This window comes from Heloderma suspectum, chromosome 5, assembly GCF_057233095.1.
Source record: "Heloderma suspectum isolate Gila_16-S chromosome 5, 16-S_ref, whole genome shotgun sequence".
In the NCBI taxonomy this organism is placed as follows: domain Eukaryota; kingdom Metazoa; phylum Chordata; class Lepidosauria; order Squamata; family Helodermatidae; genus Heloderma; species Heloderma suspectum.
The window spans coordinates 165,751,690-165,819,368 of NC_139462.1; the positions used below are offsets into that span (position 1 = coordinate 165,751,690).

General features: G+C 45.3%; 1 protein-coding gene across 1 annotated transcript; it reads left to right on the forward strand.

Moving 5' to 3' along the window:
- Window positions 1-24,803: 24,803 nt before the first annotated feature.
- Window positions 24,804-45,773, forward strand: GASK1A (golgi associated kinase 1A). Its single transcript, XM_084859816.1, has 6 exons — window positions 24,804-24,826; window positions 26,014-26,113; window positions 26,595-28,052; window positions 36,583-36,705; window positions 39,476-39,579; window positions 43,325-45,773. The coding sequence occupies exons 1-6, from the start codon at window positions 24,804-24,806 to the stop codon at window positions 43,527-43,529; spliced, it is 2,013 nt and encodes a 670-aa protein (XP_084715942.1). The 3' UTR covers window positions 43,530-45,773.
- Window positions 45,774-67,679: the final 21,906 nt, after the last annotated feature.

The window sequence follows — 67,679 nt, forward strand, 5'->3', positions numbered from 1 at the left end:
CTCCACTGTATCTGGAGGGCCACACGTTCTCCTCCTCTGTATTAGAGGCCTGTGGCACACAGCAGCTGTGGGCAACATCTCGGGGGGGGGGGGGCTCTGTTCTGCAGACCAGCCTTCCCGAAACCTAGCACCCTCCAGATGGGTTGGACTACAACCCCATCATCCCCAGACAGCATGGCCCATAGCCATGCTGGCCAGGGATGATAAGAGTTGTAGTCCAAATGCATCTAGAGGGTTCTGGGTTGCGGAAGGCTGGTGTATAAGATGGCAGCCGAAATCTGTTGTGGGCATTGAAGAAAAACCTGTCCACAGCAGAAAATGATAGAAGAGGAGGGCACGCTGATTCACAAAGGGCCTCCCGTGTTTCACACATGACAGTTCTCCATTCTGCATGCTTGGCAGCTCTTCCCACGCATCTTCCATGCATTCCTACTTTGGTTTCAGTGATCTTGCCTTGGATCCAGCCATGTGTCTCATTAACTCTCATTTGATATGGGGGACCTGTATTATTATTATTATTATTATTATTTACATTCCTATACTGCCCAATAGCCAAAGCTCTTTGGGCAGTTTACAAAGCTGAAATACATACATGTTCCATTTGTGCCCCATCCTTCATCCAATCAGGATGAATGGTTTGGGATTTGTGGCACCATGCAAAGAATGGAGCAGCAAGGCAGTGGAGGGAAAGCAAATGGTTCTGATTGTGGGGAGGGGCTCTGCTTCCATGGCACAGTGAGCATGATGTGTGACTATGGTCTTACTATCCCAGATGGTCACCAAACTGTTGTCTGTGGACGTTGGATCTTACTTTGGCAAAAAGGGAAACAAAACAAGGGTTTGTTCATTTGCGTGCAGGAGGTCCCAGGTTCGATCCTTGGCAGATCCAGTTAGGGCTGGGAGAGATCCTTCCTGAAACCCTGGGGAGCTGCTGGTGATCAGTGTAGACAATACTGAGATAGATGGACCAAGGGTCTGATTTGTGTCCTGCTTGTGAGTTTCCCATGGGCATCTGGTTGGCCGTTGTGCGAACAGAATGCTGGTGTAGATGGACCCTTGGTCTGTTCCAACATGACTCAGAATAAAGCAGCTTCCTATGTTCCTACTTTGTAAGAAAGCACATCACTGGTGTGGGTACGTAAAGAGGGAGATCGTTGGGAGGGGCACTAGGGGCAGAGCACATATTTTGTATGCAGAAGGTGTCTCGGGTCTAATCCCCAGTAGGGCCGGGGAAGACTTGCGTTGGAGACCCTGGGGAGCTGCTGCCAATCAGAGCAGATATTCCTGAGATAGATGGACCACTATAGATGGCTTGGTATATGTCCATTCTGAAGACTTGCGAGCACCACCTCTATTCTTTTGAGCATTACATACAGACATGGTGGAAAAAGAAAGTTGCACTGAAGCGTTGTTCCCCAGAGCTCAGCATGTTTGCTTTTGCATCCTGTATGTCTGGCACAAAAATGTCTGTGACAGATGATATTCCTGTGTTTGATTAACAACATCACAAAAGTAAGGACTCTCCAAAAGGGATGGGAGTTTCCAAAACTCCATTAAGCCACTGCCTTTCAATGCAGTGCTGTCCACTTACCCCATGAACGCACACGACAGACCCTTGCTCATACAGTGAGTGAAAAAATGGGTAATGCTTTCCTGAACATGCCAGTGAAGGAGGAGATGGTGCGTACCGCCTCTCGTTTATCATGGAGGTTTTGAAAGTTTCTGACTTGGGAGGAGTGGATTCTTCAGATTCCCTAGGCAAAGCTGGCTGGGGGATACTGGGAGTTGTAGTCAAACACCTCCGGAGGGCACCAGGTTGGAGAAGGGTACTCTAGGGCATTTTGGCAGCTATGGCAAGGTTGTGTTGGAATGCCGCCCATCCCCCCCATTCCCCAGCCAAAGGCATGATAGTCCAGCTTCATAGGCCTGAAGCAGCAGTGATGGCTGGTGCTTCAAAAAGAAGTCCCCATACCAGCCTTAAATGCTCCCTGCACACGCAACTTTAAAGAAATGTCCATGCAGATGTAATCTGACAGTAGTCATGTTCCCAAGAGCCCTGTGAAATATCATATTATTTTAGGTTACTGTTACTTGTATTTCTAGGCCAATATGTTATGCACTTTGATCCTACACTTCCTCTAAGGAGTTCAGGCAATGTACATGCCCACCCTCATTTTATCCTCACCACAATCCTGTGAGGTAGGTCAGGCTGAGAGACAGTGAGCTTCATTGGGTGAGCAGGGATTAGAACATGTGCCTTGCTGTTCTAAGGCTGGCGCACTATCCGCTACACTGCAGTGGTGCCAAACTGCCAGCGTGGAAAGATCCTTTGTGAATAAGCCCAGAGTATGTGGGCTTTATCTACTACAGGGTGGAGGACCTGTGGGGGACTACAGCTCCCATCACCCTTCACAATTTGCCATCCTGGCTAGGGCAGATGGAACCTGGAGTCCAACAATATCTGGAAGGGCCACTGGTTCCCTGACTGGTCCATTGCAAGGTTCTGCACATGTGTGAAGAGTTCTGTTCTTTGCCATTGTAGACATCTGAGCGTGATTTTGATTTTTAAGGGTCAGTGTGTTACTCTTGCCTTTTCCCTTTTGCCTATTTTCATACTATATTTTTTATATTAATGAATATTTATTATATTTTTAATTTGCCCAATAGCAAAATTTCTCTGGACAGATCGCGTAAAGCTAAAAGAATAAAATGCAATACAAAACAAAACAATAGAAGAAACAGTAGTAGAAGAACAGTGGAATAAGAACACCCCCCCCCCTATAAAATATATAAAATCAACCATAAAATCTAAAATGCCTGAGAGAAAAGGAAGGTATGACTCCTATACTTATGACTATTTTCTTAAGACTATTTTTTTGTGCATTCTCAGCGCATTAGCTGGCACGTTATCCCCAGAAATCTTCTAGGAATCCTTGTCCAGAATGTTGATTTGTAAGTTGATCTTCTTCCTCCTCACCTTTTGGCTGTTGGCCTGCCGTATTTCACAGTAATCCTTAGTACAACACAGGGTGGCACTCGTTGGCAAGGATGCCTAAGCATATCTGGTGCTGGATGTTAGCTAGACAGTGAGAAGCAAATACTTGAACAATAGATAATGTGGGAGAGTCTCTGGGAGGACAAGAATGCTGAGCCTGTTTTTCTTAGAGTGAGAGAATTGTAGTGCTTTCAGAAAGAAATGTGCAAGGCTGCACATTTGAGCACTGATGTAAATACGCAGTCTGCATATTAAATCAAGCCGTAATGTTCCTGGCGCTTTCAGTGGCAACAGCCCAGAACTGACCACAGCACACAACCGATACTTCTCCGTTGCTTCAGAAAGCACTCTCTAAAGTGGGCTTGTCATCTTGGTGCACAGCACCCATTCAGGGAATTGGATGCCCTGCCTGGCACATCCACGCTTTGCGGTGCAGTATTGGTGGGCTAAGTGCTTCCATCTGACAAGATGGGCTGACAAGAGCCAATGTAGGCTGTGCAGGGAGGGCAAGGTGGGGGATGAGACTTTTGCTCAGCAGTGATGGTGCAGAGGGTATTATCCAGGGACCCAGTGAAAGGAGGGCCTGTTCTCTATCAAAAGGATATCTGCTTGTCCCTGACACTATCAGTGCACATAGTGTGGGAGTCTTCTCCACTCCTGCTCCCATTTAGGTGCACCCAAGTCAAACAAAGGGGAGTAAACCACTCAGACCAAAACTTCAGTACAAATAAAGTCAGAACAACAACTATGCATGTTGCTGAATAAAAAATGGGGGGGGGGGACTGTCCATAGAATAATGCACTAGAATAATAATTCTTCTTTGTCTTCTTCGTCACATTGTTATACTGCCCCATTGCCGACACGCTCTGGGCAGTTTACAAAGATTAAAAACCATTAAAAATGCAATATACCAAGTTTAAAAACCATTTACATAAAAACACACAAACAGACAGTACATGCAGAGACAACATATATCTAAAACAACTTTAAGCAATTAACCATAAGACAAATCCAAGACCTGATTAAGCTCATCATATGCTGCCAAATGCCTGAGAAAAGTCTTGACCTGGTGCTGAAAAGATAATAATGTTGACACCAGGGAGACCTCATCGAGGAGATCTTTCTACAATTGGGGGGCCAACACAGAGAAGGCCCTCTCCCTTGTTGCCAACGTCCAAGCCCCCCTCAGTATTATATACAAATTAATGTACAAATTTATGATGAAATACACCAAAGTAGTATGCAATAGGTGTTGGTAAATCAGTTTTGCTTCAGACGAAAGTACAAAAACATCAAGTGACTAAGGACGCAATCCTATGCAGGTTTAGATAAAAAAAGTCCTACAACTCCCAGCATTCCCCAGCCAGGACTTTTTTCTGTCTAAACCTGCATAAGATTCCACCCTAAAATGATTGTGCCAAAAACAATTGATGCTGGGCAGATTAAGGGAGTTGTTAGGAACTTCTGGTATCTTTTAGAAGATATTCTTTGTTGTATAGGTGTCTCAGTGTTTGCACATAAAGGTCAGCAAAATCAAGGGGACATGCTGGTACATATGAAATTGTGGGGGGAAGTGATGTTCTGAACCATTGAATGTTATCTGACTGTGTCCAACTACCAATGGAACACAACCCCTCTCATGGAACAGGTTTTCCCCCTTCCCCCTTGCAGCTCTCCATGTGCTCGCCAAATCTGGAAGGTTGGGGGAGCCGCTGGAGTAGATATGACTATGAGGGAGTGTGTCTGTGGGTGCATGGGGGAAGGAAGGAGGGTAAGTGGAGGTCCCATTGCATGAGCGGAAGTCCACTTACATGATGTCTGATGGAACCCCTTACTTCCAGACAGTAGAAACATGGATATTAAGGATAAGAAGGAAATGAAATCTCTCTCTCCGTCTGCTGCGGAGGCAAAAAATAATATGCTCTTCCAACATCCTGCCCTAGGCAGTTGCCTACAGCCTCAAATGATAAGGTGGGTTCTGCTCCTAATTCATGCCGTTGTCTGAAAAAGCCTTGCAACATAATTTGAAAATGACCACAGCAGAGGTCCCAGGCCTGCGTGCGCAGTTGGACCATTCCCTCTTAGTTTTCCCAGCAGAAACTCCCAATTTGGGTCACTTCAGCAAACCGACAAAAACCACAACCCACTTTGTAACCTCTCTGAGTCTGAAACAAAAAAGTGGTGTGTTGACTCACAGAAGCAAGCCAGTCTGGGACGTGGGCCAGGGAAGAGCATGGAGCAAGCTTCTGTGTGTGTCTGTGTGGGGCCTTGGGATATGCAGCTACGTTGGAGAGAGCCCCCATCAATGCCCTATGAAAGGCGTTCCTGGGTGGCATTCTTGGGCATGGGCATGCTGGAGGCTCTCTTCTTTTCCCACTGTGGGTGCAAAAGCTGCTTGCTAATTGACAGTATCTTGCCTGTACATTGGTGCTTCTCTCAGCAGTGCTGGGGTGGGGTGGCTGGGGAGAGATGCGGGGAAAGAGTGCTGGAGACTAGTAGGCAAGCCCGCTCAAGGGGAGCTGAAGAAGAAATTATATTGGAACCATTGGGGCGCCACACACTGTTCTGGGTGCCTGTGGCCACACAGTCAAACTGACGTGCTCTGAATGTTGGATCGGGATATACAGAAAGTACTTCGTACGCGGTAAAGCTGAGATGTGGCTCCTCACTACATGCCAAATTTCCAGCTTAACCCCTTGGCTGATCCTCCCTAACACATTTTTGATAGGGCCGGGTCTTGATGCAACCTGGGAGCTCATGAAGCAATTGCTCATGCCATTACTCCAGAGGAATGGATCCACCCTGCATTCTTAACAAGCCAATTTGTGGGTGCATGGAGCTAGATGTTACACTTGATGTGTAGCTGCTGCCAAAGACAAGAACTGTTCTTTAGCTCTCCCTCTCTAGGACAGCATTCCCCAACCTTTCATCCTCCAGGTGCACCAGACTACAAATCCCATCATCCCCAGCTCTCAGGGGCAGTCTGGCGCACCTGGAGGGCACCATATGTGACTGATCTAGGGGAACAATGCGCATGTCCTGAGATCTAGTCTGCATTTACTCTCTCCTCTCCTCCAAGCGCTGGCCAGTTGTGTGGTGTCTGGGTGTGAATGGTTCTTGTGTGAATGGACTGTATGGAAGGCCTTTCTGCCTAAAATGTCTTGTGCCTTAAGCATATTAGTATAGATATTGTACATCTTCTTGGTCCTGTATCTAGAGTGGCCACTTACAGTTACCCAAAAGAGGAAAAGAAGGAGGACATTCATTTGCATTGAAATTTGTATATGCTAATTTATACGTACAGTTGCAATCACATTATTTGACCCCCATTGCAAATCAGATTTATTGTCAAAATTTACAGACTTCCAGCTGTTTGCAATGAACAAATCAAACAAAGCAATTGAAATAGCTCAACACAACGAATGCTTCAAGTGGTTTCCCCAAATTCAACTGAAAATGCAACTTATAATGACTTCTCCGGTCTGAAAAGTATTCAACCCCCTGAATAGAATCCCTCACAACAGCACAAATATGCAAAACTGGTGTTGTCTCAAGCACACCTGATGCAACTAATCAAGGGCTTCATTAGTTGCACCAGGTGTGCTTGAGCTGGAACACATGAAATACCTGAACTGGTGAGGGGTTTGTTGAGTGTCACGTTTGACTGCATGTTAGAAATATGGCTATGTCAAAAGAATGGTCCAAAAAGTTAAGAGAAGAGAACATCGCCCTTCACAAACAAGGAACAGGATACAAAAAGATAGCGAAGGCACTGAATGTTCCTACAGACACCATTGGAAGCATAGTTCGCAAGTTCAAAGGTAAAGGAACAGTGGCTACACTACCTGGATGGGGTAGAAAAAGGAAGCTATCAACGGCTGCAACCAGATTTCTGAGAAGGCAGGCTGAGAAAAACCCTCGAGTGACTGCAAAAGACCTGCAGCAAGACTTGGTGGCAACAGGCACTGAGGTTTCAGTGAGCACAGTATGGCGCGTACTAAACGCAGAAGGTTTCCATGCCAGAACTCCAAGACGTACACCACTACTGACCCAAAAGCACAAGAAATGTCAGCTCCAATATGCTCAAAATCATATAAATAAGCCACAGAAGTTTTGGGATTCTGTTCTGTGGAGCGATGAAACAAAACTGGAACTTTTTGGCCCAATGGATCAGCGGTAGGTCTGGAGGAAGAAGAATGAAGCATATGCTGAAAAGAACACTCTGCCTACAGTTAAGCATGGTGGTGGCTCAGTGATGCTCTGGGGCTGCTTTGCATCCTCTGGCACTGGAAACCTGCAGCGTGTGGAAGGCAAGATGGATTCAGTGAAGTATCAGGAAATCCTAGGAGAAAACGTCATGCCGTCTGTGAGGAAGCTGAAGCTTGGGCATCAGTGGACCTTCCAACAGGACAATGATCCCAAGCATACCTCAAATTCCACCAAGGCTTGGTTTCAGGAGAAGTCCTGGAAGATTCTACAGTGGCCATCACAGTCACCTGACTTGAACCCCATAGAAAATCTCTGGTGGGATTTGAAGAAGGCAGTTGCAGCACACAAACCCAAGAATATTACTGAACTGGAGACCATTGCTCATGAGGAATGGGCTAAGATTCCTCAGGAACGCTGCCAGAAGCTGGTGTCTGGCTATTCATCTCGTTTGCAGCAGGTCATAACAGCAAAAGGGTGCTCTGTTGTTGTTCAGTCGTTAAGTCGTGTCCGACTCTTTGTGACCCCATGGACCATAGCACGCCAGGCCTTCCTGTCCTCTTCTCTCTCCCGGAGTGTGCTCAAGTTCATATTCATTGCATTGGTGATGGTATCTAGCCATCTCATCCTCTGCTGTCCCCTTCTCCTTTTGCCTTCAATCTTTCCCAGCATCAGGGTCTTTTCCAGGGAGTTTTCTCTTCACGTTAGGTGGCCAAAATATTTGAGCTTCAGTATCTGTCCTTCCAATGAGCAGTCAGGGTTGATTTCCTTTAGGATTGACTGATTTGACCTCCTTGCAGTCCAGGGGACTCATAAGAGTCTTCTCCAGCACCACAGTTCGAAAGCATCAATTCTTCGGCGCTCAGCCTTCCTTATAGTCCAGCTCTCACAGCTGTACGTTACTAAAAGGGTGCTCTACTAAGTACTAAAGATGCTTGCCATGAAGGGGTTGAATAATTTTGAGAATGGAGAAGTCATTATAAGTTGCATTTTCAGTTGAATTTGGGGAAACCACTTGAAGCATTCGTTGCATTGAGCTATTTCAATTGCTTTTGTTTGATTTGTTCATTGTAAACAGCTGGAAGTCTGTAAATTTTGACAATAAACCTGATTTGCAATGGGGGTTGAATAATTTTGATTGCAACTGTATAGATGCAAATTTAAAAATAATTATTATAATTTAAATAGAAATACAATAATCTCACCATAGCGTGGAAGACTGTGACCTGGTGACCTGTGTGCCTGCCTGTTCGATTTGCTGTTGAGATTCTGACTGCTAGTGATGGGTGATCGTTCTTATGGTCTATGTTTAAACTGCAGTTGGATAGGCACCCCTTCAAATAGAGGATGGTCCTCTGTGAAAGAGGGCATATGGTCACCTTACAGCATATCCCAGCTATTGATAGATTTATAATCTGTCACTTCTGTAGCCACAAATTCCAAAATATGGCCATCTCTGTCAGTAACAATTTTAGTTTAAAACTAAATTCAAGCCACTCTGTGTCGCTCTCTGTCCCCCTTTCCCTCTTGGGGAAGTAAAACCACAGCAATGCTTTGAAGAAACATTTCCTTTCATGGGTTTCTTTGTTTCTTTAAAGTTGGCTAGACCTTAATTTTCAAGGCATCTCCACTTTTCCCCTAAGAGGTTAACAGCATCTGCAACAGGACGAGCACTTTGACAGTTGCTTTTAGTACTTGATGGTCTTATAGGCCCCTTCCAACCCTACTATTCTATGATTCTGTGATACCCTTTGGAGCTCAAAAGTGCCTCGATAAATTCCCCTCTGCAATTCTCTGCTTCCAGTCTAGGCTTAATAAATCTGCTTTGCATGCTGCCGCTTCCCCCTCATCCTTTGCAAAAAGACCCTTCAGCAGTATGGAGGGCTGCATGAGCGGCTCGGTGACTTTGCGGTGTTCATTTACCCTTTGGGATTCATTAGGCAAAGGTGTGCTGGGACGCTGCTGCCTCCTGACCCACTTTGCATGCAAATGTTGGCGTGGTCTAAGGAAGCAGTCAAAGCCAACCACGAAGGATGGTTATTAATGTTATGTTTTAGGGGCACTCAGGGGAAAAAGAGTGGAGGATACCAGCCCATCATTAGACATCTGAGCGGGAGATGCTGTCAGGGTACACTGCTGGGGCCTTTCAAGGTCAACGCAATGCAACCATAACCAGTGTAGTGTGTTTAAGGGTGCAATCCTATGCATGTTTAGACAGAAAAAAGTCCTACAACTCCCAGCGTGCTGGGATGCTGGGAGTTGTAGGACTTTTTTTTGTCGCAACATGCATAGGATTGTGCCCTTTATGAAACAATATTAAGACAATAAAATTAACCTTTAAAACAAACAAAATGATGCTAGCTCCTTCTCAGTCACCCCAGGACTTTGGTATTCATTGTCCACAATACCTGAAGTCAGGTGAACACTTACTTCTGTCTTGGCAAGTTGGAATAATGCCTGCCCCGTTTTCCTTCTATTTTAGGAAGTAAGAAAGAGCTGAAGCAGCATTCCCCAACCTGGTGCCCTCCAGATGTTTATGACTTCAGTTCCCATCAGCCCCAGCAAGCATAGCCAGTGCTTGGGAATGCTGGGAGTTGTATTCCAAAACATCTGGAGGGCACCATGTTTGGGAAGCATGAGCTAGAGGCTTGGGGGACAATGCAGTCCCATGTTGTGTCCTTCTTTTCTGCTTACACTGCCCGATGAACCCCTTCCTGCTGCCCGTCCGCAAGCAGTCCTTTCATGCAGAGAGATCAGCACTCATGCTGTGGTGCACATACAGGAAGACCTGGATTGGAACTGTATGTTGTTTTAGGGTCTTTAAAGCCAAAAATTCAGGAAAGACCTGGAACATCCCTGAGAGAGACAGCTCCCCGCCTACACCTCCCCACTCAAGGGTTGGAGTTTCTGGGAGTGTAGACCAAGTGGAAACCATTTCCTTCTCATTTGAGAGAAGTCTCTACTCTGAATTCCGCTCCTTTTCTTCTGGGGTATCTTAGAATCAGAATAATGGAAGAATGTACTTTATGTACACCTCAGGAAAAAATGGAAACCAAAACTGCTGACTTTTAAAAAATTTATTATTAAATTTATTAATCGCCCATCTGGCTGGTCACCCAGCCACTCTGGGCGATGTACAACATACCATAAAACAATTTAAAACAATAAAATTCTACCATATTTTTTTTTTTTAAATACCCTAACCCACCCCAAATGCCTGCCTGAACAACCACGTTTTTAATGCACGACGGAAGCTCATTAAAGAGGGGGCATGACGGAGTTCCCTAGGGAGGGAGTTCCACAGAGTGGGGGCCACCACAGAAAAGGCCCTCTCCCTCGTCCCTACCAGTCTAGCTGTCCTGGCTCATGGGACAGAGAGAAGGCCATCCGAGGCTGATCTTGTTAAGCAGCCTGTCTGGTGTTGCTGGAGGCGCTCCTTAAGATAGGCTGGGCCGGAACCATATAGGGTTTTAAAGGTCAAAACCAACACCTTGAATTTGGCCCGGAAAACAACTGGTAACCAGTGCAACTCCTTCAGCACTGGAGTGATGTGATCTCGCCGGCGGCTGCCTTTAATCAGGCGAGCCGCCACGTTCTGTACCAGCTGCAGCTTCCGAACTGTCTTCAAGGGAAACTTGTATGTTTCCCTCCAAAATGCCATTGAGGGAACCTGATGCTGTCTCTTGTGGGTAACATTACGCCCCCCGCCCACACACAATGTGTATATATATTTCAAATTCTTTGGAGGAAACTAAAAATCTGTATTTTGTTTTCTGGTGTTCCTCTTGAAAATTGGACCTTAAAAATAGAAAAGCCCTTTTCTTTCAGAAAAACAAATAATTAAGGATGCTGTGACAAAACGTTAGGAGATATACAGTGGCTTTTGAGGCTGTTAGAGTCACATCTGGTAATCCCATCAAGAAAGAAAAATGTAAAACAAAGCTGTGTTTGCTTCTGCACTGGCTTTTTAGGCTGCAGACCTGTTGCCTGGGAGCAAGGATATTGGATTCAATGGGACTTACTTCTGAGTAGATATATCTAGGCTTGTGCTGTCAGTCTGGAATTGCCATTCTTCACTCAGCTGCTGCTGATGGAGAATCCAGACATCATTGCCAAGCAATTGCATTCCAGTGTATTATGTGTTTCCATCCTCTCTATCCCCTCCCCCCGGCACCCAGCCTGATTTATGATGATTTAACAAAATCCATACAGCCCTACCTATCACCAGTGTTGAAGTAAGATATAACTGCCAGTCTGATCAGATTCTGTATACGGAATAGGAGGAGAGCATCTTGTCCTTTGCCTCAGGCAGCAAAGTGTCTTGGGCCTGCCCTGATGGACAGACAAAGCACTATTGAGACTTTTCAGGGCTACTATGCTCTTATGTAGAAGCTTCCTCTGGATGGAATAGGTTCCCCTACCTCTGATTGCTTCCTGTTCAGCATGGCCTGACATTACTATTGAATTAGAATTAGTTCCTGTTCTCTGCAGATAGGGTGGTGGTAATTACTTCTCTCATTATCTTTTCCCTTTTCTTTGTTTTATAGCAAAACTGTGCTGTTTTGCAATAAAAGGGGAAAAATGAGAATTCCTCCTTTGAACATACCTTTATTTTTTCTGTTGTGTTTCCATCAGTAGTGGGACTGCCCCATAACTGTTAGTACAGGTAGGTAAGGTAGCTGATATGTATTAAAGGCAATGCATATCTATTAGTCTGAATATCAGCATGATCACACACCTTCAGAAAACCTCCCAGTAGTGGCTTCGGCAAGGAGGGGGTGAGCACTGATCTTATTTATTCCATTTATTTATTTATAAAATTTTGTAGTTAGCTCTACAAGAAAAAATGCCCAAGGTGGCATGCAAATCTTAGTGCAAATTAGCATCCCCATCAAGTGAGTTTGTTGTTAACTTCACCACAGGATCCTTAAGCAGAAAAAGATCATGTAAAGTGATCACCTGAGCACTATGAACATACCCTGATTTAATGGAATCCTGTTGGAATACAGTCTTTTAGAAAAAAATGTTTTCAGCCATTTGTTTGGCTTTCCAGACAGTGGGTTGGATCCAGATTTAGACATGTGTAACTAGGCTAGTGGAAACGGACCTTACCTCCCCCCTTCCCCACTCAGCCCCTCCATCTCCTGAAAATGCTATACCGAGGGTTGGGGGGATCTTGCTGAATGGGGTCAACTGTGGTGCGGGAGGAGGGGAGAAGGAGGGATCCGCCCAAATTGGGCAGAGACACCTTCCATCAACAGAAGTCAGATGCTGCATCCAACCTAAAGTGTGGCCCATCACACCCTGGCCAGTTACAGCTAGTGGCCAGAGCACTCCCACAAAATGTTCCTGAATCATATGAATTTGCTGTGTGGAACAATTTTTATGCTCTTCCTGATATAGCCAAGTTTTCCCCAGTCTTTCTCCACATTTGCTTTTCTCTTTGCTGGGCTAAATCACTGTGCCAATACTTTGCGAAGAACAAATTGGAGAGAAAGAGAGAGAGAAAAAACCCAGAAGATTTCTTTGCATTCAGAAGGAAACAATGCTAGAGTTATGAACCATTTCCAGTCCCTCAGCCCATAATGTTTGAGAAAAGATGAGAGAATGGGTGAAATTTTAAAGCGGTTAATATCAAGCAAGCATGGCTTGTCGAAGAGTGTTTATTTTTTGAAGTGATATATGTTGGCTTCTGGGATTAAAGCTGTGGTTTTGAAATGACAGCAGGCGTTGCGTCTGGGTGAAAAGCGTCCTTCGCATGAATCACAGACTGCCGGGAATATGAGCTCGCTGCAGGCGGAAAGATTTATCGTGCAAGGATGAGGATTGCACGAAGAAATGACTCTTTTTCTCCCAGGCCAAATCTGCAAAATATTATAGTTACACTCTGAGCTTGTTTGAACAATCTGCTCCGTACTTGGGGCAGGAGTCAGATCACCTCTTCCTGCCCTGCTCATCAGGTAGACAGGTCCTGCCTCGAAGACCCCTAAATATCCATGCATGGGTGCTTTGAATAGATCCTAGGCTGAAACGGCACAGTCAGTTCAATGTACATGGGGTATCAGCCAGAGTGTGCAGACATAAATATTTCGTATTTGATTGCCTATGCCTTGGATCTCCAACGTGATGCCTGTGGGCTCCAATGTGCCAACGGAAACCTCTCTTGGCATTTGCCGGGCTCCCTGCCCCTCCTGATTTTTATTTTATTAAGGTCTTTTAATTTTAAACCATGAACTTGGAGGCTGGTGTGCTGCAAAGGGATGGGCTGCTCTCCAGGGCCATCTCCATTTGGGTTCAAAAGAATGGTGTTGTTTTTTGACCCCACCTCTTCCTTGTACTTAGGTTCTTGGGCAAGTTTTTCTTTAGTTTCACCTGTTGATTTCTGGGAAATGAGTGTTTTGTGACTAGCCCTGCCCACCATGGCAGCCATTTTATGAATGGGCAAGCCCCCCCTCAACAGCCATTTTGTGAGAGAATCCATGACTTTCTCTCAAAATTCCAAATGTGCCCACCAAATCAAAGTGTTTGGGGATCCCTGCACTCTCCTGTACTCTAGCCTTCCCCAACTTGGTGCCCTTTTGGCTCTGGCTCCACTTACTGCTGGCTTCAGCCCCACCCACCATCATGTGGCCCCTGACAGATATTATTCCAATGGAGGCTGGTGGCTCCAATGTCAGTGGAGCGGTGAATCCACTCCAGGTTTCAGTCAGAGCCAGTCAGAACTCTAAAGGAGCTATCCAAGGTGTGCACCTTGGATGGCTCCTGTGGAGTTTGGACTGAAACCTGGAGTGGATTCACTGTCCCACTATATTACTCCCAATGGCCCTTGACAGAAACAAGGTTTCCTACCCATGTGAAGATAATACTGAGCTTGATGGATCATGGCATGACATTTTTGTATTGTGCTTGGTTTTATTTTTGTAAACACAATACAATCTGTTTCAGTAATAACCATCCCTCGTTTCTAAGCTCTCTTAGTCACTGGCTCCATCTTGACTTAGGTCTGGTTCACATACTTGATTTCAACCTCTATGCAGCCTCTTCAGGCTCCTGCACACCTTGGAATGGATGTGGATGAGTTCAGGTTGATCACATGGTAGCCTTGGCCAAATGGGTGAGCTATGCTTTACCTGCAGGGAATTATTCATAGGAATGTCGGATGGTGCCTTATACCAGGTCCGACTATTGGTGGCCCCCCGGGGCTTCTCCAAACTGAATTCAGCCCTTGGGTTGAAAGAGATTTGTCACCTCTAGCCTATGCTGACTGGCAGTGGCTCTCCAAGGTCTCTGGCAGACGTCTTTTTGCATCACCTGATCCTTTTAACTGGAGGTGCCGGGGATTGAACCTGGGACCATCTGCATGCAAAGATGCTCTACCACTGAGCTATGGCCCCTCCTCAGGGAACATTCCTAACTTCTAGATAGGCGGATGCCCTAGCTCTTGGTTGCTCATGCTGGCAACCCAAGCTGTATGTATGGGTTTTCCACTGGGTTGATTTTTAACCATAATATAAAAGTGTCATCTTCCTTTGTCAACATGGCTGTGACACAGGGATCTTGAGGAGGGGATAGGTGTGGAAAATGCTTATCCTGGATTTTTTATTTATTTAGTACATGTATATCCCATTTTCCGTTATGGAGCTCAAGGAAGTGTACATTTTGTTCCAATGCGCTCTCCCATCCAGGCACTGACCCAGCCCAGACCCACTTAGCTTCAGTAAGGTAGCTGCATCATGTGCCCCCAGACAACACCCATAGCTTGTAAAAGCAACATTGCTTTTTCAGCTCATCATCACCACCACCGCCGCTGCCGCCGCTGCCAGCCCTTTCAGTTTCTGATATTAAGTGCCAGAACCAACACAAGAAATGTCCTGTTTAGATATATTTATTTTTTGAGAGGGAAGAGGGAATATGTGTCTTGATGAATGAGACATGATTCTGATCCTAGAGCCAGAGGGGTTTCCAGCCCAGCCTTGCCACATCCAAACCAGGGCCAAAGAGACAACATTATCTGGGGCTGAAGACTGGCGATAGTTTTCATAGGGGAGGTGAAGGCAGTATTTATTTATTTATTACATTTCTATGCCGCCTGCTAGCTGAAGCTCTTTGGGTGGTCACAGCAATTAAAACCATAAAATACAGCATGATAAAACACAATATAAACATTTAAACATTTAAAACTACGCTATAAGACCAAAATTAAAATAAAAACCAAAATAGCTGTTTTGGTCCATAGAATAATGCAATGAAAGCAACACTGAGGTCAGGGAATGGGGACAGACCCTGTTATCATCTGTATTAATCTGCCTCCTAATAGATACCTGCTTCCATCAGAATTTAACACATACAGTTACATCTTTTAGACAACGTTTTGGCTAGACCAGATGAATAAAACAGATTTAGTTGCATATCTTCTGGGCTGTTTTCCTCGTGCACTTCCAAACTTCAGAAACGTTGTGCAGAATCTGTAACTGAATGCAGAATCTGGATTATGGAGAATCTTGGGGTTTGTTTCAACATGATCAACTCTCAAGAATGCAGAGACATACTGAAATACTTGGCTACAACCTTGAGGTTGTAGTTTTAAACAGCTGATAGTTTTAAACAGCCCTGATCCAGAAGTGGGTATGTTCCAAATCATCATAGGCACTCAAGTCTGCCTGACTAATTCACCCTGTTGAGCCCCTGTAGAGCTTTGTGATTTGGTGTTGAGAGAACCTGATGTGTGTAAGAAGTGAGTAGGTCTGTATGCAAGTAGGAGGCCAACAGCTCCGGCACTTCGCCACTCATGGATCTGCTGGAGAGAAACGGCTGCATCCTGCCTGATCTCAGAGGATCCAGTTGGGGGTAAGTGCTGCAGTATACAGCAGCAGGCTAGAAGCCTTCTCTGCTAGTAGATCTACTCATGAGTAACTGTCCCAGTAATTCCTATGTGGCACTTTTCAGTGCATGTACTCCATGTACCAAAAGAAGAAGAAATAAGGCAATTCCCAGGCTGAAAAGAGGCAAATTTGAGAGATCTTGTCCTTTGTTGTCCTAGGAAGAAACGGGCAAATGTAGACACAGCTTTAGTGATGTATGTATACTTTATAAAGGAAAGGATATGCATACCTCTAAAGAGACCAGAGGAGGAGCAGACAAGGAAATTAACAGCAGATTTTTGGCATGGCCCCTCTTCATAATTTATGTTGGTTCTGTTTTTCATGATGCAAGACCAAGTTTACAGCAGAAGTCATGGACAGACTGCATTACAATAATAAGGAGGGACCTAGAGGGGAAAAAGGTACAGATGGAGAAAAGAAGACACTAAGGTTGGTCTGGAGTTCATGCAGGTAGGATTGCTAGATCCACAGTCCCGAAACGGGGCACTGGAATATGAATGTGAATATCATTCAAAGCAGCAGAGTGAAGTCCTAAATCCCATGCCAAGGCTTCTGCTGTGCTTCTGGCATTGGCTAAGCAGCGTCTCATTGTATAGTCTTTGGCTGGAAGTTCTCTTCAGTCTTTAGGTTTGGGGGGGGGGCTGTCAGAAGTTTTACAAGGCCCATGAATGGGGCTGCAGTGGCATGTTTGGAAAGGGTTAGTTCCTGGAACCCTGCCAGAATCTGCTGAAAGAGAAAGGAGCACCTAGGCATTCACTGGGATGTAAAGATGGCTTCAACATAACCTAAGCCTGCCTCTGTATTATGCTGAGCCAGGCTGTTGCATACTAGGAACCTTTTAAAATTATTACTGGCCTAGGGCCCCACCAGCCTTAATTTGGCCCTGAATGAAAGTGAGCCTTATAGTGCCAGGAGGTCCAAGAGAGGTGCCAAGAAGACCTGTAGGATTGCCAAATGGCCGGAGGTGGGGGAGAGACCACAGCCCAGATGGGTTTTGGTTGCTTTTGCTTTTGAACCAGTTGCCAGAAAAGCAAGGGGCAAAACCAGTCCTGTTCCAGACGTCAGGCCTGGCATCAGCACCTGGCATGAGCGATCAAATGCCTGGGCCCACGTGACATGACACAGACTCTGCAGCCACGCCCATTGGTTCCCTGCTTGGCATTGCCACCACCACCACCAGAGGAGCCAACTTGCTGCTGCCAGGAATCACTCTCCCCACTCCCCAGGACATGCTTACCCAGCAGGTGGTGCCTTGGGGTCCGAGTCAAGTGGCTGTTCATCTCCGATCTGCAGTGGGCAGCCACCATTTTAGATTCTGCACACAGCAATGCCTGAGGTTGATGCCGAGCACTGCATTTTGGGGAATCTGAGATGATGGCCGCCCACCACATATTGGAGCTGCGTCGTGGCTTGGCTCCCATCCAAAGTGTCATTGCCACCCACCGGGTAAACATGTCCAGGAGTGACTGGCAGCAGTAGTCAGGGGTGTTCAGCGGTGGTGGCAGCAATGTTAGGTGGGGGCCCAAATTGGGGTGGGTGGCACAATGCAGAGGGCCCCTAAGTCTGCTGCTTGTGCTGCCTCATATACCCACTCCGCAGCCATTTCACAAAAGTTGTACATCTTTGCTAAATAGGCATTATGTTTCATCTCTAGCCATGCTGGAAAGTAAGCATTAGGGATGTTGGAGAAATCTGCAGCGGATTCAAATGAATCTGGATTTCTATGAATCTGACCTGCAGATTCTACAGCAGACCAGATTTTTCCAAGTCACACAGCTTCTGAGGGCTTGCAGAATAGTTTATCACTTGCGGGGGGGATTTGTGCTAATTCTCATTAGCACGAGTGTGCATTTGCGTTAATGCACACCTGCGGAAATGTGCATTAGTTAGTGTGCATCTACAAATGTGTATTAGCACATATGCACAAGTGCACAGTAGCTCTAATGTACACTTGCACTTATGCATGAGCGCTAACGCAAATTAGTGCAAGTAGAACAAAATTCTGGTTTAAAAAATCTGGTTCTGTCAAGGAATGGACAATGGAATGAAATACACCTGACAATTTGCGGAACACGGACAGGACAGATTTAACAAAATGATGCACATTGGGGCAAAATGTACTAACCTGACGTGTACACTGAGCTGACAGTGGCTGACTTGTGGGGCTGTGTTGGATAGTGAAAACTTCGATCCATTGTGAGGCAGATTTGAGAAAAGGCAAATTGCTAAGGATTATTTTGAAAGGGATCGAAATGGAACCTGCCCTTATACAAAGCTCTGGTGCAGCCACACGTGGAAGACACTGTACAGATCCATTTGCTCCATCTCAAAAAGGATATAGTAGAACTGAAAAAGGGGGCAGAAAAAGACAATCAAAATGATAGGGGGATAGACCCCTATAAGGAAAGGCTACTATATTTGGTTTTTTGTTTTTTTTTAAGAAAAGCAAATAAATGGGGGACAAGAGTGCGGTTTATAAAGTCATGGTGTGGGAAAGTGGACTGCTAGAGAGAAGCTTTCCTTCCTTACCCATAATACTAGACTTGGGATCATCCAGTGAAACTGATGGGCAGCAGATTTGGGACAGACCAAAGGAAGTACTTCTTCGTACGGTGCGGAACTCACTGCCAAATAATGGCCACTAGCTTGGATGGCTTTAGAAGGGGATTGGACAAATTCATGGAGTGGCTGTGTGGAGCCTCTATGTTCAGAGGCAGTGAATGGCAGTCCCTGGGGAGCAACAGCAGGAGAATGGCTCTTGCCCTCACCTGGGTGGCCGCTGTGGGAAAGAGGATGCTGGACTGGCTGGACCGTTTTGTCTGATCCACCTGGACTGCTCTTAGGTTCTTAAACTGCTAGGCCCTGCCCCTGAATTGACTGGAGCCTGCTGGACCTCCTCAGACCAGCTGGGCTTTGTCTCTTGATTTCATGCCCAGTAGGGCAGCCATGTGTCCTATTTTACAGATAACACTCCTCCATTTGAAGGGCTCTTTGAGGACCATCTTCTATTTGAAGGAATCCTCTATTTCGGGGTGGACAACTTATGGCCCTCTGGATATTGTTGAACTGCAGGTCCCATCATGCCTCACCATCGACTAGAGCTGATGGGAGCTGCAGTCCAGCAACATCTGGAGGGCCACAAGTTGCCCAGCTCTGCTCTGTTTGATGGGCTGTATGGTCCATACATGGTTCAAAGTTAAAGCACCGTAAGAAAGGAGCACAGGGGCCTTGAAGTGGCCCATCAACACTCAGCAGCCTGAGCAAGGCAGACAGCTCACCTGGTCACGGTTTTCCCCACTAGCGTGAGATATATTGTATTTCTCTTTAAATTGTAGGAATCATTTCTACATCTGCATCTATACCTCTAAATTAGCACATGTGGTTTATGCAAACCTCTCTCTTTTGGGGCAATGGGTTAAGCGGCCACCATAACTCTCAGACTCACTTTGTACTTTATCCCTATGCCCCACTTAAGATGCCAGAAACCCAAGGTTACTTGCCAAGTGGGCCTGAGGAATCTTGACTGCCCCACAGTCCTAATGGCTCTACCAAATGCTAGCACTAATGGCTTTACCAATGGCTCTAGTAGAACTTCAGATGCCCAAAGGCTAAATTAGAAGTACCAAGGAAAGGGTTTCTCCCGTATCAGTAATGAGGCTTTGATGGCTAAGAGCTTCCAGTGGCCACTGTGGGAAGGAGACTCTTTGTACAGTTCCATGTTTGTGTCTTCAGTGTCAAGGGAAAATATGTCCCTTCTGCTTGCTCTCTTACAAGAATTTACAAGGAAATTATGTTAGGCAAGGTTTATATTTACTGAGCACACTGGCCTCGTGCTGCTGCATAACCACATACAAATATCCTGACCCCAAATTATAAGAAGGCAGGGATCCAGGTTTCTCTGCATCAGATCAGGATGGGGTGGGGGAATCATCTGTTGAGGCTTCATGCATGTATTCTAGCCATAGCTACACAAGACACCTGAAAAATCCACCTGTAGTTGCACACTTCTTTAAGTTTTTCTGGTTTTAGAGCAGGCATGGGGAACCTCCAGCCCATGGGCCGGATACAGCCTGTGGTGGTTCCCCTCTGGCCTGCCATCTTCTTCAGGCCCCACCCTTTCTCCCGGTAGGGAAAAGCTCTTCTCTTCCACCAGCAGCTGATCCGAAAGAAGAACTTTCCCTTGCTGAGCACTGAAAAAGGCTCCCTTTCTCAGCACTCAGCACGGGAAAGCTCTGACTTCCAAGCAGCAGATGGGAGATAAGGGCGTTTCCCTGCCAGAGAGAGGGGGCGGGGCCTTGTGAGGAAGCTACTGAGTGATTCAACCCTGCTTACTTCTGAGTAGGCTTCAAATGGGTAAGAATCCCATTTGACCCCACCCACTCTGCCTTTAGCCACACCCACTTTGTCTTTGGCCCCACCCACAGATGGAACGCAGCTCCTAAGACCTTTCCCAGAGCTAGAGTAAAAGCTGTATTAATGATATGAGTCCGAATGCAGATTGAGGGGGAGCAGGATTGCACCCTCCTGTGCTCGCTGGCCACACCCTGCCTATGCATATTTAGTGTAAGGTCTGAAAGAGCTTATGTGCCTTTAGGCCCTGTCTGTGTGATTGGGGAGCTCACCTGTTCAAAATTTTTCAGTGGTGCAGGTGGACGCTTCATGAATACAGTTTTTATGTGCTTAGGCCCTTTCAGGCTGTGAAGGTTTGAGGCCTACAGAGGCAAGGTTTTTTAAAAAAAATCTGGCCTAGAAGCCCGGGTTTTTTTGTTGGGAGGGGGTAACCCTGAGAAGAGTAGTTTCATTTCCGCAGTTAGTTTCATTTTCCTGAATTAGGTTTCACTCCAGGTTTGAAATGGTGCTTTTGGTTTTGGGGGAGGAGTGGATAAAAAAGGGAGAGAGAGCCATTGAGAGACAGAGAGGAAAACCAAAGCATGAAGAGAGAGCAGGAAGTAGCAGACTGGAAAAATCTAAGTGTGGCTAGGGTAGAAGAACTTGTCTTTTTGCAACCTTTATTTTCTCTTAATGCCTTTTGTATCACCCTATTCTGTAAATAACTTCAGTTGCAATTTGCTTGTTTTAATTTACGAATAACCTGTCGTGGTTAACACTCACCCCACTTTATTGGGAAAGGGAAGTTAAACGAAAGAAGGTGGGACTCCTAAGGAGGCAAGAGATCCTTAAGGAGTTGCTCGGGGGGTCCGGGTCATAAGGGGAACTCCAACACAGGCCTTATGGAATGCACGTGGGGCAGGGGTAGTGGCTGCACCTGGACACGATCCCATTCTCCCCTCTTCGCACCCCTCTGCCTTGCAGGAACAGATAAACATCTGAAAAGTGCTGTGATGCAGTGGAGGCTGGGGGCTCCAAAGTCAGTGGGGCAGTGAATCCCCACCAGGTTTCAGTCAGAGCTCTAAGGGACCTTGCGAAGCACCTTGGATAGCTCTGTTAGAGTTCTGACTGAAACCCAGAGCGGATTCACCATCCCAGTGACATCGGAGCCACCAGCCTCCACTGCTGTAATAGTGAAGACATGGGGGCCATGGTTCAAATGTTGCCTGTACTGTGAACTCACAAGAGCACCTTAGCCAAGAAACTGGCAGGGGAAGCCGGTGGCTCCAATTTCAGTGGAGCGGAGTTTCCGTTCTGGGTTTTAGTTACAACCAGTCAGAAGTCTAAAGGAGCTATCCAAGGTGCTGGACCCTATCTCCAAAATGGGCCCAGCACCTTGGATAGCTCTGTTAGACTTCTGGCTGGTTGTTACTAAAACCCAGAAGGGAAGCTCTGTCCCAGTGAAATTGAAGTCATTAGCTTCCCCTGGAAACTAGCTTTCAGCTTCAGCCCTCACTCTGCAATATGATGATACTAATACTGGCCTACTTATGGGGTTTTGTAGCAATTGCGGGAAAAGTGGATAAAAATCTCTTTTCAATTAAAAAAAAATCATGTGCTGTGACAGCGCAAACCTACATGCATTTGCTTGGAAGCAAGTCCCATTGCAAGTGGGTTGGATCCAGGATTTGCCTTCCATGAGAGGAAGGGCTCCACGCCTGATTTGGGGGGATCCCCCCTTCGCCTCCACAACTCACCCCATTCAGCAGGGTCTCCTGACTCTGTGCAGCATTTTCAGGGGGCCGGAGGGGCCACCATGGGAAGGAGGGGATGAAGAAGTCCACTTCCATCAGTGGAGTTGATCCAGTGTAAATCTGGATCCAACCCAGTGTGTTTAGGACTGCAGCCTAAAGCACTATATAAAATTTATATTATAAGTGCTAACTGTTATAACAGATCGTGCTCCTAGGGGAACACTTCCTCATGGGCAATACATTTTCTTTTTGCCTGTACAACATATAAAGAAATCCTTTGAAAATCTAACCCACTGCGTGTCTCCGCACACATACAGACATATGAAACCAGAAATCTGCTTGCTTGCATTGCCCTGCTGGCTGGTTTCCTGATTCTCTCTAGTTCTTATTCAGTGGAGTAACCACAAAGTTAAAGGTAATATGGGAGAATATATCCCTTGGAGGAGAAGTGGAAGACAGTGTTGCCCTTCAACCTAAGGTATGCTTTCTTACATCATTATTGCTGTAGGGCAGGGGAAAGCAACGTGGTACTCACAGGTAACAGCGCACCCCGACACCTTTCTTGGCACCCACCAAAGTGTCCTACTCCTCCCACTTTATTTTTTAATTAACACATTTTCTTACCGGCAGCTGGGACTGCTGTGAAATAGATTTCTGTTGGTGCTGAAAATTGTGGGTTCAAAGGGGTTATTTGGTGTGTTAGGGCTCACACCCCACCAGTGCCTTGTACTCAGTTTTGGGCAGGTCACATGTCCCTTGCTTCACCTCCCATGGCAGCCATTTTGTGGTGGTGCCCAAGTTTCTCAAATTGCCAAATGTACCCACTGCCTAAAAAGGTTTCCCACCTCTACTGAAAGGTGTAGTGGAGAGGGGAAGCAGGGAAGTATAGCTCTAGGACTTTTTAATTTTTTTTTAAGAGCATCAGGGTAATGGACGGATCCTTCTTGCTCTGACAAGTAAATGGGGTAACAATAACACTTTCAAGGTGTTTCTTTTTACTATTGTTTGTGACAGATTAGCATGTAGGAACTTGGAGGATGAGGCAAATAATCAAGCAGAGACTGAATACATCTTTCCTCTTCTTTGTTGCAGACTCTATTTCATGCTGGTAGTTTAAATGTTAATACTTTCTCATGAAATTGTTTATATTTCTGATTAAAAGCTAAAGGTTGAATTTCAGCTGGCTGAAGAAGAAGCCTTTGTTAAATGCGCAGTCAGCAGTTCTGCACCGCTGAGTTAAATGGCGCTTAGTCCCAAATAACTATGGACAGGATTGTAATCATGCCCCATAAAGTTAGGATGCTACCTAACTCCTAAGTGGGGCTGCTAGCACTACCAGTCAAGAGACGTTGTGCAGCTATTCTGTCTGCCCCTCCTTCACAGATTTTTTTGTGGGAAGAAAAAAGACAGAAGCAGCTATGGGTAAACACAGGAGGAGTTACAATTCGAAGACTACATCATCTGGCCCCCCCATCAAATTCTGTGAACGAGGCAGGGCGATCGCACAAGAAAACACTTTGTCTGGAATTACACTTAATTATGAGATTTTATTAGTGGTTGGTTTGTTGGTTTTGGATATCTGTGTTTTATGATGGAATTTTAACCAAAATGCATGCATCGTCGAGTATAAGGAAAGTGTGCTATAAGTGTATGTACGTGTGTGTGTGTGTGTGTGTGTGTGTATGTATGTGTGTATATATATATATATATATATATATATATATATACATATATATATACATGCAAACAATCACCCTCCCCCAACCCAGTGCCTTCCGTATGTGTTGGACTACAACTTCCATCACCGCCAGCCAGAATGGCCATGGGAGTTGTAGTTCAACACATCTGGAGGGCACCAGGGTGGGGAAGGCTGATATATCTAACCTGGGGTTGTGACTGTGGGTTCTCCTTGGGGTTTGTGGCTACAGGGGTTGTCACGCTGAGCTCTTGCCATTCACCATTTACCGCTACACCGTTGCGTAGGAGTAGGGAGTTTCCCGTGGCTGCGGTGGTGAGATTGTCTCCATGGCAATCAGGAGAGCCTTGTCACAGATCACAGAAGGATTTATTGGTGGACAACTTAACCCTTTTACAATAGGCCCTTTGGGAATAAGGCATAGGTAACCCATGCTCTCTTCATCTCTGGTGATGCACTCTGTGTGGGACTGCCTGTGAGGCGGGAAAGCCATTTGCTTTGCTCTGCTCCCAAACCAGAGGAACTCTCCAAGCATTGGTAACTGGGTTTGCATGCATTAATTCACTCTCACCAACCCAGGGCCCTCCAGCAGGTATGCTGGACTACAACTTCCATCATCACCCAGCCAGAGCTGCCCTGGTGACTGTGGGTTATGGGAGTTGTAGCCCAACACATCTGGTTGGGGCAGGTTGGATTAACCCCTTCCTTCAGCCTCCCTCTTCCCGTTCCTCCGACTGCTGTTTTTGGCCACTGGCGAAATTTGGATTGTAAGCTCCTCTGGTCCTGGGTGGGAGCTGTTCTTTTTTGCTTATATTACTCAGAGCGCTTAGGGTGGCCACTTACGCATCGCCAAAAAAGAAGGCAAAAGGGGACACAGGTTTGCATGATGCACAGTTAGTCACAGTTCCTATAATTTAAGTAGAAATACAATAAAACTGACCATGGTGGGGAGGACTGTGACCAGGTGAGCTGTGTGCCAGCTGAGGCAATTGTCTTGGTGCTAACTTAAAACTTGCAGACTTTTCCTCTACTCCCAAGGCATACGATGGGCTTCTTAATTCAGTTGTCTTATTGTGACTTGGTACTTTATTGTTAATTGTTTTTCACTGTTTCAAATTGTTTTACATTTTTTGTATGTTTTAATCCATCTTGGAAGATGCCTTGAATCTTTTTCTCACAAAGGCTTCTAATAGATTTAGATGATGGCAATCAGTCATTAGAAAACAAAAATCAAAACACCAACAGGATAATACCTTTATTAAGACTAACTAAACAGTTACAAAATAGTCAACAAGCTTTGTAGGACCCTTCTTGGGGCTGGATGTGCTGTTAAACAAAAATAGCAAAAGAGGGGTGGTGGTCTGGGGCATGGTAGCCCCCCCCCCCTGATGGTGTAATTTCAGAAATGTAGAAAATGTAATTTCAGAATTAAAACAGGAACTTTTCTTTCATGCTCATGAGAGTGTATGTATGTATCATATATGTATTATGGGACAGGATCATGGTATGTGTGTGGGAGGGGGCCCGTGTTATAAGTTTGTGCTGGGTTCCCCCAAAATGATGCTATGTGAAGTGAACTGAAAGCATCAGCAACCTCTGGCAAGATCAGAAACCCATGGCTCCTTCTGGGATAGGTGATCCTGGAAACGGTGCAGGGTTTATCTCTGATGGACAGTTCTCATAGAGACACACAGCATCAGGTGACTGGAAAATTCATACAAATTGGTAGCACTGCAAAGACCAATACAGGTTCAAGCACTCTGTTGTAATGAACATAAGAAAAGCCCTGCAGGATCAGTCTATCTAATCAAGCTTTAGATTAGATGGGTGACTTTAAAAAAAAAAGCGCGTACGCTAATGGCGGCCCCCATAGGGAGCCGCCATTCGCGTTCCTTATTTAGTCGCTGTAGTCTACGTAAATGTTTACGTAGACTACAGCGACCAAATAAGGAACGGGAATGGCGGCTCCCTATGGGGGCCGCCATTATCCGTACACACTTTTTTTTTTTAAAGTCACCCGTGATAGGCTACGTGACGATTGACGTAGCCTATCATGGCTGACTTTGCAAATCTAGCCGTGATAGGCTACGTTAATCGTCACATAGCCTATCAGGGGGCGTTTTTTTTTTTCTTCTTTCATTGCAATGGCAGCGGCGGCAGCCGGTCGAAAGACCGGCTGCCGCTCCCGCCCCGCTCGAACACCCGCCGAACCGCCGGCCGGACCCGCTGCCAGGAGGGACATTCGGCGAAGGTAAGTCCCGTCCCGGGGGGGTGCGGGGGGCGGGTGTGTGTGGAGGATTTCTCCCCGAAACTTGTTCGGGGGGCCGAACACGTTGGCGCTCGGCCCCCCGAAGTTTCGGGGAGAAATTCTCCGCCAACCCTACTTTACTCCCTTCCCACATGGTGCACTCGTCTCACCCTCAACACCACGAGATATTCATGCGATCTGGGTCTGCATGTGTGGGATTTCATGCATGTCTGCCCTATTCAAATCTTATGCCCACAGATAGATGTTTAGTGGAGTTAGCAGTGGGATAGGCATATCAGATGAGAGGAAGGGTACAATGCTCTCTTGCTTCCTGCAACTTGTAGTGAGACACAAATAATCCGATCCAGCCCAAAGTCACATGGAAACACTGTTGGCCTCATGGAATCCACAGCACTTATCTTTCTTCTCTACATATTCTCCTCAAACACTCTGGTAAATAAGATCTCCTTTTCTGATTCCACAGGCCCAGAGAACGTGGTGCAGAATGAGGCTGAAGAGGCCCCCGCTGGCCGGATGCTGCTTCTTGCTTGCTTTATCGGTAGTCACTCTTACTAGTTTCTCTCCAGCATCCCTCAACAGCTACAAGGAGTCTGATTTCCAGTACCTGCCTAGGGATGAGCTGCTTGAGAAAGCTGCCCATTCCAGGCACGTGTGGACAAACTCCACTGTCTCCGCTGCCTGGCAAGGATGGCGCTTCAGCCACAGAAAATGGCCCAGTCCTCAGGGAAGACCAGCCCTACCAAATCCTAGCTCTGTCTGCAAACAAAAGAACAAACAGAGCAGCCAGGCCAGACGAAATCTCCGGGGGTTAAAAGAAAGGAGGATGTACAGTGGGCGGATTAGAAAACATCACATTGTGTCAAAAAGCTCTGAACCTAGCAGAAAACTCCAACCCAGAGACTATCCCTCCAGGATGAACCACAAGAAGAGGAGAAAGTATGACGTCCCTTTTACTTTCAGGAATGCTGCAAAAGATCTTCGCTTCTCCCCACAAACAATTGGGAAGGAGGCAGATTGGAAACCACAAAGGCGGTTGGCCCCAGTGGCTCCTGCTATGCAAGATGGAAAGCTGGGAACTCTTCTGTTTCCTCAGAATGCTTCTGCAGGCCAGCTCACTGTACCACAGGAGCAATGCAAGCCAGATGTACAGACAGCTGGCACCGAACAGCAACCCTCCGATTCCATCAAAGCTTTTATCTCAGACAGGCAGTCCTCCCAGGGCGTGACAGGCACTCAGAGACAGACGAGGAATGCTCACGCTCAACATCCATGGTTTTGGGCCAGGGACCCAGAGGGGCTGCAGAAATCCGATTGGTGCAAAGAGCCACAAGGCAGGGGGCATCCAGGAAAACAGGAGGGCAGATTGAGGCTCGGCGAGAAGAGCCGACCATGGTTTACTCTGGATGATGTGCAGAAAATGAAGCTTCTAGCCAATGGCACAGTCGTAAACAAAGACAGAATCCCCGGCCATGGGCAGATACTCCGAGTTGCCCTGGCATCCAGCCAAGATGCCCTCTCACATGACCCCAATGGCCTCTGTTCAGATGGGCTGTGTGGATTAATCAAAAGGACCACTGACCTCTATGAGGTTCTGGCTTTCCACTTGGACAGGGTGCTGGGACTGCATCGGAGCCTACCTGTGGTGGCCAGGAAATTCAGCAGTCACCTTCTACCCTACAAATACACCAATGGTGCCACTAGGCCCATCATATGGTGGGCCCCTGATATACGACACCTGAACGATTCCAATAATGACCAGAACTCCTTTGTTCTCAGATGGCAGCAGTACCAGGTGCTACTGAGGCGACGGTGTGGCATGGGAGATTCCAGAACATCTCTTGGGAAAGCACCATGTTTGACTGTGCTGCATTCAGAATGGGCCAAATTGGCAGTCTTTGATTTTCTCCTGCAGGTAGACCTGGTAGTGAAGCAACCTTTCCCTGCCCCCTTTCTTCTCCTAAGTCAAAATAAGAGGCAGAATTGTACACTTTGTGACAAAAGCACAACACTTGGTATGTACAAACATTACTGTCAGGGAGCTCAAACTACGATAGGAAGGTGTACCTAATATTTTCAGAAATTCAGAATGACGTTTTGTGACTAGTCGGGGAGTCATGATACATGATGTGATGGCTCAGGTTCTGTGGGTCTGGGTTCCTGTTACGCCAGCATAAAGAGCTAGTATTTCCACGTCTGTTCGTACAAAGTTTTGAAACACTCCCTCTGATCTCACATTAATTAGCTCCACTGCATCCGTCATGAAAACAATGCAGCACACGTTAATTGTGCAAATCTGCACTTGTGGCTGATGCAACCCTTGCAGCCATCATACATCAGTGCAGCTTCTGGACAGCTATTATAGCTCTAGCAATTAGGGACCAACCCCAGTCTACAGGCAAAGGAAGTATGGGTCATCGAATAAGTGTGTGACCCTGACAACAGCCACCTTTGCACATAGGAAATATAAATTCATCCCATGGAATATGAGATATCACAAGGACCGGGTAGACCTGGATCCAAATTCCTTTGAGCTTTGAAGCTCACTTTAAGCTAGTTCAGCCTTCCCTATTGCAGTGCCCTCTAGATGTTTAGGACTACAGCTCCTATCAGCCCCAGCCGACATGGCCAATGGTCAGGGATTACAGGAGTTGTAGTCCAAAATATCTGGAGGGCACCACATTGAGGAAGGCTGAGCAAATCATTTTCTCTCAGCTTAACCTACCTCACAGGGTTGTCGTGCAGATAAAATAGGGTGGTGGAGGGAGAACCCCGTATGCTGCCTTGACTTCTTGAAAGAGAGGCAGGATAATTGTACTACAGAGATAGATAAATAAATAAATATTTTAGATTTTGCAACTATTAGGAATGCCTCCCTGTCTTAATTTGAGCTCCACAGAGGACCTTTTGTTTGTTTGCTTGTTTATTGGATTTCTATCTGGCAAATGCCCTTGGGGCAATTTACTCTCAAAACACTAGACAATGATGACAACAACAACAACAACAACCACCACCAAATAAATATAAAACTAATACAATAATATAAGTATAAAAAGAATACAATATTAGACATTAAAAATATTTTAAAATGTTGAGGAGCCAGCCAGCAGTAATATTAACAAAGCCACACTTAAAGGTTAAATGCCTGCTTAAAGAGGATGGTCCTAACTTGGCATCTAAATGTACATAGTGAAGATGCCAGGCAGATCTCCCTTGGAAGGGCATTTCATAGACAGGCGCCACTACAGAAAAGGGTCTTTCCCTGGTAGCCACCCATTACACCATTGAGGGTGGAGACACCCAGAGTGTCTCTTTTCTGCTTTTATCACAAAGTGCCTCATTTAATTTTTTGTTTTTGTTTTTGCTAAGTTGCTGTACTATTACTCTTTATTCCCCAGGTATTGAATGAATTAGAATACGCATACAACAAAAGTGGAAAGGAGAGGGATGGAATGGGATAGCTTATCTTTCAGTAGAACTAGGACATGTGTTATCTCTACACATTTTTATTGTTGTTATAATTAATTTGTACCCTACCTTTTTATCATGGTGTTCAAGTAACCTTTACAATAGATGTTAAAAACAACACAATACAGCACAAATACACCATATGAACCTAAAAACACACACCTAAAACCAAACAGGAACAAGCTTTTTCCAGTGCTGTGATCAACGACAGGGGTTTGGGCCTAGCTGTCATTTTCATTTCCCAAAATGCCCTAGAGTGACACTACATTGGAGGCAGCTAGACCCAGCACTTCAATGCTCCTTCAAGCATTGTTCATCACAAGGTAAACACCAGACGGCGCTTTCCCCAGCAGGACCCCTGAGAAATGGGTCCAGCACTGTTTGGGCTGTGGAAGTGAGAACTGGAACTTATGTGAGGGAGTGGTGGGATCACAATCTCCTACTTTACAAATGAAAATTCTCCTAATTTGAACAACATTCCCAATCATAAATGGATTCTGGGTTGAGAAGTTATAGAAAAACTATAGGTTTTGTCTAATCTCTCCTAAAAGCAATGGTACCACCCAGATCCTCAGGTAGCAAAAAAATCCATACGTTGGCTGCTGCAACCTAGAGCAAGGCAAGAGTTGTAGAAATCAGGTAGGGGCTGGAGGATGGGGCAATCAGGAGCTGGGAGTAAAAAGAAGCATGATGACCTGGTTCACAGGATCACGGAGGGGAAATAAGCTATGATGGCTTATTTCCCCTCCCTGCACATGTCAGTGATGTGCCAGGGGGGATTAGGATAATTACCTTCGGCAGCACAGCTTGTCATGTCACGAACTCAGCCAGGGTGGCTTGTTGCCATGGGTAAAAAGCATCCAGAACCCATGGGCTATGGTATGGTTCTGGGTGGCTTAAGTCTGCTGAGTGACAGTATTCTTTCTTAAGTCTTATCTGTTGACAATCCTCCATCTTAATTTCCCAGAATGCCCAGAGAGATGCTATGCCACAGGCATTGTCGGAGATTAAAGGGGGACTCAGGATAGGTGTCAGTGGTGGGCCCTCCCTGGAGTTCTGGGGCCTCAACAGTTGCTTGAGGATGCTGTATAGCGACTCCAGGCCTACCCCAGATGACTCTGCCACATTAGGCAGAGGAGAATTTGTTGGTATGAACTGACAGAGATTTGTTCAGGCAGAGAATCAAGCTCCACTCTAGAGAAGAGTTAGATTTCTTAATCTTATGGAATGGTTCAGAAATTCCACTGAGATGAGAGAGCTTTTCCATTATTAAATATTATTAAAGGACTTTGGTATAATCATATTTGCAGCTTCCTTAATATATAGCTGTTTCACGTGGGCTCCTAGAGACCCGCTCGATTGATTGGAATCTATCATAAAGCTCTCCAAATCTCACAGACAAACCTACTTTGGCTGATTTTTTTTTTTTTTACGCCTTGACTCACTGATATAATTCCATTCACTCTGCAAACAGCTCTTCACAGGAATAAGGGTATACTGCCAAGAAAAGCCTCCTAGAGGGTGTGTGTAGTATACTGTGAATACTCTTTAAATCTTCCACATATTTCAACCATCATCTTAACAGCGTTTGCAGTGTATGAAAATTCCACAGAAGAGGAATTTGACTTTTGTGTTGGCTGGTCAGTTTAACTCTCTCTCTCTCTCTCTCTCTCTGTGTGTGTGTGTCTATGTCTCAAATGATTGGGGTTTGTTTTAATGAATCCTTCCATAAAGACAGATTCCAAGGCTCTGATCCTTTAGACCACTTTAGGTGCCAAATGATTTAGACTTACTTATTTTCTATGACCATGAAAGACTATGGAGCAGGAGGTATTTTCAGGACTTGATCTAAAACATCTGGCAATTTTAAAACCCCAATTTCCATTTGAGATTACACTGCAGCAGATGCATGCTGATGTATGCGCGCCCCTCCTCCCTTTGTTTTTACTTTGTAGCTAATAAACAAATCATGCCATTTTTAATACTTTAACAAAACCAGACAGATTCTGGCTGCAGCCCTAAGCCCTATCAAACATAATGGGGTGTACTTCCAAGTACACAGACATAGGATTGTACTGTTCAGATTTAATGCACAAGTTCAGTCCTAGCTAAATGCAGCACGCTAAATTATACAGACCATGCTAGCCTTCCCCAGCCTGGTACCCTCCAGATGTGTTGGACTACAACTCTCATTGTCCCCCGGCTAGCATAGAGAAGTCTGGACTACACTTTTCAGAATATGTTTTATTTCATAACATAATAGGTACAGAAGCACACCTGGATCTGCATCAGTCAGCTGTGTAGGTGGATCTTCCTAGATCAGGGATGGGGACTGTGTGGCCCTCCAGATGTTCTTGGATGATAACTCCCATCATCGCTCACCATTGGCCAGGCTAGCTAGGGATGATGGGGGTTGTGCTCCACCAACATCTGGAGGACCAAACATTCCCCATCCCTGGCCTAGATGGATCAGGATCTGTGTTTTTCATGTCATTGTTTTCTTACTGTTTTAAACCAGGTTTTTATCTATTTGTCTTTGTAAAGTTCCTGTGATTGCAAGGTGCCTTACGTACCATTTTCTTGGTGGAAAGGTGGGGTAGAAATCAAATATGTTATAGTACATGAAAAAGCTGCTAAAAACCAGTGTGAAATTGCCATTAAACAAACAAACAAAAAACCATACAGCACATGGAATAAATTGAAATCTTCCCTTTCCCTCCAGACGCTTTTGTGCTCAAAATTGCCCCACCACACCACCCAGGAGTTTTTTCCTGCAACCTTTTCTTTATGGGTGGAAAAACAGCTTGGGGAGGGGGTGGATTTGAGCAGAAAAGTATTTGCCTTCCTCCTGACTTTCTTCTGCTCAAACTAGCAGCCTTCCCCAGCTACAACAACAGCATTGGGAGTCTGTTACATACATCTGCCATGTGAATGTCTAGTTTGGGTAGGGTGGCCACCTATAAATCACCACAAAAAGGAAATGCATCACCATAAAAGAGGACAAAGGGGTGTGTGCACAATTTGCATAATATTTGCTTAGGCTAATTTATATCTGTAGATGCAAATGTAAAAATAATTACTATAATTTAAATAGAAATACATTATATCTCAAATAGAGGACTGTCCTCTGACACATGGCCACCCAATAGGACTTGTTTCCAAGTAAACATGCTGATGATCAGGCTACATGGGTAACCTAAAATGTAGCAATTGGCGCTTGGCATAGTTGCAAAAATACTTTACCTTATTTTCCTCCTAGCTTATTCCAGTTTCAAGCATTCCTCCCGCTTGCTGTGTGTCATTCAGTGTGGAGTGGGGGGGCCGTCCCTGGGCTCATAGAGATAAAGAGATGCATAGGACATTGTGAAGTAGAAGGCCAGGGAGAACAAGATTGTTCTTCCCAAAAGATGAATCCATGAGGGTTCTTTTGGCTTCCAGTTTTGTGTGATAGATTGGCCCCAATCCAAAGAACAATTCTAGGTGCACCAGAAGGTTTGTGTGCTCCCAGTGGGATTTTTACCCTTTTCTTGGAACAGCAGATCCACATTATATTTCAAAGTGCTTCTGAAGCTCTCCCCGGTTTCAAATGTAGTCTACTGTGCAGCATACAGAGGCTCTCTTGTGCGATTTTGTAGACTGGAGCTACTGTTCACAAGTTTCTCCACAAGAGCGAGGACCAGAAACTTTCTCGGTTTCTAAAAATTAAGTTGAATTCCTGAGGAATTTTGCTTATGCCATCAGTTGCATGATATGGCTTCATTCCATGATGCGCTAGAAAATTATGATTGCCCTCTACAGTACAGAGTTTGGCCACAATATACACATATGTAGGGAGCTGCCATGACGACTAAGACTGGGATTTCACTGTTCTCTCCCTGCTCTTTAATGAGAAGATCAAAAACAAACTTAACACAATACCTACATCCCTGTCCTGTCCAATCTACAAAACTATGGAAGAATGGATGAGGGAACAGTAATTTCAGTGCCACCAACTGTGTAATGGAGGCTCCAGGATCTTTTTTGGAACGTGTCAGTATTTTCCCTGGCAGCCCCCGAAGGTGAGAAAGCAGAGCGATAGTTTGAACAACTGCCAACTCTCACACTTTCAAATATTCTGCTAACATGCCATCTGCTGAAATGGTAAGAATACCAGCTCAGTTTTATTAGAGAAATAACCACACTTTCTCATGTTATGAAATCAGCCCAGGAAACTTTGAGCAGTGAGAGCTGGTGTACGTTGGGAAGTCTACTCTTCAAAGGACCAGACAACTGCTTTTTTTTCAGAACGGAAGGTGGCACGACAGAGCCATTGCTCCCCATGGTATATATACACTTTGTGGGCTTAAAAAACCTGTTTGTCCTAGAGATTCCAGTGAGACAAAAGAAAAGAGTGTGTTTAGCATAGGGTGGCCACTTACGAATTGTCAAGAAAGAGGACATGCATCATCCAAAGGAGGACAGCAATTTGCATAACATTTGCCTATGCTAATTTATATGCACGGATGCAAATTTAGACATTACTATTATAATTTAAATAGATATGCAGTACATCTCAACATAGTGCGGAAGGCTGTGACTGGGTGACCTGTGTTCCTGCCTGTTCAGGCTTCTGTCCAGTGCTTAGCTGTTGATGGGCAACAGTTCTTATGGTTCTTCATCTTTAAACCAGAATTAGACAGGACAGTCCTTGAAACAGAGGACGTCTTCAAATAGAGGACAGTCCTCTGGCAGCTCTTCAAATACAGGACTGTAAAAAAAGGGGACCAGGACACCCTAGAATAACAAGGAAGCACTTGCATCCACCCACCCAAGACTGGCTCAGGGTTCGACCGGGCCCCTGCAAAGTATCCTCTGGCGACCCCCCTCTTATGTCGGCAGGACCTGGCAAGCTTAACTGGGGGGGTGGGGTGGCGGCGGTGGCAGGACCTAGAGCAACAGCACTCTGACTGGGAGCCGCCATTTTGATTTCCAAGCATGTCCCTGAGGTAGCATTGCTCTAAGGCACTGTGGGAAATTTAAATGGAGGCTCGAAAACTCAGTTGACAGGCACAAATCAGAATGCTGTAGTTTTTAAAAAAGGAATCCAGAGTAGGTGTGAGCAGTGGCTCCTGCTGGGATGTTGGGGCCCTGTCAGCTGCCTGAGGGTGCAACATTCTGGCCCCTTTTAAACAATTGAGTATTTCTCTAGCCCCTGTCATGGACGTCTTTGTGAAACTTTAAAAAGCCACTTTCAGCCTGATCTCCCATCTCAACTTGCAGTATTATTTACTGGTATTATTTAGAATCCATAGCCTGTTTTCCTCTTGTGAAGAAGACCCAAAGCTGCTAACCACATAATATTTATTATTTATTTAGTACAATTATTTATATGCCGCCCTTCAAGATACAAATCCTACCAAGGCCGTTTACAAGTAACATAAAACTAATAAAATCACAATAAACAACGTTAACATTTTTTTTAAAAAATAATAATTGTGTTCCTTGCCTCAGGGCAGTTGGTGGAAGATGGCCTCCCTCAGGACTAGGGATGTATGAAAGTCACTTACATTTTCACGGATCTGCTTCGTGGTGGGGGGGGAGGCGCTCCGTCCCTCCCCCCAGAATCCTCAATGGGGGGGGAGGCGCTCCGTCCCTCCCCCCGGAGTCCTGCCCGGCCAGCTCCGCTCCGCGGGGATTCCACAGAGCCGCCGGCCGGCTCCGCCAGCAGCCGGACATCCGGCCGCTGGGTAGCAGGGACGCAAATGGCGGCTGCTGTAGCCGCCGCCGTTTGCATCCCTGTATTCAAACATGATAGGCTATGTAAAGACTTACGTAGCCTATCACGTCTGGGTTAAAAACAAAAACGCGCACGCAAATGGCAGCGGCTATGGCCACCACCATTTGCGTTCCTTATTTTTCGCCGTCTTAGTCTACATAAATATTTACGTAGGCTAAAACGGCGAATCAAAAAGGAACGCAAATAGCGGCCACTACACTATTTGCGTTCCCCTTTATTTTCACCGTAATAGTCTACGTAAATATTTATGTAGACTAAGACGGTGAAAAATGAGGAACGCAAATGGCGGTGGCCATAGCCGCCGCCATTTGCTTACGCGTGTTTTTTTTTTAAACCCAGACATGATAGGCTGTGTAAGTCTTTACGTAGCCTATCACGTCTATGTAAAAACAACAACAACACACAAATGACCAGACTGCAAATGGCAGTGGTGGCAGCTGGTCGGAAGACCAGGTGCCGCCGGAGCCGCCGCCGGAGCCACCGCCATCCGGAACATCCGCCCGAGGTAAGTCTTGTCCTGGGGGGGATCCGTGGGGGGGGTGGCAGGCCATTCCGCCACGGATTTTGGGGGGCCGAATGCACTGGCATTTGGCCTCACCGAGATCCATGGCAGAATTCTCTGACATCCCTACTCAGGACACAGAGAGTACAGTGGAAAGGGAAGCAGGTGTCTGGTGTCACCCTCATCTCCCTCCCTCTCTCTTGGAATCATTCCCATGGGTCACTCGATGGTAGATGGCCCTGTGGTGATGAGGGAAGTCTAGCTGGGGCAGGCCTTGCAGTAGTTTTCACCTGCCTTTCTCCCATTCTCTCCTCAGTAAGCAAAACAATATCATTGTAGGCCAAGGTCTCCTCCCTAGGGTGGCCATGTGCACATCAGTCCAAAATGTGACTAGCCCGGTCCATTGTGGTTGAGTTGGGATTTGAATCCAGATTCTAGGTTAACGTGCGGTCCACTAGACCAGGACTGGGAAGAATGTAGATCTCCAGACATTTTGGACTACAGTTCCCATCAGCCCCAGCTCCCATCATGACCAGTGGTTGGGAAATATTGGACATATAGTCTAAAACATCTGGAAGGGGTTGGGTTGGGGAAGGCTGATCTAGATCAACCATCAGCAAATGTTTGTCTTGAACCCAATGAAGGCTCTGTGTCTGACATTCCTGATGTGAAATTCTAATGCCTCTGAACACTTACCATTTCCTACAGGTCCATGACCGCCTGGATCGATATTGCTGTGGCTTTCAGCCAGATCCTTCTGAGCCTTGTGTTCAGGAAATGCTCCACGAGAAATGCCGAAGTCCCGCAGAGCTGGTCTTGGTTCACATCTTGGTATGCCATTTCCCAGTTACTGTGTTCGTTTCTCTTTTAACCTCCGTGATTTATGGAGCAGCCTGGTTATGCCTGCCTGCTTCTCATGATATCACTCTCTTGGCCAATTGGGTAAAATGTCAAAATGAATGTTTTGGTTGAGGGAAGATAATGAAGACTGAAATAATAAGTCTGAAGTCTGTCTGGGAGAGCAGAGCTGCCTGTAAATGGCCGCTCACACTTACAAGTGTAAGTATAATTGTACTGTAATTGGTGTATGTCTGTGTGTGGGAGGCGAGGGGAATCCTGCTTTACACAGTAAGGTTTTCATAAGTTACATCAATTTTTGCATGCCAGCATTCGGAAAGAATTTAAGATTCAGGTGGTCTCTACATGTTCATGTAACGCAGCCTTTCCCAACCTGCTTCCCTTCAGATGTGTTGCACGAGAAGTCCCAGCATCTGGGAGTTGTGGTGCAACACATCTGGATGGAACCAGGTTGGAGGAGGCTGATGTAAGGTGTAACGGGGCATTAACCTGTGGACTGCTTCCAGATCAGTGGGGGCTTACTACCTATCCAGGGAAGGGAAAACATTTGTGGGCTACAGCAAAGATGGGCCCTCAATGTTTGTTTGTTTGTTTAAATAAATAAATAAAGCAAGCAAGCAAGCTCCAATCTTGTCCATTCCCCTGAGAGGCTGTGGTGTAGTAGTAAATGTTGAAGTGTAGATACTCATCATGACAGTCTCCATAGCCACCCACCCAAAGAGAGCCCCCCCGCCCAGTTCAGGCATCGGTGTTGATCCGTATCAAAGAACCAGTTTTAACTAGTTTCCATCTCCACGAGGAGAAGACGTTTTGTAAAGTTAATGGGTCTCCCTTGCTCACTCCAGAGCAGGCCATCCCAAAATAGTTTGCATTACAATGGGGAAGAATATATTGTTGAGGAAATTCCCTCTGAGCATGGATTTCAGCCATGCTCAGAAGGAACAGGGAGGTCTGAGGGGTGGGGGTGGCAGGTGATGTCATTCTCCCTGCGAAGAAAAAAGGGCCGGCATTCCGTCCCTGTGAGCCCTGGCTCCACTACACCATTGCTGAGAGGGAGCTCAAGGTGCTGAGTAATTTCAGAAGGGTTCTGCAAGCAAGCAGTTCAGACCTCTGGTAAGAGGGATCTGCTCCCTACCCCACCCATGGCAGTCCACTGCTGGGGGAGGAGGAAGAGGGAGAGAGAGGGGATGGGAAAGAGATGGGGTGGGAGAGAGAGAAGGAGTAGTCCTGCTCACTCTTGGTTCTGGCCCCACCCACTGCCAGCTTCAGGTCTGTTCACTCTTGGTTCTCGCCCTGCCCACCACCAGCACGCAGCCCCTGACAGATTACTCCCAAGGGAATATGGCCCTTAAGAGAAAATAGGTTCCCCATTCCGGGCTACAGCCTTGTTGGTCTACAGTAATGTTCTTGCACAGCTTCCAGTCATTTCAATGGGGCTTATAAAGGAGAATGTCCTGGAGGATCGTGTCCATAGTACTCCAGAAGTGGTCTTGATCAATGCTGAATAGGACTCAATACAGCCATCTTTCTTTCCCAAGTCTTGGAAGCCAGGCTGCTGTTAAAGCCACTTAAAATACCAATGGCCTTTTGGTACCTGGATTATGAGGGTTGTCAAATCCTTAACAGTCTCAAGTTTGGATGGTCTGAAACCTGTTTCAGATGAAGACCCAGATGAAGAGAGCAATGTATTTGAGAAAAGCCATCCATAACAATCCTAGCTGTGAAAATGCTATCCAAGCTCCCCTCTGGCTGAGTTTCCATAATAACCATAATCAGACACAGACCTGGTTTCTACATAACGACAACCAAGAGTACAGGCTGACCATGGCTTGTCGTTGAATCATGGATTATTGTTCAATCGTGGGTTGTTATGTGCAACCCCTGCACTATGGCTTAACTATGAGTTAACCACAAACAACTCAAAGTTCACAACCCAACAACAAAACATGGGGTTTCTTCCTGGGTTGTTTGTGTTAACAACCCATAGTTAAACCATAGTTCGCATGTAACAACAACCCATAATTCAATGACAAACCATACTTGACGTATACTCAACTCATGCTCAACCCATACTCTGGATTGTCATTACATGTGAACCAGGCCATAGAGACCTGGTTTGCACATAATGCTAACAAATAGTTTATTTAACTCATGGGTTGTTGTGATGTGTGAGCCCAGACACACTAACAATCCATGGATTGTTAACCACAAACAACAGAGAAAAAGAATCTATGGTTTGTTATTGGGTTGTGAACTCTGGATTTTTTAAACCATGGGTTGTTAACGTGCGGACCCAGAACTGTGAGTTGTTCATGGATTGTTTTGCCAGGCTACAGACGTAATGGGCAAGAATGGTAAAACAAATCAGCTACTTTACATGCCAGTACTACAGTGCTGCAAAGACATTTGGAATACAGGGAGGGAGTGTGCTAAGGAGGAGGGAAACAAACAACCCCGGGATCGAGAGGACAAACCAGACAGACCCTGGATAGGGCAACAAACCATGGGTTAAATAAACCATGAGTTAGGGTTATATGCAACTAGGTTGAAGACAGTCCCCAAGTGCCCATGATCTCTGTTTTTCTTGCACTTCTTAAGCCTCAAACATTGGTGGGAAACATGAAACCCTGAATGTGTTGAGCAGTAAGGCAAAAAGCCCAAATTTCCTAAAACATTATATAATAGGCTGATCCCATACACACCCATGTCCTCAATTATTGTCAAGTTTACTCTTCTTTTCCAGATCCGGAGGACCAAGCCTTCTCACTTAGTATTTATTGACAATGCAGGCAGACCTCTCCATCCAGAAGCAAAACTTAATTTCCGGCTTCTGCAAGGCATAGATAGGTAAGATGGGTGGTAGGCAAATGTTCTAGTGGAAAGTTTCATGGACTACATATGCTTGACAACATTTCCTCCCTAGCCTGCAAAAAATAAATTAAAAAAATACTGGTTGGGATTCAGACATACTCATATTTAAAGTAGATCCATCACAATCAGGTCCCATTGATTTCAATAGGTCTACTCAGAGCATCTCCAATTCTGGATCTAACTGATTAATGACAATGGGTTGGCTTCAGAGTTGGGTGAAGCAGAACTCCACAAACTGGATGATTCCACTACAGCAGGAGTGTTGAAACTCAGGCCTGCAGGGCAAATCTGGCCTCTTGAGGTTCTGCAGATGGCCACTTCCTCTTTCCCTGGCCATCTGCAGAACCTTGGATGCCTGGATTCACTGATCTTTTTGTGGTTTCCCAGTTTTCTTCCCTTTCCAAAAAGTTGAAATGCCCCTCCTAAGGCTCAATTACTGGCAATATGAGCTTTAAGCTAGAATAAGCTGGCATTTTTGGCCCCACCCCCTTTTGCCTTCAGCCCCGCCCACCACTGGAGTGCAGCCCCTGAGAGCATCTCCAGAACTGAACTTGGCCCTTGGGCTGCAAGAGGTTCTGTACCCCTGCACTACAGGAAGGGAGTGGAGCAATGATCTTCACCAATTCCCCCTGCAGTCCCCTATAGCCCTGAAAATCTGCTCTGGTGTTTTGGGAGACCCTCCAGTAAAGGTGGCACTGGGTGCTGCAGGAGGAAGGAGGAATCAGCAGAAATTGCTGTCCCTCCCCTTTCTCTAGCAGGTGGCTTCCACTGGATCTCAGGAGCCTCTGCAAACGGAAGGAGCCCTTCTGCCTGTGGAGAGCAATCTGGATCCAACCCATAGCTAGGAGAGCACTGTTCTTTTTGAGCAGGAGACTAGTTATAAATAACTGGTGGAAATAAAGGAGGTTGAACGGGGACTGCCTGTGTTTATTTCCAGCCTTGCCTCCTATGCTCAGGCTCATCACCTCGTGGTGGAAACAGTTGCATTCTTGGTCCCAGGAAATGAGAGACTATACGAGGTGACAATACGAGGTGATGTGCTGTCCCTTTTACCTGAAGAAGCTCCTGATGTAACGCTCTGGGTCAACTTACACATCACATTAGATGCTGGATTGTCTAGTATTTTTTCTTTTACATAATAGCCACACAGGGAGGGTTTTTTGAAAAGCCTTTCCCTCCCACTACGGTCTTGATAAAAATCGCCAATGGAAGGTAATAGCAGCTTTGAGGAGGAGGAGGTGATTTTCAATGGGGCCATGGTGGGAGAGGAAAGGGTACCTCTCCTCAGGTGTTGTGGTCCTGATCCTTATGCCCCCGGCTGTTATTTAGAAGAAAAAACAGAGATGTGTTAAATGCAATCACGCATTTAACATCACAGTTAATTTTTTAATTACACCTATATATGCCTCCTTTCAGTAGTATCTTGGGGGCCTTTTTTTCCTGAACTTTAGGGCCATTGCCTTTGCTCTGATCTTAGAGCTTGTGTGTGTGTGTGTGTGTGTGTGTGTGTGTGAATAAGCAGCCTGTTGACCTACATATTGGGTGTATCTGGGGTGGGTGTTTCAAGGGCTTTACTATTGACGGATGGGTGAGACATCTCTTAAACACAAGGGATTGGATCCAGATTTAGATATGTGCAACTGGGTTGTGGAAGAGGATCTTCCTGCCCCTGTCTCCCAAAAGCAACCCCTTGAAATGCTGTAAAATGGTCTGGGGACCCAGCCAAATGGGGGGAGCTATGGTGCAGGGGGAAGGGGAAATCTCCAAAAATTGCACAGAGTCACCTTCCGTGAGCAGAGCCCTTCTGTTAACAGAAGGCAGATCCTGGATCCAACCCAAGAAACTTGACTACCAGGTGGTTTTCTTAGAGAGGTAGCCATAGGCATCCGCAGAAATTTTTCCAGGGGGGTGGGCAAAGCTGCACAGTGGTGTGTGATTGTAATTCACATGCATAGCATGCACTGCTACAATATACCTGTGCATTTCCCTTGTATGTCTGCAGACGCTTTATAGCTTAGAGTCATTTTCCATGACATTTAGAAGCCTACACAGTGTGGCAGAAAATCCTGTGAATTTGACAGCACTAATGCAGAACAGTATTCTAGTTAAGGTTCACACAAGAGTCATACAGCAACATGAAAGTTGGTGTACCTAGTTTTAAAGAAGAACCTAGATATAGTGAGCATAACAGAAACCTGTTGGAATGGAGAGAACCAGTGGGGCTACGGTCATCTCTGGATATAAACTCTATAGGAAGGACAGGGTAGAGTATACTGGAGGTACTGTTGTTCTGTACGTTAAAGAGGGCATCGTGTCAAGTAGACTAGAAACCCTAAAAGTGGCAGACGTATTCTCAGAAGTGCTGCGGATGGCAATACCAGGTTCCAAAAGGAATTTAGTGCTGGGGATATGCTGTCGTTCCCTGGACCAGAAAACTCAGGGTGATCTTGAGATGCAAAATGAACTCAGGGAGGCATCCAAATGAGGAAGTGTAATAATGGCTGACTTCAATTACCCCTGTATTGACTGGATAAATGCATGTTCCAGTCTTGAGAAAGAGGTTACATTTCTCAGTACCCTAAACGACGGTGCCCTAGAACAGTTGGTTATGGAACTGCCCAGAGGGGAGGCGACCTTGCATTTAATCCTAAGTGGTGCTGCTCAGGACCTAGTGTGAGATGGGAGTGTTGTTGAGCCAACTGAAAACAGTGACCACAGCGCTATCAATGTAATTTATATTTAAGTGGAAAATTGCCAAGGAAGTCCAACACAGTCACATTTTACCTCAAAAGAAGAGACTTCTCTAAAATGAGGGGACTGATAAAAAGGAAGTTGGAAATGGGAGTCAAGGGGGTTAAATCTCTCCAAAATGCATGGAGGTTATTCAAAACCACAATAAGAAGCTTAGTTAAAATGTATACTGCAGATCAGGGAGGGTAGTACCAAGTCCAAGAGGTCACCAGCATTGTTTACAAATGGTGTCAAGGAAGCTATTGGGGAAAAGAAGGCTTCCTTAAAAAAATGGAAGTCTTGTCCAAATGAGAACAAAAAGGAACACAAACTTGCACAAAGAAAATGCAAGCAGTCAATAAGAAATGCAACAAACAATCACATTTTGAGGAGCACATCGCTAATAACATAAAGGCCAACAACAAATAATTATTTAAATATATCAGAGGCAGGAAACCAGCTAGGGGAGTGGTTGGACCAATGGATAACAACAGAGTTAAAGAAGTACTAAAGGAGGATAAGGAGATTGTGGAGAAGCTGAATGAATTCTTTTTATCTGTCTTCCCTGCAGAAGGTGCAGGGCAGATACCTGTGTCTCAACTGATATTTTCAGTAAGGGAGTCTGAAGAACTGAGGCAAATAGTGGTGACAAGTGATGAGGTTCTTGACCTTACTGTCAAATTGAAAGCTAACTAATCTCAGATGATGTGGGCTTTAATCCATGACAGTTTACTGCACAACATGTTAGTTTTTAAGGTGACACAGGACTTAAAAAACACACAACCCAGACAGATTGTGTCCCATGCACTAAAGGAAATGTCTTAGTCTTGAAATCACATCCTTTTTTGCATAAAATATCAGAAGGTTATGAATCTGAATGTCTAAGGGAGCAGAAGTAAGGAGCGTTTCATATGTCCTAATTGCCTTAGCTTATGGGATTCTATCTTTGAAAAACTTCTCTTTTTCTTTCTTGTTCAATGCTTTTTGTCAGGTTTCCTGAGACAGCTTTGACTGTGCTCAAATCAGGCTGTTTACAAAACCTGCTTTTACAATCACTGTATGTAGATGAGGAATTCTGGGACAGCCAGGGTGGATATGAAGGACTTCAATACTGGCTTCACACCATTGATAGGAGAGGGCAGATCCTGCTTCAGTATATTCAGGAGCACAACTTGACGGTCATTGAAGACTCCTAGCTTTAGACTTTGGTGACAAGGGTGATGCACTCGCCTGCCATCAAAAGGAACTGTGAGCTCTGTCTATGAAAATGCCTGAATGTGAAGATGCCAGCAAACACACTGATGATGTAACTTCTGTTATATGTGAATTCAGAAAATAAAAACTAATAAAAACAAAAGAAGAATTGACTGACAAACTCATAATATGCATATATGGATTTGTTGTCTGCAGATCAAAGTGTATAAAACTATCATCCACATCACATTTAGAATATTAAAGTAAACATTTGTTAGGGTTGTTGTTGTTTTATTTCCCATCTATGTGCACAGAATTATGGAAAGGCAGCCCGAGGATCCTCTGTAGTCATGCTTTACTGAGTACTACTAGATGGAGATGTAGCATCAAATGCATATTTGCATCTGAATACATATTCACATCAGTTGGCTGTGCAGCCCACCCCTTGCTAGACTGGCATGTAATAAAGATAAATATCCCATTACAGCCAACAGGGCATGTGGCAGATTGCAGCCATAGAGGCTAGAGATTGGAAAGCAGGTCTTGTCGTTGTTCAGTCGTTCATTCGTGCCCGACTCTTCATGACCCCATGGACCACAGCACACCAGGCCTTCCTGTCCTCCGCTCTCCCCCGGAGTGTGCTCCAGTTCATATTCATTGCATAGGTGATGCTATCTAGCCATCTCATCCTCTGCCATCCCCTTCTCCTTTTGGAGTCCCTAAGCATTTTGGGTCAATGGGCACATCTGCAATTTTGAAGAGTGTTGTGGGCATTGTCACAAAATGGCTGCCATGGGGTGGGCTGGCTCGTTCATAAAATGGCTGCCATGGTGGGTATGGCCAGTCACAAAGCACTCATTTCCCCAAAGGCACACTGGTAAGACCAAAAGCAAAGTAACTGGCCCACATACAATGCCAAGGTGGGGGATGAGTACCGAAACACAATACCAGTGTTTTTGAAACCACAGTTTTCTGCTCTAACACCCATTTCACAGAAGGAAAACTGGTGATGGTCAGAGAAACCCACACACAAACCTAAATTTTGGTCTGTGGTCCCAAGCACATTTATATGGCAGTAAGCTTTAATGAACTCAAATAAACGTGTTCAAATTAGGGGGTTAGATCCAAAGCAATTTAGTCACTTCTAAGTCCCATTAAAACCAATGTGAAAAGTTAGTCATGACTAACATAAGTCCCATTGGTTTCAGTGGGACCCAAATGTGACTAAGTTGCCACTGCTTCTGCTACTACTGATTGCTAGTCTTCTCTACACTTCCTCTCACAATGACCCTGTCACAGATCACACTTTCCTCACTAGTAGCAGTAGCAGCAGCAAGGAAAGAGCAATCTGTATCACAATTGCTGGGCTATATGTCTTCGTGTGCAGCCCCTAACTCCCAAGCCTGCATCCCATGTAGCCCTCAGGGCCAAAAAGGTTGTGCAGATAGGTAGGTAGAAAAAAATCCTGTTCAGGTATACATGTGGTTCCCATTATTTAGAAGGAAGTGTGGCAAAAACCAGTGGGACTAGACTCATTCAAGTAGACTCATTGAAATCAATGGGACTAAGTCTCATAGATTTCAATGGGTCTGCTCTACATATGACTAAATCTGGACCCAATCAAATATCTTCAATTTAAGTTTTATTGTTTTACATCATACACATACACATACACATATACAAACACAACACCTAAAACATACAGCGTATACACATACATTTCCATGTATATATCTCTAACATATATACTACATTACTGACATCTATAAAAAAGAACATAACATAGCAAGAAAGATGAAAGTATGAAAAACAAATCCTATACATTCATGTATTGGCCCCAGGAGTGTAATCAAGTCACCTGTAGTGTTAGAGGGGCCTACAGATCCATAATGCTTGCTTAAGTGCATTATTGGTGCAATTCCTTTACTAGTAAGCCTCTGAGCATGTTAAGTCAAAGGGCCAATAGTGCAGCCTAGCACATTCCATACTAATGAGTGAATCAAGATGTGCCTGGGAAGTGAAGTTTGTCTTAAAGCTGCAGGTGGCTGTGCTGAGAACCAAGCCCTGCTAGTCTACGCTGGGAATGAATGCTAGGGGGTGCTTGCTGCTGTTATGCTGCCTCATTGCCAACATGTATGGTATAAAACCCATTGTACCCCATGGCTCTGGGTTCAGAGAAGCTGTCTGATCCAGCCATTGGGTACGCCTGTACCTAATTGTACCTAATAAAGTATCTCCTTGTAAGTAAACCTGGATCTGATTTTTCACTACCTTGGCACCTCTAACCTAAGAGTTCAAAGCCCGCTGCAGAGGCAATACAATTCACAACGCTGTTATCCAAATCACTGATATATAATTTATTCTTACAGTATTCTGTTTCTAGATTCCATCTTCCTAATATGAAATTATATTTTTGTATCAATCTTTGTATTGCTAGTGCAGTTAATTTGACAATCACTACTTGGTCCCAGATTTTGTTTTTTGTTTTTGTATTAGTTTTGTCCTGCCGGGGTTTTGATTACTCTTCCAAGTCTCAGCAAACAAAATTCTTGTGATTCTGTTTATATACAAAACAGGTTTGTGTTTATCTAATGGGATGGCTGATTTTACATAATTAAATAAACACAATATAGGATCTGGTATCAGATTTAATTGAAACATTCATTAATTGTCCCTATTGCCATCTTCCAAATTCTAACTACTTTCCTACACCACATATGGACAAACTCACCTTTTGTCTCTGGACAAAGCCAGCACTTTCCTTCTAGTTTATATATCATCTGAACTTTTCAAGCTCTCAAATGCCATTGTATGCTCAGCTTCTAACAGTGTTCTCTGTAAGTATTTATTGGCAAAGACCAATGGGTTGCAGCCAGATTCAGATGTGTGCAGCGGGACTGGCTGAAGTAGATATCTCTGTCCCCTCCTCTCCACAGCAGTCCCTCAAGCCCCCCCCCAATGGTACACAGAACATTGGGGAACCCTACTGAATGGGGTATGCTGTGGTGTGGGGAGAAGGGGGGATCCCTGAAAATTGAGCAGTGGCACCTTCTTGACTGGAGCCCTTTCATCCACTTAAAGCAGATCCTGGATCTAACCCCTCATCTTCATAAATAATGCCAGGATGAAATGCATTAACAAAAGATACCATATTTTGCACTACGTTGGCTAGGAACAGTCCAAGATAACTCAGTGACGGCGCTCACATGAAATGAGAGGTGGTTAGTAAGCCATGGTGGCTTAACCACCTCCACGCTTGTTGGCTGATATCTCTAATTACCCTGCTGGGAGTGGGTTGTTGTGATGTGTGAACCTGGGAAGGGTGGCTGGCTGGGGGAGTTAACAAACCACCCAGAACCCACACTCTATTGTAGGGTTGCTAGGTAGTTTGTTAACTAGCCCAGCCACCCACCCTCACCTGGTTCACACAGCACAACAACCCACACCTGGTGGTGGTAATTAGAGAACTCAGCTCGCATATGCAGGGGGGGGGGTTGGTGGTGGCTAACAAGCCCTGTGGCTTATTAACCACCTCTGTCATGCAAACTGGCCCAATGAGTTGGATCCAGACTTACACTGGATCAACTGCCTGGCAGAAGTGGGCTTCCCCACCCACTCCTTCCCATGGCAACTTCTCCAGCCCTCTGAAATGCTACACAGAGAGTCAGGAGACCATGCCAGATGGGGTAAGCTGTGGCATGGGGGAGAGGGAGGGATCCCCCCCAAATCAGGCGGAAGGACCTTCTGTGAGCAGAGCCTGCCCTCTTGAGGAAGCTCACTTCCTCTTGAGGAAAGCAGTTCCTAGATCCAACCTCATATCTGAAAACTCCCATATGTCTACTTTCACAAACTAAGGTGGGAGTGGGAAATGCTTATTTAGAATGGCTTACAAGCTTCAAAGGGATTGAATTATGCTGTTTGGGGCATTGGCTGAGTGAGAACCCTTTTTTGAAATTCCATTCCTTGCCATCACATTGCTAGTGATTCTCTCTCTCTCTCTCTCTCTCTCTCTCTCAAGCTTTGGATTTAGGGATGGTTGACTGCAACAGCAGAACTGGACTGGCAGCTCAACCTTATCAGGTCTTTCCATCCTTGTCTGCTGTTAAGCCCTCTTGGCTCTTTGGTACCCCAAATTGTGTCAATATCAGGTCATCTCACATAACAGACTGGCATCCCCATTGTTTGTCGTCTCCAAACAGAAACAGCATCCAACAGCTCAGAAAAGCCCCCATCTCAAAAATTGTTTCTGCCTTTCCTCAGTCACACAGTTGGTTGCCATGGAAATGATTAAGATGACTTATCATGGAATGCAGCCATCAAGAGCTAAAGAACCTTTATGAAATAAATATCCCATTTTCATGTAAATAATTTCTGGTCATAATAATGAGACTGGTGAGAAGGTGAGGAAAGCAAACTTGACACTGTCAACACCATTATTGCGACAGCAAATGATAGCTAATGTTATCCATTTGGTGTTGACTTTCCATTAAAAGCCTTCATGCCCCACCTCCCAAGTGCTAGGCAAGGGGCGGGTAAATATCCCCCCCCCCACAACATCAATATGCCATTATAGGAAAGGTAATTTTAAAAAATCTAAACTTTTTTCTAAAAAGGAAGAAAGTCACCCCATCATTTTTATTTGTTTTAACATTTACTCAACCACTTCAATTTCTCCACATGGTAATTTGACCCTTCAAGAGTTTCATTAAGTTCAAATGACTTCAAGCAAAAGGAATAATAAATGAACTCCCATTTCCTTTCATGCTTGCCTCCTCCGTGTTCATTCAAGCAAAATCTAAGCTATGAAATCTGGAAGGAAATATTAGGTATTCATTAAAGGGCACTTTACAAGTCAGTTCATAAAAGGGCTTTGGTGGTTAAGGGGGGACTCACTGGCCATTTCTAACCATTATTCTTCAATGGAAAAAGTACTAGAAATAATAATAATAATAATAATAATAATAATAATAATAATAATGATGATGATGATGATGATGGTATACCACAGTACTGAGAAATATATTTCCTGATTCCATAACCTAATGCAAACAGAACATCGTTCTTCCACATAGGAATGTCCATGAAAAGTTTTACAGATAGAGCAAACTAAAATCTGATAGAATGGGCTCTAAGCATGAGTAATGATTCTCAGTTTCCATCTTTTCATAGATGTGGCACCAAATAGTGCTGTTCAAAGTAAGTTATATTCCCAAAGCTCATCAAACGAAGTAATTAAAAAGGAAAAGAAACAAAACTAGTGTCTCAGGGCCAGTTCGCACATGCAGATGATGTATATCAATTAATAGCTCACTTAATGTCACTCAGTTACTCAGCACTTGGGGCACAATCCAGTTGAAGTCCCACTTTTACGTTCCAATTGATTTGAATAAAGGGATTTAAGCACATGCTTAATTCTATTGAATTACATGGGATTTGAAAGTGCTCAGCTATGGCAGGATCGTGACTCTGATGATTTTCCAGTGAGGTGAGTATGTTCATGGAGGGAGCAATTCTATGGTCACTGGACACTGTCTAGAGGGCCAGAGGATTCTTTGGTTTCTGGGAACCAAGGTCAGAGCCAGGGCTCTGACCTCAGTTCCCAGAAAGCACACTCCCTTCCCCTTCATAGCTAACATGGTTCTCTCCACACCAGCTACGTCTCTGCACTCGGAAATGGATTGCAGAGACAGGGAAAAGGCGGAGGTCCCAGGGGCAGGGAGGTGAGAAGACTGTAGAAGCTGCTTTATGCCGCTTCCTATCAGGTCTCCAGGCACCTTCCCTCCCACTCCCTGAAATCTCCCGTCTAGGCGAAAATGCAAGGTGGCCGGAGCACGGAGAAGAAGATCCAGCCACCCTACATAGGATAGTTGGCAGCCTCCGATTTCAGAGGTATACCACCCTTAGTGGTATAGTTACTCCTTCAAAACTGCTCTGCCATGGCTGATCCCATATCGTCAAGACAACAAATGAGGATCCGCCACAGTAGAGTATTATCACTTTGTTGGATATAAATAAAACATTAAATTAATTTATATTAATCTTTCCATTAATGTATCGATTAACCTTTCTGCCCACTGCTTCTATAGTATATCCATATTCAAGAGAGGGCTTTTTTAATCATCATAATCATCATTTTTTTTTTTTTAAAGCAACTGAAGGACCCGGACAGGAGCTTGGCAACCAGCAGCTAATGGAAAGCACAGGACTAGGAAAGGAGCATTGGTGGAAACATCAGGACAAAGGAAGAATGCTTGGAGATGACAGAAGGGTGGATCCAGATTTAGTCATACTTAGAGTAGACCCACTGGAATAAATAGAGCTAAAGGTAGCCAGGACTTAATTGTCCCATTGATTTCAGTGGGTCTACTCTAACATGATTCAATCTGGATCCGACACAGGATAGGGAGGGAAAGAGGAATCGGGGGAAAAGCTGTAGGAGGAGAAACTGCCTGGCTGTGACCATCCCCCACACCCAGCATCGGCTTAACTGCTACGATGTCACAGACCTTTCTGGAGGGAAAACCTCACTATGGTGGCTATCTGTGTATTGCCAAAAAAAGAAAGAGGAAATGCATCACTAAAAAAGAAGATATAGATTTGCATATAATTTACATGTGGAAATTTCCATCTCAGTTTCCAATGTGCCCTCTGCTCCTTCAGAAGTATTTACATCGTTTGCCTGGTGTCTGGCCTTGCTATGGGGAAACAAAGCAGCTCATAAAAGCGAGTGTCTTAAGAAATAACTGAGTATCTCACAAGTGGAAGAGATATAGGAACATAAAAAGGGTTACATTTCGTCTAGTTGGCTCATTTAGCATTATATTAATAACAGTAAACCTTTCCACGAATTTTCCTGGCTTCTGTTGCTAGTAGCAATAATAATAGCTTATACTAATAGCAGTTGTCTGACTTTCAGGAGGTAATGTTATTTATTTATGCTGTTAGGTAGATGATGCTCAAAAGGACCCTCTCATGAATATGGCATAGCGCACTAGCAGCAGGCCTAAAGATGAATGGATGTAAATTAGCCCAACACTTTATTTACATCCAACAAAGAAAGAGATAAAATTCCCACTGTGATGGATTTTCTTCATTAGTTCAGAGAACCGCCTAAGGTAGAGCTTCTGACATTCTTGCTTTCCACTGGTTAGACAAACAGTTTATCAAAAACATCCCAAATTTATATGGAAAGTAGCAGCTGAAGACAGGTTGTCTTTGGTAGCCTCACGAGCGCACTTGGATGTGCATGCACAGATACACAAAACACCACAAGGAGGCTGGCCACGTTTTCATGTCATGCTGAAGTCATTTATTTAATTCTACTGCACCATCGGTGTGTACATGCAGCCTTGAAGAAGCATTACATAGGCAAAATAGACAGGTTGCTGTTCCCAGGGGAACTTTCAGGCTACAATAGGAAAAGCAACAAGGGAAGCTGAATCTACACATAACAGTTATACCATTATCATACCATTATCATAACTATTGCTACACATGACACCGATGGGCACCAATAGTTATGATAGCAGTATAACTGCTATGTGTAGATTCAGCCGGACAGAAGGATGAAGAGATTCACTAGTGAACAGTCTCATGTTTTTCTTTCTGGCACTATCTCAACGATTTTCATTATTTTCCAAGCGGGAGCCACTTTGCCTCCAGGCATTGCCACCCAGGCCACTTGGGGGCCTTTTCTGTGCCGCGGGGAGCCTCTCCCCTTCCCCTCCCTCTGGGCAAGTGGCAACGCCATTCCCCAGACTCAGCTGGAGGCTCTTTGGGGCCTCTCCCCCCCACCCCCTCCCCACAGTCCAAGCAAAGCCAAAGCAATGTCACTTGCCAAGTCACCAGTCAGGCAAATTCCAGCCGGCTCACTTGGCCCTTGAATTGGGGCGGATCTTTTTCTTGCCACTGCAGGAGTGATCTGCTTTACTCAGTGTGGCAAAATCTCTCAGCGCAGGTCAACGCTGTTCTCTCTCACACCTCCACAATCAATTTCCCCTCCATCTCCAGTGCTGGTGCAACACACCGTGCCAGATAGCCAGTTGCGTTGGTCTTCGCCTCTTAAGGCATCTCTACCCCAGCCTAAAATCCTGCATTGAAAACAGGGCTTTCTGCTTCCGTTTTAAATGCAGGATCACGACGACTCCCTTTTTCATGTGCTTCCTTTCCCCCTCCTTCTCCCCGGAATCTGAGTCTTCCATTATCTTTCATTGATTTCACTCCTGTTCTTGCTGCTTTTCCTATTTTCATCGAGGGAACTCAAGCAGAACACAACGGGGTAATTTGATAGCTCATTATCTGTGATCTATTTAAAAACGGAACAAAGGGCGTGCAGGAGATGATCACAGTGTCATGTAAAGACCATGCAAACTTCCGTGAAAGAGCAATCTCAATCGCAGGATAAAAGCCTGGTGTGAAGGAGCCCGTAGTCTCCTTCCCACCCCACCCTGCCAGCTCACTGGCTGATTGCTCCTGCATTCCCCTCTTCCCCTTCCCCCCTGCCCCCCAACTTACAGCTAATGAGCCCCACTGCCTCCTCTAGCAGCCCAGATCAAAGCAACTGGCTGGCCAATAAAACAAACAAGACAAAACTGTGAGCAGCTACCGTAAATGGGGGGGGGGGCAGAGAGCCACACTTGTGATTGGGAGCTGCTAATGGCCCTTGGGCCTTGCAGTGATGAACATTGATCTACCTGTCTGTATGTCTGCTTGTCTGTCTGCTTACCTACCTCTCTGCCTACTCTGCCTACCAAACTCCAGGTCAGGGATGGGGAGCCTATGATACTCCAGATTTTTTAGACTATGACTCCCATCAACCCTGACCATTGGTCATGCTGACTGGATCTTCTGGGAGTTGGAATCCAACATCTGGAGGGCCACCAATTCCCCCTCGCTACCACTCCCCACTGCTATAAGCGAGCTCCCATACATGCCTGTGAATGCTTCACTGTGGAGACTTGCCTTTACTCTAAGAATAGCACACACCTGTTCTCTCCTCCCAATTTAAAATGAATCAATTTTCGGTATGCTGAAAACTCCCACCACCGCCCACTGTTCAGTTATTTTCTCGGTGCTCTGATGAGAGAGCTTGGCAAATCCAAAAGCCTCAGTTTCCCTTGTCATCAGCCTTCTTCAGTTGGAGTTGCTGCCCTTGGAAGGGTTCCCATGCTCAGATGGGATGACTGCTTTGTGGAATAATTTGCTCTGGTCTCCAGGCCTCCTTCCCAATTATACCTACCACCAGGTGCCAAAATGGAGGAAGCCTATGCAAATCTCTCCATCATGTATTAGCCCACAGTATCCATTTTAGGAGGTAGTGCTGGTCTGATTTGCAGGGAACTGGATGGTGCATAGGGTAAACGAGAGCTGAAATGAGAGGAGCAAAGGTTCAGGCCTGGAAGAAGCTCTTCCCCCTAAACCTAGATGTGCTAGGGCAGCTGCCATGACTCAGTGGGGAGGCAGAGCTATTTGGCCCCGTTCACACATGCGCAGCCAGTACTGTGGGTGCCACTTCAGCAGGGTGCAATCCTCTGCTGCAAAGGCATGTGCATGCATAAGATGGACACATGAGTGAGGCTGGTTGCAGGGGAACTTCCTATCTGATGGGAGGGAAGGTGCTGATCCGGTGGGAAAGGCCGACTGGATTGGCTCTGTGACTGTGGTCCTTCAGATACTGAGGGGGTGCATGTGGAGAGGACTCCCTGGGTTGGACCCAGGATCTGCTTTCTATTGGTAGGCCTCTGCTCACAGAAGTTTACTCTGCTTGATTTGGGGGGATGCCACCTGCCCTCCACACCACAGCTCACACCCTGTGTAGCATTTTGACAGGGCTGGAGAGGCTGCCATGGGGAACAGTTCTGCCAGCCCTGTTGCATGCACCTAAATCTCCATCCATCCCCCTCTACGCTGCCTCTGCCTGCACACAAATGCAATGTAAAGACAAAAATAAAACCATCACTGAATCCACCACTCAGATGGAAACCAGGCACTCATTACAGGAGGAAGATACAGGACATACAGAAGTACTGTAAAGAAGATATGAAAATACATGGGGGTCATGAGGCATGCAGCAGAGGAATAACCAAATAATCCTGAGGACAGCAGCAGACAAGCACCACGGTGCCTTATGGAATGGAATATCCGAAGAACCACTGCTTTAGCATCTCTGCATCTGCAAGAAGAGTGGACCCTTGTGGGCAAAATTGTTACTGCAAAGTTTTTTTCTTTTTCTTCCCAACCATTGAAGCTACCCTATTCAAACCAGGATGTAGTGGCACATAGATGTTTCCCAACTGGGTGTATTCATATGCTACACCTATAGGACAATTCACACGTTCACCGTACTGGGTTGATGGGAGCTGTGGTCCATCATATCTGAAGGGCACCAGGTTGGGGGAAGGCTCGTCTAGCCCGTATCTAGCCTGTCACAGCTGCCAATCACATTAGCTGGAGAGGGGGGGCATGCTCACTGCCCCTGCCCTCATCACATGCCCCCAGCTCTGCCCCTCCACTGGCAATCTTAGGGGGCCACATCTGTAGTAGTGGGAAGCCTGCTGTACGTGGCCTGAACGCCCCCTGTGGTTATGCAGGGTACTACATCACAGGAGGTGCCCAAGCACATAGACAGGCCCCCAATGCATGGGCAGAGGGAGGGCACTGAGTCAATGGGGATCAGAGCCGACCCAAGACATTTTGCTGCCTGAGGCAATGATGGTGCCCCTTCCCATTCTATGTGCAAAAGCCAACTGGACTGGCAGATGAATCTGTCTTCAGCATTGATGATGGGACAGCATCTTCCACTGCACCCGAACAGAGCAGACTATCTTAGGGGGTATAGAGGTCTCTTCTCCAAAATCTTGTTGCCATCTCCCTGCATCTGCTGTCTGAGGCAACTGCTTCACTCTGTCCAACTGTAGGGCTGGCCCTGGTGGGGATGCAGCAGCAGTGGGTGCAGTCCCCCTCTCCCACGATTGTTATATGTGACAATCAGAGCAACTTTCCCCAACCAGCTGCTCTCCAGATGTGTTGGAGTATGACTCCAATCACTCCATGCTGGCTGGGGATGATGGGTGTTGTAACGCAACCTGTCCGGAGGGCACCAGTTGGGCAGGGGCTCAGCTAGGCCTGGGGTGAGTGGAAGGTAGGTCAGATCTCCAAATGTTTGGGACTTGGAGTCTCAGAAGGCCCTGCCAGCATGGCCAGTGGTCAGGAATGCTGGGAGCTGAAGTCCCAAACATCTAGTGATCTACTTTCTGCCCTGGACTAAGCTATACTCCCTAAGTGGAAATGCTTGCCAAGATGGAATTGTGCAGATTGCATCAGGGAGGATGCCCAAATAGGGCTCTTATCTCTTAAGTAAATGTAGGAACAACGATCATGATTAAAGATTAGATTAAAGATTAACTGGCATCCTCAAAAAATTATGCCACAATACATCTGGTGGTCTTTCAGCTGCCACAAGTCTCTTTGTGTTTTTTGCTGCACCAGACTAACATGGGTGGGTACTCCTCACTAAGCAAATAAGTTTAGGAGAGGGGTGGCTGGCTTTGGATTTCACAAAGCACTGCTTTGCTGTATTCTGAGAAAACTCTGATGTGTTTCAAGTTGAATACATTAACTACGTCTCATATCGTTTCTTTTTTTAAAAGAAAACTTTAACCTGCTCTTTCACACCCTTTGGGAGCAAGAGTAGCAAGTCACAGCCCACACTGTAGTTCAGCATGATTTTCACAATCTTCACACTTCTCTCAGCACCTCAGAGAAATTATGGTAGTGAGTCAAACCAATGAGCCTTATTAGCTAAACTGCTCTTCTTTGTATCATTTATCCGTGATGAGGCAGGCATGCACCCTCCCCACCCAGCCCAGATTCTCCTCTCTGCTTTTTTCTGATTACTCTGCTCTTTCTCTAGCCATCTACGCTCCTTCTTTTTGTTGTTGTTCAATCGTTCAGTTGTGTCCGACTCTTCGTGACCCCATGGACCATAGCACGCCAGGCCTTCCTGTCCTGCGCTCTCTCCCGGAGCGTGCTCAAGTCCATATTCATTGCATCAGTGATGCTATCTAGCCATCTCATCCTCTGCCGTCCCCTTCTCCTTTTGCCTTCAGTCTTTCCCAGCATCAGGGTCTTTTCCAGAGAGTTTTCTCTTCGCATTAGGTGGCCAAAATATTTGAGCTTCAGCTTCGGTATCTGTCCTTCCAATGAGCACTCAGGGTTGATTTCCTTTAGGATTGAATAGTCCGCAGGTTTCAGGGCTTTAGGACATCCTGGGTCAGGATGTGTCATGGACCACAAGTTCCAATACACGTAAAGTGGTAACAGGACAATGTTAATTGCCCCACATTATCCAAGCATTACTTATTCACACCTCCTCTATTATCAAAGCTAACATGGCTGAATGCAGGAAGTGGTTAATAAAGGTGATATTTCCTTTCAAGGACAGGAAGTTGATTTATGTCAGCTGCATGTAGACTAGACTAGCCGCAAGGCACAGAGGAGTTAATAAATTGTATGTATTTATTTAACACATGGATAGGGCACCACTAAGGGCAAGAACTCTCTCAAGGTGGCTTGTGATGCTGATGATGCTGATACATCAATAATACAAAACTAACACCAGAATTAACTAATAAGCCATGGAGGCTGGCAGCTCCAGTGTCAGTAGGGTGGTGAATCCACTCTGGATTTCAGTCAGAACCAGTCGGAATTCTAAAGAAGCTCCTTTAGAGTTCTGACTGGGTCTGACTGAAACCCTGCACGGATTCACCAGCCTCCACTGCTAATAAGAGCCAATAATAAAATTAAAACCAGCCAAATAACATTAAGTTCAACAAACCATTTAAGAGGCTCAAGTCAGGGCTGGTGACATAGTCAGACCAGGAAGCCAATAGGAAGAGACTAAGGAGCCTTGTCAGTGTCAGACATTTTATACCAAGGGTGCAGAATGTCAGGCCCAGGGTCCCCAGAAAGCCACACCCCCTTCCACTGGCTCCACCTCCTTTCCCCTGACTGCTGATCGATTGGGGTTCATTTGGTGGTTTCCTGGCTTTTGTGCACCCCCCCAAAAAAGGTTGAAATGGCTCCCCTAAGGCTTAGTTACTGGCACTTAGAGCTTTAAATGAAAATAGGCTGGTATTTTTGGTATTTCAGCTGCCCCTTTTGCCTTCAGCCCCACCCACCACTAGAATGCATCCCCTGAGAGCTTCTCCAAAATGGGATTTGGCCCTCTGGCTGAAAGAGGTTCCCCAGTGGTGCTGCTACTCTCATCAGAGTTGGGTGAGAACCATTTTAATTTCTCACAATACCCCTGAGTGCTGCTACATCTGGGCCACTGTAGGAAGTCAAAATTGTGGCCACCTGTGATGTCCCTAGGATCTGATTCCCCATCCTTGCAGGATGAGGCTGTAGATTCGGAGGGGGACTTTCCCACCAAGCCATCCCAGGACATTCCTCTACTACCCTGGAAGCATCAGCACAAGAGGAGCCTGTTGTACCGGCTCCTCTCCAACCTGAGGAGGTTGTTACCCTCCTCTGAGCATGAGGACTCTGGTCCAGAAGTGCCAGCAGAACTATGGTCTCACCTGCCCTGTCAGAGCTAATGGTTGTTAAAGCAGGCTAGGCCCCCTTCACTGAAGAGACTCCTCTCACTGAAGGCAGAGCTAGACGCTCAGATGGAGCTGCTGCTCTATTTAAGGCTTAATCTGGGCTTGCCAGGTGCTCAAGCAACGTCTGAATCAGTGCTGGTTCTGGCGGTGGGGGGTCTGTTGGTGAGACACCCTCAATGGGGCCTTCCCTCAGTGAACCGACCTTCTCACCACCACTGCCACTATCTCCTCCTCCTCCTCCTCCTCCTCATTGCTTGCTTGATAGGCAGAGAGGCAGTGCGCAAGTAGGCCCTGCATCCGCTCCTCCTCCTTCCTGCCACCACCATTGTCTGGGCCAGAGCGAGAGGCACGTGAACAAGCAGGTTGCCATGGTGAAGAGGAGGAGCAACTCCAAGGGGCCCCTGTCAGCGGGCCCCTGCTGGGGTTAGGCATCCCTTGCAGATGCCTAACCATGCCTACCTTTGATGCCAGCCAAATTCTGCTGTTATGAAGTCTTCAGTCCAAAGCGTCACATGGAGTCGTCCAGGTGCTCTTTGAATCCTGAGCTCCCACTTTGTATTCCCTGAATTTGCTTTTGCCCTATGTGATGCCTGGCTTTGCTCTGCCAAAACCAGAACTTACCTGTGCTTGGGTTGGAACCCCCACACCGCTGAGGCCATTGCCTGCGCACTTATCTGGTGCTGTGTGCTGTGAGGGATTAAAGGGAGGGCCCAGCCACTGCCAAGGGTGACCCCCAGGACTGGAGGAGAGGTGGTTAAGACACAGGTTGACCATCTGGCCTGCTGTCTGGGAGAAGCAGGCTGAGGTGATTCTCGTGCTGATCAACTGAGGGCAAAGCAACTACCCTAGCAGTTCCCTGGTCGCCAAAACTACGCTGTAAATTCTCTTATCTCTTTGTACACAGCAAGAGCCCAATGCTTCGGCTCAGCGGGAGGCCCTGCATATTCACTTGGTTGCACTAACACAGATGGCCTCCTCCTGCCACAGGGGGGTGTTAATGATGTGCTTTCTGACAGAGCCTGTAATCTTGGCCCCTCAGTGTGTCAACATATTCACTGCCGCGAAGCTCCCAGACATGATTAGGATTGTAGTTGCACTGGGAGGTAGAGAAATGTAGCCCGCTGCTAATATCACAGGGCGTGTTGACAGGCAACATCTGGGCGGAAAGTGGTCCTGCTGCCATTTTGGAAGGCTTATTATTGTAGGGGTGAAGCGCTCAGCATAGCTAACATATGAAGGATGGGGGTGGGGGTGAAATGTTCAAATGAAGCTAGTTCTTCTTTCTGGACTTGCTTCTGGAGTGGACTAACGAGTGAAATAGACTGATTTAGACAGTGTGGGTCCACTACTTCAAAAATCACAGTGCTATTAAAATAGTATATTCATTAGCACCAGTAATTTACGCTTTCAGGTTGCAGAAACTCTAGGAAAGCGAATGGTGATTAATCCAGGAAGGAGCTCAGCTGTGCCATTCCAGGGTGAAGCTACTGACAGAATAGCTGAGGATACAGGGACAGAAAGATAGCAAGACCTGAATAGCTTTTGTCAGATTTACATTAAGCTCAGGCATCCCCCCGCCCTTTGTTATGAAAGGCCACTGTGCTGGCTTGAGGATTCTGGGAGTTGTAGTCCAACACATCTGGCGGGCACCAGGTTGGGGAAGGCTGGTTGAGCATGTAGCTGTTCCTCTACCACCGAGACCCAGATTGTTCTGTCCAGCTTTAAACTGCTTTGTGGGTCCACAAATAGAAAAGCGGGGTTTAAAAAAATCAAATGAAAATGACTTCAGCTCTTGAGATTAAATGCCTTGCTTGAGCGAAGCTTCAGCGAGTGAAATGTCCTTCCCACTTATGATGAGATATATGCTGCTGGGGTAAAAGCATGAGGAAATCTATCCTGTCTTGTTTCATATTGTATCTTGTCTGGTAAATGAATAACACCCTTTGAGTGTCCTGGGCTATCAATCCACACAATATTAAATGCTACTAGTGACACTTTCCTGAGGGACAGTAATTTCACCATCCTCTCTTGCTAAATGCATGAAACTATTTTTGAAGCTATGCCGGATTTCTCTAGCCATATAGAGCCAGTTCAGACATGTGAATTATCTACTTATTTTCTCACTCCACAGTGACAGGGGTGGTGGGGTACAAGAAGAGTGGGCAAAGTTATGTTTTAGTGTTGGTTGTATTATATGTGTTTTGTTATTGCTTTTAGACATGTTTTAGTACTATGTTGTGTGCCCCTCTGGGTACATTTAGTAGGAAAGTGGGGAATGAATAAACAAATAAATAAAATAAGGAGCAAGGCAGATCTGGAGGGAATCTCAGATAATACAATTTTCCCAAACAGAAAAAACTATTTCACATTAATGGCCTGACCCTAAACATATTTACTTGGAACAGCAAGCTCATTAATTTAATGACAAATCTAGTGATATTTTATGTTTGGATCGAACAAAACTTTTATAGCTAGAATCTCAAAATAAAGGAAAAATTGGAAAATTAGAAATGCTTATTTGTTGGTTTTCATAATTCCCACCTCACCTTTTTCTGTATATAACATGCCCAAGGTGACTTACAAACTGATTGATAAAACAACAGCAGATCAATATGAAATCACAGACCGGAAAACAGCAGTAGATTTAACAAACTTTCAAAGAGGCAATAAACTGTGAAAGAAAATCCACTGGAACTAGGGTGGCCACTCTGGGATTATCAAAAAAGAGGACATGATCACCCAAAATAGGACAGAAGATTATTCAGATTTGCATATGGTTTGCATATCCTAATGTAGATGTATAGCTGCACATTTAGAAACAATTTCTATAATTTACATCTCTTCATAGTGGGAAAGACTGTGACCCGGTGACCTGTGTGTCTGCTGTTCAGTCTGCTTTCCAGGTGCTGACTTTGATGGGCAACTTCCAGGCTCTTGGAGCTCTTTATTTGAAAACTGAACTTGAATTGGACAACCTTTCAAATAGAGGACTGCCCTCTAACAGCTCTTCATGTAGAGGACTGACCTCTGTAAAGTAGGACACATGGCTACCCTATGACTGGAATAATAATATCCTTTTCTCACTCCCTGTCCAAAAGTGGGAAGTGATGGGGCCTGGTGAACCTCTTTAAGGAGTTTCATAATCTGGGTGCCACAGCTGGAAAGCTGCTGTCTTTTGTCACACATCTGACAGCTGGGGGTGGTGGAGAAAGGTTTAGGGTTTCCTCATCCTGGTTTAATAGAAAGGAATCTGTCTTCCAATTCAAAAGCGCCATTTTGCACTCACGTTTAGAAGTAAAATTCCAGTTGCTTTAGCTAGAATGTTTCTTCCACTTATAATCCTTAGGAGACATAGTTTTGCTTAAAAGCATCTCCAGTAAATCACCCACTGTGTGGGTTATATCAGAAAACTAATAAAGTGTTTTCCTGAGCAAACAACTGTAGAGACTTTGGGGAATAGAATATCCCCTTGTACTATATATTGTACTGTTAGCTTATAAAGAGAAACGTTAGTTATTACCTCCTGCAGGGTTTAAATAATTGACTAGATTAAGCCAATTGCTCTATGAGAATTAATAGGAAATAAGGTTCCTTATGCAATGCATGTTCTGGGTTCTCCTACAGCAGGGTGGGGAACCTCTGGCCCTTGGGGCAAATGAGGGCTTCCAGGCCTTTCAGTCTGGACCTCTGGATCCTCCCCAAGCCACACCCCTCCCCCAGGCCACACCCCCTGACTGACCTCACCCAGGGCTTTTGATATTATTTATTCCATCCCCTACCCTCACACCCCAGCTACAAAGCTGATGGAGGAAACCTTACACAAGTTGGGGAAGGAGAATCCCTGGATGCAAAAGAATGAAAATAAATGCACATTGCAATCTGAACGAAGGTAAGAGTCCTATATCTAACCCCTCCCACCTTTGGAGCTGGCTCCACCCACTGCTGGAATGTAGACTTCAACGGGTTTCAAATGAAATAATGCGGACTTCAACAGGATAAAGGTTCCATACCCCTGTCAAAATCAGCTCTCAAATTCAAAAGGTTGCCCACTCCTGTTATAGAAGATGCTACAGGAAATGACTAGGGAGATGTTTCTCTCCCTTTCTCACAATACTAGTTCTCAGATCATCCAGTGAAGCTGAATGGTGGGAGATTTAGGACAGATAAAAGGAAGTATATTTTTACAGACCACATAGTTAACTTTCAGAGCTTGCTGCTACAAGATGTGGTAATGCCCTTAAAGGGGGATTAGACAAATTCATGGAGGATCGAGCTATTGGTGGCTACTAATCCCAGTGACTGTATGCTACCTTGGGATCAGAGACAGTATGGCTTTGAGTTACTGGGGATAATAGAGGGAGAAGGCTGTTGCCCTCATGTCTATTGAAAGCCCAGATGCAGGACATCTGGTTGGCCACTGGGGAAAACAGGATGCTACATGAGCCTTTGATGTGATCCTATATACTTCCTATATACTTCTGTTAAGATGCTGCAGAAGGGAACAGCAAGGATTAGGGATCTGATTATTTTAGAAATGGAAGACAGCAAACAGACAAACAAACAACCCCCCCACCAAAAAAAACACAGCCCAGTGCAGATGGGGGGAGGGGGAATGACACAATTCTCAGAGTTCATCACAGGATACAGTATTCCATTAGTAGAATCAGTTGCTGCTTTTTCTTTTTCCATCATAGGACAGAATGGAGAACCCAGCACGAGCAGTAGCAAAAACACGGAGTGTCTTTGATTCAGCTGATCACAGACATTTGGTGACACCTCACAGGTCGATGAGTGCAAGAAGACCTGCAAAGGCCAAATAACATGTATTCTTCCGTCACAGTAGCTTAGTAACAGGGAAACTGCTGATTGCACTGGGTGGGAAGTTTCTGCTCTCCCTCATCTATTTCCTGCTTTCTAAATGTGATTGCTATTCCTTCTCCATACCCCTCTCTTCCTTAGCTCTGGGAGCAATTTTTCGAATACACACAGACACAGTTGTCAAAATAAGGGACAAAACAGGGACATATGCACTGGCTGAGAATTTGTATGGGATGCTGACAGATGCATTGTGTTCTGTGGGGTTGTATAATGCTCTATAACAGCCTCCTCCAAGCTGGTGCCCTCCAGATGTGTTGGGCTGCAGTGATCAGCATCACATCTGAAAAATGAGCAGGCATGTATGAATGTTCAGATGTCATGGAATTCAACTTCCATCATCCTCAACCAGCATGGCCAATGGGAGTTGTAGTCCAACACATCTGAAAGGCACCAGGTTGGAGAAGGCTGTTCTAGAATAAGGACAGAATCCTGTATGATCCAACATCCACTGAACTGAAATTTGTTATATGTTTTGCACTTATGTAATAGAAGTGTTCCTTCATAGATAGATAGAGATCAGTGGAAACAAGCTATTTCAAGTATGTCTGGCAATGGAAAGAATCCATTCTATTCCCAAGGCAACTGATGGCTAAAATCCAACACCTGCCCCCCTATTGCTTTTAAACCTTTCATTTCAAAATGTGTATTTCTGTGCCACTTTGTAAACACATCTGTATTCAGTTCTGCAAACCTATATATTTTAGCTTGTCCTTCAAATGTGGCTCCCAAATGCTAGAAGTTTCAACCTTTTAAAAAGGTTTAGTATAAACAAGCAAAATATTTATTTCTGGTACCAAAGAAGAAATGCTGACAACCTAAAGAGGATTTTCTGCAGTAGGGATAAATCCAAAAAATACATTAATTAGAGCAGTTGAGCTGCTGCAGAACCCCATTTGCTGTGTTGTGTGCAATATTCCGCTCTGGCAGGGCAGGGTGCAGAATTTCAGGCCTGGAGACACAACCAACTACAGACATATCTCCTGTCACTGAGATATATTTTTATATTGCATCTACCCACCTCTTTGAAAAGACAGGCTCATATCTAGGCTCCAGATTAGAGGAGAGTGGATCCTATCATCTCAAAGAAGTGGGGGATGCAATATTAAAAATAGGTAAGTGTGGGGGGAAATTTTAATAGATATATAAACATTTTGGGTTGGATCCAGATTTAGGCTAGATCAACTGCACTGGCAGAAGAAGACTTCCCTGCTCCTCCTTCCCACAACAGCCACTCCAACCCCCTGAAAATGCTATACAGTGGGCCTGTTCGCACATCACACTAAGCCAGTGTGAGTTAATTAACCTGCAGGGCTTAGCAGTGTGGGTGCCTGGGTGGCCATTTTGTATATTCAGGCTGCAACCATGCCTTGTGATGTCATGTGGCGAGGGCGGGTTGTTGCCATTGTTAGATAAAAAGTTCTTGCTTTCGGTTGAAAGAAAGGATGCCAGGCAGGCAGCAGTGGATCCAACACTATTTTATTAGTCGTTTTGCAAAACGGGTACAGAGCAGTCTGGACCCCGAGCTAAGCATGCATAAGTCTTTTTATACCTCCGCCCCCTATACATTTTTGCTAGTGATAAGACATTTTAACCGACTAAGCTACTAGCTGACACAGCAGAAGCGTGACCTGCAGATGTACAATGAGATAATGTCGGCATGTTTATTTTTGTGATTATGCTTATGTGACTGTCTTAACCATGTTTTACGACTTCCCTTTTTAGCAGATGTACACTGCCACTGGACATGTGTGTCCGGTGGGCTCAATAGTTATGGCTAATAGCTCAAAGGTCCAGCAAAGAGCTGACAGTCAAAGAATAAGAGGACAGTCTTTTTCTAACACCATGGTTAACAAACCACCCAGAAGCCATAGGCTGTTTTAGGGTTGTGTGTGGTTTGTTGACCACACCAACAACCTAACCTAGCTGCATTTGCAAGACACAACGACAAGTTGCTGCCGGGGCCTGAATAGGCAATCTGGCACCACAGCGATTGTGGAAACCGGGGAGTCAGGAAACCCCGCCCTCAAATGGGGTGAGCTGTGGTGCATGGGGGAGGGTAAAAATCAAGCTGAAGGACGATCTGCCAGAGGAACCAATCCTCTTGTAGAAGGTCTCTTCCATTCACTGAAGGCAGATCCTGGATCCAACCTATTATATTTCTCAATGATGGGAGATAGGACTGTAATTGGTTGTGTTATAGAAAATGGTATGTTGTAAATGTACTGTATATATTTAGCAAAATGTTTTAAATGTGAGTAGTGATCTTTATGTGTTTGTGTTTTTAGAAGACCCTGAAGAAGGAACTGAATTTCTGAAACACATTGGGCATAATAAATATTTTAGGCACTTTGAGAGTCACTTCTCCCTTGTTTTTGTGTGGTGTATAGCACAAGACATGACATTAATCACATAATTGGCCCTTGAGTGCTTGTTTTTTCTTTACCAAATTGCAGCTGAACCGGAAAGGGGCGGGGGAGAAATTTGGATCAGTACCGTGGTGTGGAGGGAAGGGGTCTTTAACTCTCCCTGCCCCCGCTTTCCTAATTTCAGTGACTCTCCCCCTGCACAGCTGCTATTTAGTAAAGACAAAACAAGCCCATAAGAGTCAATTATGCCACATCTAGTCTGGAGCCCTCTTTTATATTACACTAGCACTCAAATTGCTGCTAGGTGATTACATTCAAGAGACCATTAGATTTAATTCAGGCTCAGTCACACATGGGGCTTCTTCATGTGGAGCTTTTATCCTGCTATTGAGATTGGTTACTCACAGAAGTTTGTGGGTCCTTTAGATGACATCATCAACCTCCAGGGCATCTCCCGCACTAAATTACCTATATTCCATTTTTTAAAAGATCAGAAATAATAAGCTATCAAATTACAGCGCTTGAGTTCCCTCATGAAAAAGGAAAAGCCACAATAAGAGGCGCTAGACCACAGCGCCATCTAGCAGCTGTATAATGAAACATATGGAAGACTCAGTTAAGGGGGGAAAGGAGGGGGGAAGGAAGCGGGTGTAAAGGAAGTCCATCATGAGCATGCATTTAAAACAAAAACAGAAAGCCCTGTTTTAAATGCGGGATTTTTAGGCTGGTGTAAAAATGCTCTTAGTGTAGGCCCACTGAAATCAATGAGATGTAGGTTAGTCATGCCTAACGTAGGTGTTTTGATTTCAATGGGTCAGCCCTAAGTATGACTAAGTCTGGATCCAACCCCATACCAATTAAATAATATCTCATATATTTGGAGCTAAAAACAATCTTTCACGTACATTTTATATGTAGCCCCATTTGGCGTATGTTTACTCAGAAGCAAGTCCCACTCCATTCAATGGGGCTTACTCTCATAGAAATGTTCTTAGAATGGCAGCCTTCATTCCCCCTGCAAATGTTAACCTAAAGATGTAAGAGCTGCCCCATTTAGCTAGTACAAGGGGAAATATTGTATCTCTCTACTGTCTCATCCTTGCTTTAGAGGGAGGGTGTGGGGAAGAGACTGCCATTACTTTTGCATGAAATCTGTATTCCCACATCTGAGTAGTGCCATAACAACTGTAGCATGGCTAGATTTTAATTACCTACATGGGGCAGGGAGCAGAGGGGGAAAACAGTTTGTTATAAAGCTCATTTTAATAACCTCCCCTAAGTTTCCACACTTTCTGCTCTCAGTGGCTTATTTCTGCAGAATATGAGGTTGCAGACAAAGGGCAGAATTGTGCTCTTCAGAATTGTCAAGTTGCATTTGTGATTTTGTTCTGTTTAATGCTTCCACTGAGCTTTAAGAACAGGACGGAGAAAGCTTGAAGACTAATGAAAGGCTTTGATGCAGAAATCCTGGGCTTGTATTAAAGGGCATGTTTGAAAATGAAATGTACTATATCAAACAGTCTCAGGCTATGCAGAATATACTATTTTGTTTATTCATGGCCTTCGAGATGTTACTTCTTAGAGAGGGAAAATCTAACTCCCGCCTGAGATGCAGAAAATAAAAGAAAGCTTCCCTGAACATGATCCACTAAATCAATATCCTTGATTCAGTATATCAATACCCTTTTCATCTGTGGACACAATTTCTGCATTACATAAATTATCCTGCTTTCAGATTTGTTCATGTGTTTATTTAAAACCCAAATGGGATAGAAAGACTATTCCATCTGTCAAGAGAACATGGGCAAACATCCCATGATGGCTTTCAATTAATCCTAATATGAAGTTAGCATTATACCACAATTCTTCTGACTCTGTAGCTACAGGTTATTACTGATAAGGGCTACCATTTAGATAGTATAGCAGTCAGCCCCCAACCCCAGATTTCAGCTGAAGGTTCACGCATGCGTATATTTCTCTTCTACACACTGGTTCTAGACATCAAATGTTGCCACCGCCACCACTGAAATCTGAAATGGCACCCCTGTTCCTGACCTTCGTCATCTGAAACAAATTAGGTAATAATGACTAGGTTCACACAACACACTAACCCACACTCAGTGGTTGAGTGTGGCTTGTTGCTGAACCGTGGGTTGTTTGTTGAACTGTGGGTTAGCATGTTGTCTGAACCTAGGACATTTTCCACAGGGTGGCTTGTTAACCATGCAGTGTGACTTATTTTTCTCAAACAAGCCACCTTGAGAACCCATGGTTTGTTGTTGGGTGGCTTATCAGGGTGGTTAACAAGCCACACTGCATGATTAACAAGCCCCTGTGAAGAAAATATCCTCGGTTTAGACAACATGCTAACCCACAGTTCAACAAACAACCCACACCCAACCACTGAGTGTGGGTTTATTTATTTATTTATTTTATTTATTGCATTTATACCCCGCCTTTCTCCCTCTCGCAAGGAACTCAAGGCGGCTTACATTATCCTCCTCCTCACCGTTGTATCCTCACAACAACAACCCTGTGAGGTAGGTTGGGCTGAGAGTCTGTGACTGGCCCAAAGTCACCCAGTGAGCTTCCATGGCCAAGTGGGGACTAGAACCCAGCGTGTTGTGTGAACAGACCCAATGCCTCAGCAGAAGCAAGTGTTGCCGCCTGGGGGATAACAAGCAGGCCTACCATAAAACATACCTTTACCATTTAGAAGTCAGTACCTTCTCCCATATTTAGCTCCCAGTCTGTAAACTGAAATCAGCAGAAGAAACTTTGCTTCAGGTGTCACTGCTGTCTATGGGCATAGTTCTCAAACAGCAAGTGAAGAGGACTCCACCAGCCATTCCCAGTATGGAGACGATCATGTTGTACCAGCCCGCCATGTAGTTGTTAAACAGGAGGAGCCTGTCAGACAACAGAGGTGGCAATCTGAACTCAGCACTAATGTGGTTGAATACACAGGGATCCAAACCCAGACATGTAAGAGCTAAACACTCCAAGCCCTGGGCCTGGATGGACGAATGTATCCGTTTTGGTTCCTCCCACATGTTTTTAAAAATCTCAAGTTCTTTCTATCCTGTTTATGGAAAAACAGACAAATTTTGGTAAGTTCTTATCAAAAAACAAACTAAACAAAATCCTTGCCTATCATTAGTTTACCACTATTTGTGAAAGTCAGGCCAAAAATGAGGGCTAATCTAAAATAGCTCTGATACCTTTAACAGAGCTTTTCCTATGGAGACATCTATATTGTGGGATTCTCTCCTATAGAAGACTTATCAGGCCCACACCAAGGAAG

Coding starts and splice junctions, on each gene's coding strand:
- GASK1A (XM_084859816.1), top strand. CDS start 24,804: ATGGTGGGGAGGACTGTGACCAG. Junction 24,827..26,013: donor GTGGGGAGGACTGTGACCAG/GTGAGCTGTGTG, acceptor TTGCAATGGCAG/CGGCGGCAGCCGGTCGAAAG. Junction 39,580..43,324: donor CTTCTGCAAGGCATAGATAG/GTAAGATGGGTG, acceptor GCTTTTTGTCAG/GTTTCCTGAGACAGCTTTGA.